Genomic DNA, 59,473 nt, shown 5'->3' with positions numbered 1-59,473 from the left:
CGAGGTGCGGCTTCCATGGATTGGACTGGTTTGTCCAGCACATCCCACAGATGCTCAAGTGGATTGAGATCTGGGGAATTTGGAGGCCAATCCAACACACTGAACACTTTGTGATAGGGAGTATTATGCTGCTCAAGAAGGCCAATAGCATCAGAGAATACCGTGTCCATGAAATGGTCTGCAACAATGCTTAGTTAGGTGGTGCGTGTCAAAGTAAGATCCACATGAATGGCAGGTTTCCCAGCAGAACATTGCCCAAGGAGTCACACTGCCTCCGCCGCCTTGCCTTCTTCCCATGGATGCATCCTGGTTCCACATGTTCTCCAAATAAGAGACACATCCGGCCATGCACGTGATGTAAAAGAAAATGTGATTCATCGGACCAGGGCACCTACTTCCATTGCTCTGTGGTCCAGTTCTTATGCTCACGTGCCAATTGTAGGCACTTTTGACAGTGGACAGGGGTCAGCATGGGCACCTCAACAAACTGCGATGTACTGTGTGTTCTGACACCTTTCTATAAGAATCAGCATTAACTTTTCCAGCAATTTGAGCTCCTCTGTTGGATTTGACCACATAGGCCAGCTCCCCCCACTTGCATCAATGAGCCTCAGCCGCCCATGACCCTGACACAGGTTCACCGCTTTCTCTTCCATTGACCACTTTTGATAGGTACTGACCACTGCAGTTTTGGAGATGCTCTGACCCAGTCGTCAAACCATCACAATTTGGCCCTTGTCAGAGTCGCTCAGATCCTTATGCTTCCCCATTTTTCCTGCTTCTAACACATCCACTTTGAGGACGAAATGTCCTGCCTTATATATCCCACCCACTGACTGGTGACACAATAACAAGATTATCAGTATTGTTCACCCCACCTGTCAGTGGTCATAATATTATGGCTGATCGGTGTACAGTGTTTGCAGACTTCACACATTTAAGTTTTTTTCTTAAAAAAAACCTGAGGCTTCATGGATATCTTTCTATATTAATGGAGATGTATTCACAATAAGAACCCACTGAAACAGGGTTAGCATGGAAAAGATTGTCTAAAATCTATGTTGAGGAAGCTGGGAAAACCATTGATCATTCTATTGTTATGATCTTATTATATGTGATTAGAAATTAATTAGTAATCATTACAACAATTAATTACTCAGCTCATTGGCTGATAGCAAGTCCAAAGCCCCTCCTTCTCCACAAGTATGAATTTGTGTTAGCTTAATTCTCAATTTGCATATCGTCAGTCTTAATTTTATTGCTAATTTACATTGCTCCCCCTATTGTAATAGAGCTACGGAATCTGTTGGTGCTCTATAAATAAACGTTATTACCGCTGATTTGGTTGGTCCGTTGTAGTAGAAACAAAATAAAATGGCCACCATCTGATCTGGGAGTCACAGTTAGTGGTCCGATCCACTAATTACCATTTTCTGTACTTCTCACACATAAACATATATCTCCATTTTTTGTTGAACAGTCCTAATTTTTGGGTGCTGTCTTTGCCCCACCAAATCCCTCTGTCGGAATGTTTTCTGGGTACGCTGCCCATCGGGTTAGTCACATGAGGGAGAGGTTACCCATGTGAAGGGTGGGGCTAATCAAGACAAGGGTGGGGCTAATCAAGACAAGGGTGGGGCTTGCTCCAGAGAGCATTAAAAGGGTTAGGAGTGGGTGTAACTAAAAGCTGCTCCTCTGCCCCAGAGAAAGAGGAGAGTAACCCAGAGACCCAGGAAAGTAGAGCTTCACTCAGAGACTCCTGGTCAAAAAATTGTGAGTGTGTCATTGTGTTCAGCAGCACTGAATGTCACAAGAATGTATATCTTAACATGAAGAAATGTGTCTAGAAATTAAATTGAGTAAGTCAATCACATTATCCTTATAGTTGTAAGTTAAAAACAGAGTAAGGCCTGTTTGTGTAATAGGCCAGGCACCTGCATGGCATTTTGGCCCTTAAGGACATTGTGGCTCCTTGCCAAATCATTGTGGCTTCTTAATTTATTGCTTCAAAAAATGTTGATCCCTGCCTCCTGTTCCTAGTATGTATACTGCCTTCTGTCCAGTCATGTGTCCTCCTAATTCATAATCCTTATCTAGGCCTCCCTGTTGCAATTACACGTTTCCCCTGGCCGATGAGCATTTTTTTGTCTCACGTGTTTTTTGGGACCCCTATGGGCATTTTTTTCCAGGGTTTCTCTAAAAGACGGAGCTCAGCACTGAGGGAAATGTCCACAGAAAGGGCAGCTGGAGGTCCTTGCCTAGGGCAAATTCTTTGCAGATGCTGAGTGAGTTTTACCAGAAGAACAGATCACCGTTGCACAAAGAAGTTAAATGTAAAAGTACTCAAAGACAGAAAGCGGCTATTATTTTTGTCACATTTCTGGTAAAGGAAGCAGGTGGGTCACTTGGTTATGGTGGATGATGTGAAGGAATTGCTGGTGGATTAGGCTCTATTTGTATATTTAGGGTTAGGTCCTAGGATAGCCAGAAGCTGACAGACGCGCTGTTCACACCCAATGTTCGGATGAATACACAGGAATTTGAAGAGGCAGAAGTAATGTTACTTCTGCTACCAATATATGTTTAAGAAAACAAACAAACGAGGTGCAAAAGGGCCAATAAAGGCAATTCAGTATCTGCTTCCTTATTACTATTCCTTCAAATGTTATCATACTAGCCATAAAATATTTCAAAATGTCACTAATATAATAATTTGTACTAAAGCTGCAGTATCATCATTACGTGTATTACACCAAGTGATTGTAGAGAACAAATAATTCATGAAAACAGTTTCCTTTAGAAATTGCTGACGTTTTAACATGGAGCTCATGGTTTAGTCAGTCTGACACAGCATTGTAAATGCACAAGCCTCATAACATTTAAATATGGCTGAATCGGGAAGTGGGTGTGGTTAGAGGTGGGGCTTGGGGAGGGCTTTGAGTTTGCAGCCAACTCACAACCTATGGAAACCGAGTACGGGGATATGATGTCATATCCCTGTGGTCCACTTTGGTAGGTCACATAGTGGCCACGTGAGAGCATATAGTTCCATTCAGGGAAGACCCTCTGATCTCTTTAGCCAGCCCATGATCACCCCTGCCCATGGGACATGAAAACCCTGACTCTCACTAAAAACTGTACGGTTGTGATGTATGCATATAGATATCCTTACTGTTATTTTGTCTTATTTTGCTTATATACATTTAATTTATAAAAGATTAATTGTGCGCCCCTTTGTTTGGTCAAGCACATCTCATGCAAGCCTCTCAGATCTGCTGAATCCCTCCAGGGGGGAGTAAACAGTAATTTAAAGGGAACACTCAGCTGTCCTGTGTATCACAGTGCATATGATGGCTGGAGTGGCTCTTTAGTAGCATGAGATTTATGTATAGTTTGCTACGTGTGTGACTGTCTCTTTAAATTAAAACAATGGGGGAATAATAATTGAAAGTCACCTTGTCGTCTGGTTAACATTGGTTGTTGCATGAAACTAAAGGTTAGTTGTTATTATTATAGAAACATGTATTATAACAAGAATCTGATTGTGTAACATTGTAATAATGTGATAACCTTTTTTTTTTTGCAACAGCTTTTTCTTCTTTGGGGCTGTTCCTGGCCAAGTCATTGTTATCATAACTTCCTCCCCAACCACCGAGATACAGAGCTCACCTATTTGGATACTAAACAAACATAACCCTTCTTAGAACTCTTGTAGGGAGAGGCTAGTTGGCCCTTTATAACGAATGGTTAAATAAGCGAGATTCCCTTAGTCTCCTCACCCTTATACAAGGCCATCTAGGGTTGCCATCAGAGAGTTTTTGGCCCTTACAGAACAATTGACCCATGGCCCTAGGACCGCCGAGCCACCCTAGACCACTGGACCCATTACAGTTGTAAGGGTGGTGCCCCCTGATGGCAGCCAGCTCGGCCCTTCTTGCTGGGAAAGTAAATGATGGAATGGAGGAATTAAGCCAGAACTCTCCAGCAAACTCTTCTGACGACTCTCCTTAGTGAATAAACCCCATAATATGATGTAGTGGGATGATTTAATGGTGGCCAGGTAGTGTAGTGAGTCAGTAGGAAAAACCAGTAGGCTACTAGGTTGTATAGCAAGAAAAAGGATGTACTGATGTTACTCAAAGATGATCTATATCCATAATGCTATTTCTGGAGAACGTGGCTCCAGGACGACATACTTTAGGCAGAAAACTACAACGGCCACGTGTATGGTACATGAGCTTTCTAACAAAACATACCAGGAAAGACTTACAAACCTTAATATGTAAAGGAGAAGAGAGAGGCAAGGGAAACATTTCATGTATTGAGTGTTCTCAACGTCCAAGACGGCATGGTTTCAAGTAAGATGGCGGAAGGCTGATGGGTGGTACCAGAAAATTCTGCTTTAACAGAATGGCAGGAAAACACCCTAAAATAATTCAAGAAATCTTGCAGTGTGACTAAAACTACCCTAAGGAATAAATAATTAAATGGTATTTCTAAAATGGCAGAGTAGATGGGCCATTTGGTTCTTTTCTGCTGTGACAATATATGTTTCTAGTAGTCATGCAAATGTGGATTAAGGAGCCTCTGCCATTTTTTTAATTTTATGTAAATAATGTATTGAGGACAAAAACGTAAAAGAGTCTAAATTATGAGTGATCCTTCTTTAACTCAAACAAGAATTTGTCAACTCGCTTCCTCAAATGTATTTTCCATACAGATTGTCCCGACCACGCCAAGAATATATCCAAATCTCATCAGAATTATCTTCTCTACACCTTAAACCCCAAATGTTGCAGACTTAAAGGCTGACAGTAGTGTAGCTGTGTGCGATTCCGTTATTAGTCAGTTACTATGAATATATACTTAACTCTATTGTTCAGTGGAAAATAATAATAATAATAATAATGATAATAATAATAATATTTTTTTAGCAAAAAATATTATGTGTGTATTCCAGCCCTACTGCCCGTAAACCAAAATAAAAAGACTCCAGACATAACACATCCAAACAAAAGAGTTCTCTGTAAATCTATATTTTGGGTTCATGAAAGCAACAAAACACAAAGACGTAGGCGAACCAATGAAGATCCCGTCAGTGAGCAAAACACCAAAGTGGAACGTGCACAGAAAAAAAGAAAAGATGTATAAAAAGAGTGACGTGAATATTTGGTAACGGGAACAGTCTAATTTCCCGTGCAGCCCTACCAACGGAGAATGCGGATTGAAGTACTTTGTAAGTATTCATTTGTGTTCTCCAACATATGTTGACACAGTGAGAGGTGGGGTCCTAAACGGTATGTATTTAGCCTCATGGAGAGTACAGAATTTTATTTGCTATGCTTTACTCTGCGTATTTTGGGTTCCTAAGGTGAAGGATCTGGAAGAGCAGGGTGGGCCAGTTTCCATCCCACCAACAGGGTGTCCTTTCTTACCCTAGAAGACTTTTCAGTTATATCATATCAGTCTTAGTGGGGGGTTTGTCACAATATACAAATAAGAATAAGAAAGCCTTAAGCGGAAGCTGCAGCTTCATAGATGCAGCACACTGCGCCCCCCCCCCCCCGTTGTCCCGTTTTTTGCTACTGTTGGTTGCTTCAAGCAGCCAATAAGTAACAGGAGTCAGCTGGAGCTGACTGGCAGTGAGTGTAGTGCGCATGTGCTTTGTAGTAGGAGATGGGTTCGGTCTAAAAGATCTCTTTCTTACACGACTAGGAGCTGGCATTCTGCAGAATTCCTCCATGCAAGGGTACCACGTGCTCCATACCCACCCGATCTGCCGCTCCATAGGCAGATCAGGTGCTACAGTGTGCGGTTGTTGGTCTTAAAGTGGCAGGGCCGCCATGTCATCCCTGCGCATTACAGTGCATTTGGTGGCTGCAACGTCTCTTTATTATAATTATGAAGTTAAACTATAGTCAAAGATGCAAGATGCAGTCTCTGAATATTGGTCTCTGCCGGGAACTCTGTATGTTGTACCTTATCACTTCCCTAAATAAATTAGGCATGATATTGCAGACTACAGATATAGTATTCATCCGCCTATATCTCTACAGACACATATATGCTTTCAATTATTTTTATTTTTTGTGTATATTCTCATGCATGTATTACTTTAGAAGTAAACTTAAGGTCTGCACTTTCCTTTTATTTCTATTTGGGGGTCTGATGATGGCCACCCTTTTGGTTTCCAAGTAGAAAGCAGTAACCAAATACTACATGATGCAGTTTTGATGACATTTTCTGTGCTTTTCTCTTGTACTTGCTGCTTTCTTATTCACATCTTAAGCGTAGGCGCATCCAGATTATATGTACAACATGGCTTATTTACATACTGCTCTCCAGTGGTGCAAATGGGAATTGCGACAGTGCTTTAATCATTTTAATTTTAATTAACTGCTTGTGATCTGCAATAAAGATATTAAGTCTGATACGAAGAATATAAGATGCCATGAAGAAAATCGTGAAGTTATATATATATATATATATATATATATCTATATATATATATTTTCAATATAGAAATGTATTTTATTTATTGAAGGAAAAAAATCTTACATTTGTTTAATATACAAATAAAATGCTCCACAGTTGAAAGTATCCCACTGTGTACAGCCGTAAAAACAGTTTGTCCCTGATAATAAAACCTAGTAAAAATATAAAATAGCACAGGGTGTTTTTTTCACGCACTTGAAGGGAGTCATGCTGTACCACTGTCTATGTCTAGCTCACTATATAATGAGAGGAGTCATACTGTACTGACATCTGTGTCTGGATCATTATATAATTATAGGAGTCATGCTATACCACCATCTGTATCTGGATCACGATATAATGATAGGAGTTATACCATAGCACCGTCTGTGTCTGGCTTGCTCTATAATGATAGGAGTCATGCGATACCACCAACTGTGTCTTGATAACTATACAATAAAAGGAATCATGTTGTACCACCATCTGTGCCTGGATCATTATATAATGATAGGAGTTATACTGTACCACTGTCTGTGTCTGACTTGCTTTATATTGATATATATCTACCACCGTCTGTGTCTGGATCACTATATAATGATAGGGAGTCATGCTGTTCCACTGTATTAGTCTGGATAACTATATCATGATAGGAGTCATGCTGCAGCACCATCTGTGTCTGGATAACTGTTGTAATGCACTCATGAAAGTAAGTAAGAAAGTAGGTATCTCTAAATGGCAGCTAGGAAATGTGGTCACCTACAAAAAAGGATAGTAATACGTATTTTACCAAAAATATTGGACTGAAGTGTTGCTTTAATTCTTAAAACAGACGGTATTTGCGATGAATTCCCATGTGCTACTTCAATAAGATCCACTGGCATTTATAAAACAGAACTTCTGAATTGAGCAGAATTGTATAGAGGCATGCAATAATTGTGAGGCTAAAATGCATAACTTCTACAACATATAATTAAGTATACATCATCATCATACCCAAAAACTCTCAGTATGCCCAATCTTGGGGTTATTAGACAGATGCCTAGGGTCATAAAGCCTAGCATAAGGTGGTGCTTTAATCACTTCTATATCACTATTAAAAAATGTGCTTTAATACAGGTGATAATTCAGAATATGTCCCTAAGGACTGTTATTATTGGTTACCATAATTAGTGAGTCACTACAATAGAGTGTTTGTGATTGGCTGCTGACTTTACTATTTAATGGTTAACAGTCCCAGGCTCTGCTCATTGATAATGTCTCTCGGTAGGTATAAGGTTAGTTTTGGTGATGACCCAACAATGTTTAGGTAATTCTAGTTTTTGGTGTGTATCAGAAAGAAAGATCCTGTTTTTTATTTACTCTTCCACATAAAGTCATCCTGCGAATATCCAGTGACAGACAGGGCTATTAGAAGCTGCGCGCTATAATATGTCCCCATTACAATCGTGCGGGCGTTGGAAATTGGGAAACAGAATTTATCAATTGCTAAGACACAGTCTGAGATCATAAAATCAATAGAGCCCACCGCAGCAGAAATATGGGCCCAGGAGAAGTTGTAAGATGCCAGACTGACTTTAGCTAATGCCCTCCACGCCATCGTTCCAATTAGCACAGAGTATCCTCCCACCATGTAGACAAATGGTCCATTTAAGTAAGGCAACGCAACAACGTAAAATGTGACACAGAAAAGAGCAAGGACGATAAAGATGCGTTTCCTTAGAGGACGGAATCCAAAGGCAAATATGTACGTCAGATGGGCCAGTCCAAACATAACCATACCTGGAAGAGAATATGTTTTCATGTAAATAATTCTTCAGTAGGTCTGTTTGGACCAATGCAGTAATCACTATGGCATCTGGTGGAATTATAGTGAGAAGTCTGACCTAAACGATGTGGAGCTGGGGTATGTTTGGGAAGAATGAGGAAGCACATACTGTAGCTGCAGATTTCATTAATGAGTCATAGATGGTAAACACAAAGTGACAGAAAGCCCCTTGCTAAGGGTAAGCATTCTAGCTAGCACTGACCTGCTGGAGGGTTAATGTTAATGGCCTGGTAGGTTTTCCAGAACAAGAGTCAAAGTCGTGCTGGAAATGTTACGTTTCTTTACTCACACAGTGTGCTGATGGAGAGGAAGATTGGGTGAGAATGGGGCGCTGTCATGGCTGGCTTGTCGGGTTCTCACGCTAGGCTCAAGCTCATGTTGGCTCACCAAACTGTACCCATATGTGTCTGTAAATCTTAATATTACGCAACCAGTAGTTCCCATCCTGATCCCTTAAAACACACCAATGGTCCAAGTTTTTTTGACTCTTTCCATTGGAATAGAATGTGGCAATTACTAAATCCCTGTTCATCTGCCTCAAAGAGTTTTGGCAAGGGTGGCCTGTTGCCACTCTTGTAGAGGGTCATAAATTATGGATCCTCTGCCATTGCTTTTGGTAGAACCTCTTTTCACTCTTACCATGGAGGAAGTACTCTGGCCAAATCAAGCACATGTCACCGAGCCCAGAAAAGATAAGGCCCACAAAGATCTTCCGAGCATAAGAACTGAAGTTTTTTTGACTAATGGAGTGGACAACAATAAAGAACTCTAGACTGATGATCGGCAAGCACTTGATAAAGGCGCTGAAGGGACTGGGTTCGGAGAGAGGAATCCACAGGACGAAGTAAACACAGCAGGACATGAAGAATGGCAGGAGCTTCGATACAGTATTCCTCACCTGCACAAGAAGGAACAGGTTACACAATATCCTTTGCAATCAATCCATTAGTACTGCAATGCATCATATGGACACCAGGTCGCCAGGTAGACTTCTGTGGAGTTTTTAGCAATTTTGTCACATATTCTGTAAGAACTTAGTCTTAAGTCCACATAGAAAAATATACGAGATCAAAATATATTTTTTAAGGAACCATGCCTTTTGTTTTGCTGATGTTAGTAGAAACATACATGTTCCTGGCAAACCATTTACTTCCATGTGTTTTCAGTTTCAGATATTGTAATCTACGTTTAACACAGTAATACAATGTAAACATTATAGGGGGTTACATATGGACAGAAGCGGTGGTGTGGCCAAAGAGGCCCGGAGTGTTCTGTTTCCTTCCTGTCTTACATCCTCATAATTAGTTGGAAACAATTGGTTTCCATGGTGATTGCAATGAAGGAGTGGAAATATGTATGGGGTTGGTATTTCAGGGGTCGGCACCAACATGGTGGACATTTACAGGGGTCTGTGGTAGACAATTTAATGATGTTCTTTGGACCTTCGCAAACCTTGCCGCGGACACTGGTGTCCTTGTACGGGCACTTTGCCTATACCTGTGGTATTTTGTATGGCAAGAGATCAGGACAGGGCTGGGCATCTGGCAAAGGGGGCAAATTCCTGTTGGCCGCTGGACGACAGAGCCACACAATCATCAGATCGGGTGCAGCAGCACTTGGTCAGCGACTGGATATACTCTAGGTGAGCATAAAAACCCAGCATACACAGCTGTCAGCCTCTCCTACGTCATCAAGCGGCTGCTGGCCTTAAAGTGCCAGGATCACCAATCTAGCCCCTAAAGATGCTCTAGGAGCAGGAACGGGGAGGCTGTTATACCACTTGATAGATTACTGGTCATGACATTCTTAGAGTATAAGTATATATATATATATATATATATATATATATAGTACTGCATTTTCTGGAGGGGTGAAGATTATGGACACAGACATAATGCAGTTATCATTAGGTTTGCAACGTTACTATTATTTTGTGTATATAACAATGTGTAATCACGGAATGTTAAATACAGCAGTCTCTTATAATTAACGTGCAATACGGCAATCTAATCCTTACCAAATTCCGTTTGAAACTGCCAAATACTCGATTTAACCACAAATAATAATAATATAAATACGATAACTTACAGTTCCCAGGGACGATTTCTTGTATCTCGGATTTGTCTCTAATATATCCATGTTTTCTTGGTTCTATGGTGTGTGTTTTAAATGAAGCCTGTTAGAAGTTTCCCCTCTGTTGATTGCTGAATGAATTAAACTCAATTCGCAGACATACTATGTGGCTGTTATACTTTAACCTCCCAGCTGTTGGACTGGACTTTTAACTTAACCAACGTGTGTTCTTACTGATAACGGGGAGTCTGCCCATCATCCATCTGGTCAAAGAGCAGTGATACTAGATTACTCCTAAAGGGAGGGTGAAAAGAAATCAAAGTAGTTGAGCAATATCTGTGTAGCCAGGGTTAAGACAAAACTCAGGTCATGATAACAACACTCACAATAAGTATTAGCACACCAGGGAACTCTTCAGGGTTTGGTGCTGATTACTGGGATCTAGGGTAATGTTCGATCTCTGCCCAGGTTCTGTCAACTAGGTTCTCCTCCTTGCATGACAACCCATGCCACGCCAACTCAGCCCTGTCCCTTCCTCCTCTGGGAGAAGGAGACCACCAGGAGATGATATGATTGTTAGGGGGGCCCTTGAGGTCAGAGCCAGACATATGTATTTCAACACTGTCACCATTCCTCCCTATTCCTCACATTGTGTTCATGCTCCTCTGCTTTTGCCACAAATACAAGACCCCATTATTTGTGATGCTTTTACAGCATAGATGGGATCCAGAAGTCTTTCTAATACAACAGGTAGCAGATGATTGAGTTCCTCACTCAGAGTTGCAAGAACCTCGGGTCCCTGTTGATTTCTTATTTTCGCATAACATTTGATGTATATTGAACAGGACACTTGACTCTCTACTAGCCAGATATGTTTCACATAGTTACTCAGTAATGCAGTAATGGGCATACGTTATTTATATGAAGAAACTCATTTCCATCAAGAACAAATCTTGGAGGACAATTTTTTACCATTAAATACATAGCTAATACAAAATAAAGAATAGGGAAGACAGCAAAAAAATGCAGAGGCTACGAAAACTGTTCAAGATGGCTTCTTGCAAAACTGAGTTTATAGAATTTAGCAAGTTCGCGGCCAGGTTTTATATGACCTCAAATGAGGATGCGGTTCCCAGCACTCCAACATGGCCGAAAGAAAATAAGGGGTCGCAGAGGAAAAGTCTGCCCTCATGTGAGAATAGACATGGTTGATGTCTATACCCAGTGTCTGTGGCCCCAAAAAGAGAGAGGCAAACAAGGAATCTGCTCCTAACCTGGCAGGATCAACCTAAATAAATGTTCATTGGCATTCCTTGAGGAAAAATACCATTAGTAGACCACAGTCTTTGATCCAGATGGTATGGTGGATCTAGATAATAGGGAGGGTACCGTAAACTTGGAAGAACCTAGTGATCCATCTCATGTCCATTGACTATCCCTCTGACTCCATGCGTCTTCTGTATGAGAGGACTTTCCCTCTGACTCCATGCGTCTTCTGTATGAGAGGACTTTCCCTCTGAGTCCACGCGTCTTCTGTATGAGAGGACTTTCCCTCTGACTCCATGCGTCTTCTGTATGAGAGGGCATGGAAGGTGTGCATGGCCATGACGGGAAAAGGGATTTGCATGAGACTGGAGGGGGCAGCTGGCATAAACAAACCCTGGGAGTAGAGGCTGTTGGCAGCCATATGTTCCAAAGTTATGTTTCCTAGAAATGCTTACAGCGTATTAGAATTGTTCTTGTGTTCAGCACAACTCAGGTACTAAGAGGAAGGAAAAATGGGTGTAATTTCAGCACACCTGTATTTCAGCCGAGAACACACTCCTGCCATAGAATAGATGATGTATTTATGAAAAAACATTTCCTTTATTTAGTCTTGATTTATAAATCTTCTGTTAACTTCCTTCAGCTGCCTGCATGCTTTCACAATAAACAACCATTATTTTTTACAAAGACTTATGATCTTTTTATTATATTTGCACACCACATTCAAGCAATTTGTAATCACGCAACACACATTTTTTTATTGTAACTAACGTAATAAAGTGATGTTATATATATTAAATAATATACACAACTGACAAAGGCCATTTTGTAGCGCTATTAACTCTTTAATTCACTAGCCAGTAGGCTAACAAGCAAATATTATTACTGAATAGCAATCTCTGTGTTTACTCCCAAAACCCTGAGTACACTTAAGGTAGGATAATTCTCAGCTTTGTGTCTCAAAAAATAGCATGTTCTTGGATTTTACCAAATTTGTGCAAAATCACATTACCAGCTTGATTTTTCACTTATTTGATCCATCCCTGGATATAAGATGTACAACAGCTATAATGCTGAAATAGGGATTTCCAGACATATTACATTGATTTTGCTTTCTTTTGACAAAATAGTTATCATGCACAATTAAATACATTTTTTTGTTTTGTTTTTAAAGTACAGTGCATGAAAATATATTTACACCTGATTACAAAGTATTTTTAACGCATGTTCTCTGGCTCCCTCTGTCTGTAAGAAAGCAGTATTGCAATTTGTAGTTATTACTGGTCTTACTGAAAATCATATGGAGTACACCCCTCACATTTTTGTAAATATTTTAGATCTTTTCATGGGACAACACTGAAGAAATGACTCTCTGCTACAATGTAAAGTAGTGAGTGTACAGCCTGTATAACAGAGTAACTTTATTGTCCCCTCAATATAACTCAACGCACAGCCATTAATGTCTAAACCTTGCCAACAAAAGTATTTGCTCAGCAGTAAATTAGCCGGACTAGCAGAGATCCAATGGACAGATATGGTTCAATCAAAGCATCCTTGGTCAGTTTACTCCCTGGTTAGAGGGTCCATAAAACCATTAGACAGATGCCAGATCCATGAAGGTGTCAAATGTTCCCAGGAATAAGTTGTTTGTAGTTAATTTGAATTGTGAGAGGATTAATGGTTAGTGATGTTATAATGGAAGATGAATTCTCTATCTCTGTTGAGGCCAGTAAGTAGGGTATTAAAACGGTATATTAGTTTGACCTCCCATATTTTTCTCTCCTTCTGGGTGCAGAACGATCCCATCAGTACTGACAGCTTCACATCCCGAATGCTGTGTCCAGGCTGACAGAAGTGTTCTCCAACAGGTGTATCTATTTTTTTCTTTGATGGTATATCTGTGGGAATTAAACCGTTTGTGTAGTGCTTGGCCTGTTTCCCCCCCCCGTAAAGCAGCCATTGGTTTTGTGGTGTAAGTGTGAGCCTGGTATCTGTATTTCATCTGTGGGAAGGATGTGTGCACAGGTCTCACATCTCTTTCGTTGGCAGGGAGAGGTGCCATTTGCTGTTCGCCTGTGAATGGTGCTCTTCACTATACATTGTTTGAGATTGGGAGGCTGTTTGAATGAGAGCAGTGGGGGTGGGAATATTATCTTTCATCAGTGTGTAACATTTCTTGTAATTCCTTTGAGATCTTGCGCAGGGCTTCCATTTGTGGATTGTAGGTGACCACTAATGGTACTCCATCTCTTTTTTTGTGGCTGCTGGTATCTCAGGCGGTTTTCTCTGGGGATGTTGATAGCTTTCTGTATTTAGGAGTCTGTGATTTTTATACTGTACCCATGGTTGATGAATTCCTTCCTGAGATACTGGAGGTGTTTATCCCGGTCCATAGGATCCGAACAGATGCGGTTATATCTAATGACTTGACTGTATATGATTGAGTTTTTGGTAGGTCTGGGATGGAAGCTGTTGTGTTTCAGATAGGTTGGTCTATCTGTTGGTTTGCGGTAGAGTGAAGTCTGAATGGACTTGTTCTTAATGTAGATGGTAGTGTCTAGCAATTGGATGTTACTGCGGGAGTAGCTCAGTTTCAGGTTTATGTTAGGATGAAAGTCATTATAGTCTTCATGAAATCTGAGGAGTTCCTCTTCGCTACCAGTTTAGATGATTAGTATATTGTCTATGTAGCGGAGATGTACCAGTGGTTTGGTGTGGCAGGTGGAGATGTAGTCCTCTTCCAGTTTGGCCATGAACAGATTGGCATATTGTGGAGCCATTCGTGTGCCCATAGCGGTCTCCATTTTCTGGAAATAGTCCTGTCCAAATGTGAAGTAGTTGTGGTTGAGGATAAACTGTATTAGTTGTTTTATGGGTTCCATTCCCAAGTTCTCCTGTTCTAGGTATTTGCGGCAAGCTGCTATACCGTCACAATGGGGAATGTTGGTGTAGAGGGATTCTACATACATGGTAGCAAGAATGGTGCCATCAGGAACTGTGCCAACGTTGGTAAGTTTGCTTAGGAGATCGGTGGTGTCTTGGAGGTAACTGGGCAATCCCTTTACTAAGGGTTTAAGGATTTTTTTAAACCCAGCTAGAAATGTTTTCTGTAAGGGTTCCGACTTCTGAAATTATGGGTCTTCCGGGGTTTCCCTCTTTGTGTATTTTGGGGAGCATGTAGAAGGAGCCCACTTTGGGGTCAGTTGGGACCAAGGCTTCCACCTGTTGTCTGATATTGAGCGGCAGGCCTTTCATGATTTTCTTGAGTGTTTTGGTGTAGGTGTTTGTGGGGTCCTCCTTAAGTTGGACATAGTGTTTGTCATCAGAGAGTTGTCTGTGTGCTTCTTTTATGTAACCCTCAGCGTCCATAATAACCACAGCACCTCCCTTGTCTGCTGGTTTAATTGTAATATCTTGATTGTTCCCAAGCGATCTAATGGCCTTCTGTTCCTTCATAGTTAAGCTGGCAGTTTGTTGGGCTTGTTTCTCTAATATTTCAGAGTTGACACTGTGTCTAAAGTTCTCTATATATGGGTAAAGTGCAAGGTTATATCCTGGTTTTGGAGTCCAAGTGGATTTCTTTGTAGGCTATTTGTTGTATCATTTCATAGTGTCACTGGTTTCATTGTCCGTTTTGTCATGAAAGAATTCCTCCATATCACTGCACAGTGTTGTTTTGTCCAGAGGTCTTGTTGGGCAAAATGATAGACCTTTGGAGAATACAGACAGTTCATCCCTGTTTGGCGTGTAAGTGGAGAGGTTGACCACACAGCTTCATTAACGTGTGAGTTGTGCTTTTGTATTTAGAAAGTTCTTATTTAGCTTCATTAATGCCTGAGGAAGCGACCTAACAACTTGGTCTCGAAAGCTCGCAATTAAACTCTGTTAGCCAGTACACGGTATCATTTTAACTATACTTTTCTCCCATTATAACAGGATCATTGAAATTAGAGACGTAATGACGTTTTGTCCTTAAATCCAAGACACCAAGTATTCAAACTACTGAACTGTAAGACCTGTGACATTCCCGATGGAGAGGCAATGGATCTAAACCACTTCTCAAAGAGCAATGTGTATAGGTTTATGGATTTTCAAAGCTTTACTTATCCTACGTTACGTCAAAAATAAGAGGTGAAACCTATACTTTTTCCCTTTTACTGCTTGCTCATCTATATGTAACGAATTCCACTATACAGACTGACAGATGCAATTTGTGCGGTTTGGGGTAATTAATGATTTTTGCCCCAAATATATTTTTATATATAAAACATGTTACGTAGAAGGATGGATAACATTTAATTTTGGAATTGAAAAACATCACTCCTTTTCTTAAGTGGATTAATTGTCCAGATAACAAGGACATGAAAACTATTCGTTGCTCCATTAAACGTTAAGGAAGCAAAATTAAATATGGAGGAAAGGGAAGCGAATGTTACCCTTGGAACTGGTAAACATAAACCCATTACATAAACGAAAAACATTCCTAAACATAAGGCCTGCCTCAAAAACTGCAAGAAAAAAATAAATTATATAGATAAATAAGTTAAAATTCACATTACTTGTAACTTTCTTGTTTTGGAAAGAATTGACACATCGAGTTCAAATATCAAAACATATCCTGAAAATCCATATAGATAGTTTTCTTTTTTTTACCATGTTTTTTTTTTTATTTTTTTTAGTCTTTATTATTATTACTTTAGGTGACAGGTATGCTTTCAGTGTCAGCCTCTCCAAGAGTATAACATACAAGTATATTTGGAACATACAGAATATTGAGTACCCCCAAGCAGAACGATCCCAGATCAGACAAACTTGTTCTAGAAACACATTCACAGCAGAAGAGACAGCATTACTCCAACCGTGGAAGTGTTAGAATATCGGGTTATATTCTGTTCTGCATTAGATTTTTTTTACACAAGCATAAACAAAAACTATATATATATATTTTGGTGATTAATAGCTAATATACTCCCCCCCACACACTTACATCTACACATACACACATATGAACATAAACATATATACACCATCAGCGATTATATGTATAATTTATTTTTCTTTCCAGCAAAGGAAAAAAATAAAGGACACATATTTAAAATATTTTCAAAGTTCCAAAAGAAAATATATAAATTATTTGTATAGCTTTTGAAATCATTTTTTTAACATTTTGTTTTTCATTAAAAAAAAATGAACATTTCCATCCGTCTGCTAAGTGTTTATTTTTTTATTATTATTTTTTTTTTTTACGCTGCAACAATTGCATTGTTATTTTCCCAGAAATGCCATTCGAAAGGCACCGGGGGTGCATTTAAACGACAGAACAAAAAAAAAAACTTTGAGCTTAGGTTTCCTCGATGTACCATTTTTCTCACAAAGTAACCAAGATGCCATAAACCTGCAAACGCTAGCTTTTAAAGGCTAGCGAAAGGCACATTAACTATTTTTTTTTCTTTTTTGCAGAATACGGCCAAAGAAACAAACAAAAAAAATTCTAAACTATGTATTTCTTAGCTCCCGAGCTAGTACAGCGAGACCGATGCACTAAACTCACTGGAGCCTCGACTGCTTGTTCTTGTATGAGTAAACGGATCAGTGCATTGGGGCCGAATTGCAATATATTCTTTATTAGCCTTGAAAATGGAACCTGGGCCTTGGAAGCAATTTTAGAAGAGAAAAACGACATACGTGTATTTAAGAGGAATGTTTGGAGACGAGTCACTTTATTAGCATCGCTGGAAAGCAGAAATGGTTATGGCCTCTCGCCCATACGTCAAAGTGGCCGCCGGTATAGCACCGAGTGCCAGGGAATGGGTACCGTGCTACACGCTTGTGGGGCACTTAAAGGAATACACATGATCCTAGATTCACAGCTCAGTGGTCCTAATAACGGTAGCTTATACAGGTATCTGAGGAATAGGGGGGTTGGCTTACAGTTTTATACACTGCAGAGCTACAATTGTTACCGTTTAGGGAAGAAAACATTTTACACGGTGATTATACATAATATTTCACAATAGGATGGACGCATGAACAGGCCGAACGGAATAGAGAACATCAGATGCGTTAAAATTTGTCCCTAGCGGGAGAACACCATTTCACTGCGAGCCTGTACAATCTGACCCAAAATACCTGCTAAGAACGTGCTATAAAATATATAACAAACGCTTGGCACCGCCAGTCACTATTGCTCCGCGGTGTAAGAGACTGATGGTTTCCATGTTACGTCACAAGGCAATGTATAAGTGCTTGGCAGCTGGAAGGGTTAATCGCACATAACGCTTGTCTAAAATACTACATTTCAGCACCTTTACATGTTTTTCCTGGCTCGTGACACTCGTATCTATACACGCGTACATGCAAATTATTGCTTTTTTATTATTATTCAGCAGAGCAAACACACACACGAGAAACGGGTCATCGCGGTGCTCTATCGTATTCACCGGTAGGAAAGTGCAAGTAATAATATGCCACATGTTCATACAGACAAACAAACCTAAACAGTTTAAGGTCGCAGAGAGACCGGGTGATTTCGCCGTCGTCGAGTATCACGCTTAAGAAATTGGGATCACGTTAGACCGCTGAATTTTTTTTTTGAAAACAAAACAGAAATAACATTCTCGTGCTTTATTCATCAATAAGGTGTGCGTTAAATCTTCATTTTTGCGGTTTGCTACCGTAATAGATCACAGAATGTTCAGGGTGTCTAGAATATTAGGATCTAAGGGATCCCCCCGCTTCAAAGAAACTGCTTGCCATCGCCGATAAGACATTCCAATTTTTCGCGCCTCGATGGAAAATAATGTTGTCCCTTTAAAAGACTTCACATAAAACGTAAACAAAAAATAAATTATGTTTATCACCCGGCCCGTGGGACAGCTAGCTCTGCTCTTCTTGATGCATAGAATGACAACAGGGCCTGTGCAAACGTCTGCTAGGCGGGATAACCCAGAAAGGGCGTCCGCGGCCTAAACGGCGACGTTAAAGAGGGAGGGGCCCATTATCAGCCAGCCTTTCCATTCACAATTCAGAATATTTACAGAGCTTTGGGTTATAATGTAGGTATTTGTTTTTTTTTAATGAGCTTATCACATATTATGGAACAATAAGGCACTGCTAACATTAAGGTCAATCTAACATCTCCGGGTCTGGTAGACTTCAGCTAATGTTGCTTTTGGTAAATCGCACTACTTCAAGTTTAAACTAGATATAGAACATAAAAATCTGAACATAGATGGGGGTGATAATGTCAATGAGCGCATTCATGAACAATGAGAAGAAAAAAAACAAAAAAAACCAAAAAACAAAAAGGGTCAAATTGTCACCGATATTTTCTGAATTCTCTCATAGGGAAGTGCGAGTGGAACCGACACGAAGCCTTCTGACCAACGACTGCATACAAACATCTCGTGTCAGAGAAAGGCAGGGATTTATATATTAAAAAAAACAAAACAAAAAAAAAGCCCAAAAAATAGCGTGCCGTCTTGTGCTTATGCCAAGTAGCATCTAAAATTTCTGATTCCAAAATAAAAAAAAATAATTTAAGTTCTCTTTTTATTACTTACTGCAATTCGTTTCAGTATATATATATGTGCATACACATGAATGTTTATGTATGCATATATATATTTATAAATCTAACTTAACATCCATTAATCTCAGTACAAAAAAAAAAACCTGGTGTAAGAATGTTTACTTTGTCTTTATGTCCGCAAAACGGAGACTCGTGTAGAATTTATTTTGTTGCTTTGATGAGCTGTCTCCGTTTTTTTTTTGCTTTCCAAGGCGAAAGAGGCTCGGGCCTGTTCCCGTTCGGCAATCCATTCAGAGACGCGATAGATCTTTGGATAGACGGTCAGCGCTGTCAGACGAAAGAAGAAGATGCAGGAATTACCTAAAAAAAAAATAAACAAATGTCTACAATTTACGGCCGCTCAAAGTGATCAGAGATAGGAAACTCAAGTGTTACCATTTCCTTTTGGGATTAAGATTGGATTTGGTTTAGGTTTGGCTATTGTCTGAACCTGAAAATTAGAAACTAAGTTAACACTTTCCATGCCACAGCTTGGGAATCACAGAACATGGCGGCCCAATTATCTAGCAAGAAGAGATGGCTTACAAATGGGTAAAATTACATGGAAATCTCCTTTCTAGCACTTGTCAAGACTGTAAAAATGGGTCATGTACGCCCTCCATCTATTATAGAGCGAACACTCGTCTTATTCTGTACGACACGAGGGGTCTTGAAACGTAAGGCTCTGCAGAATAGCGCTCTATTGCCCAAATATTTCAGTGAGAGAGAGATGGAAGACTGCAGAGCTTGTATGGCTACAATGCAGGCCGCAATTATAATGGAACATAACGGAAGACATGAAATATTCTGAAATAGTTGGAGTTCTCTATAGCGAACCGAAACAGATAACGCGACTTCCTCCATTAATGCGGTAACACACACTCGTTCGTCATATCTGTGCTAAAGCAGGACATGTATGACGTAGACAGCCTTGATACAGAGGCAGGAAAGTAATGTAGCGTACCTAATTTATGCTTTCAGAAGACTCTGTGGTTTTTCTGTCGGGTAGAGTGGGCCGCTGGACCTCGCTCTGTACAGCATTATGCAACGGGCTGGATTCTCTGGAAGGAAACAGAGCGATAAACACGGTGAAGTCGCTATAGCAACCATAAAACAAATTATTCACGTATAATTGCCTTTGTACATAACCCCCAGGAAACAAGCTAAGCTGTAAAGGGTATTAGACAGCCGAATAGTAGACTTTGGTCATTACCATGGACTACGTTACAGTTCATTCACGCTGCTACTTGCCTGTTTTCTTTCTGTTTTTCATTAGAATTGGTATCTATAGTGTCGTTTGGCAATTCCAATTTTTGTTGTTTTGATTCCCCTTCATCATCCATCTTCGAGGTAGATGGGGCTGTATTTTCTACCCTGTATAAAAATATGAACATTAAAGCGTATAGAATAATAATAATAATAATAAGTAATAATAATGACGACGTTGATGCAATCTATCCCTCTTAATACCTAGAACATGCTTGTACGTCAACCAGCGTACGTTTTAATTCGGTTGGCTGCTTTGTATTCTGCCTTATTGTAACTCGCCGACGCTCCATAAATCAGATGTAATGTAGACGAAAATGTTTGAACATTTAGGAAAATATACCTGTCGGCAGATTGTGTGGCTGGCTGTGCCTGCGCTACAGACTCCTCGATTTCCCCGTTCCAGGTCCTGCACTCTGTTCCATCCCCGTGTTCAGAGTTTGTAGCTACCGGCACGATACCCGTTTCTGCGGCAGGACTCCGCGGTGACGCCGAACACTCCTGGGGGGTCTGCAAATCAGCTGAGGTTTGGGAGGTTACTGCGAGAAGTCAAATATAGAAACAAAAGTTGGCAGCAGCGGCTAAACATGTCTTTGGAGAGAAAAAACACATTATAGCCGTACTAGCACAAGGGAAAATAGAGTCTTTAGTGCAGGGGTGTCCAACCTGCACCCCTCCAGCTGCTGCAGGACTACATCTCCCATACTCCTCAGCCAGCCCCTTAGCTGATGTAGTACTGAAGCAGCTGGAGGGCCGCAGGTTGGACGCCCCTGCTTTAGTGGATACCTTTTATTGGGCTAACACAGAAAAACTTACACCTTTGGGACTTCAGAGGCCTCTTCCTCAGGCAGAATACTCACTTTCTGCTACAGACGCATCAGTTTTATGATCTTCCTGAGCTGTGAGGTTTTCTGGACGCACATGCGTTTCCTCGGGTACGTTTTCCTGCGAACTTAAGTAAAAGAGAAGACTATGTAAGAGAGGATGCTGGGTGTACACAAAAATAAACTGCTACGTAAACACAAACGCACCATTTACACACACACGACAACACACACACGACAACACACACACACGACAACACACACCCACCTCATCTGTGAACCGTCTGCGAAAACCGCCCAGCCATCCTGGGGATTAATGGCAGCCACGGAGCCGTCCCACACGGAGGAACCCGTGTCCACCGGGGCAACCGACGGGGACGGAGAGGATTCTGCGGGCACGGAATCAAAGGCTGGAGTCCAGCTGGGAGCTGTGGAAAAGAAAAATCATTGGAACCCATACAAGGAACACGTGGCAGCTTAACCATCGTATCAGCTTTCTAATAAAAACTGATTATTTTTATGCTCCATCCCCAGAAAAACACCAGTTAATGGAAATATGGATACTATGTGGATAGCAATGACCATATAAATAATATTATTAATAATAATAATAATAATAATGCAGTGTAGACAGAAGGGGAAACCAAGCAGTAATTATTTCACATTGCCGCAGCGTGCTTGCGGTTTGTTACCTTCCGATGCTTCTGGCGTGGGACCGTTGGGATTCGTACCACCTCCAGAATCTTCCTCTTCCTCGTCAGAATCTCGGCTGTCTTCACTGTCAGTACTTCCGCAACTCCTGAACATAGAGAAACGCGGGTTATCCGATAAAATTCCGAAACACAGCGTCATGTCACAAAAAAGGAATTCCACTGCCTATGCCTTCCGAGATTTAATAATACGGCCTCAGTCAAAAACGATCAATGAAATAATCTTACACAAATTGTTATAAATTATACCAATATTACGTTATATAAAGTGAAGCAAACTGTCATGTTCGCGCATGGACGAGATCACTGTGCTCTATACAGTTACTAAAGCGTTATTTTAATATACGTGGAGTTACATATTTGCTTCCACCTCCATACAAGCCTACACTGTACACATCCACTGCTTCAGCCACAGATATTTGGGAATGTGACATATTAAATGTAGACCTTGTTACATACACACAAGCAGAAGATATTACCTCGTGCCAGTGCTCTGCATGGTGCCCGAAGAGAACCGCATCTCCTTATCTTGCCAGGTGTCCTCTCCATCTGAGCCTTCATCGTCATCATCATCAAACTGTTGGATCCGTTCTTTGTAGCAGATCTCAAACAGATTGGAATTGGGCTGTAGAACAAGAATTTAATGAACGCATTCATTCAATGATGTATAAATGATGGGTTTTCTTCATCTTTTTTAACAAAAATTAGTCATTTGAAATAAATACTTACGCTCTCTTCATCAGCGTTGAGGGAGAACGTAATGTTGGCAGTTTTGTCAAAGGGAGCGCTGAAGAACCAAGAAAACAAATACTATAAAATGATTGTAAATGAGTTGAACTACAAATCTTTGGTTAAGGCACTGCCAAGAGCTCGGAACATTTTTCCCTTAAAGGTGCTGTTCCACCATCATCACTTTTACACAATATTTAAAGAACTATTCTGGCAACCTCGAAGCTCTCCCATGAGCTAACCTCAAGGAACTTCCACAGATGTCTTCACTGCTGAAAACTTAATTGCCCGCCACCATCTCTTTACCAAGACAAACCGCTGCCAGCGGGCTTCTCAATGTCTTTAGTTTAAAAAAAATGTAAGAGTGGAACAGCACCTTTAACAAAACAGACGGCTCAAGAAGGAAATTAGGAACGAGAAGATGCACGTCTTGTGTTGGCCCACCATGCAGTTGAAGTAAAGCCGCCATGCACTTAAACCCACTCCGTGTGGCATTAAGAGTTCGGGAAAAGGTGTTTGCAACGGCCGCCATCATGCGTTAACTTTCTCGCGTGCAAAAGTGACAACTGCAATGATTGTGCTCCTCTGGGATTTCAACAACATTTAACGCAACGGGAAAAAACGGCCTATAAATATGTGGCGTAGGTATTAAAAAAAAAAAACACCAATTTCAAATGGGAAAATATATGCTTTTTTGGTCGTTTTTGAATTGGGGTACGTATAAGGGAGGACGACCCTGATCTCTCTCACTTGAGAACACTGAAGAAATACTGAAAGAAAGATCCAACCATAAGAATTAATGTAATTTAGGAAAGACTACAAATGTTGTTGGAAATCCATTAAGCAACTTGTGCGTATTAGGCCGCATACGTAAACTGAAACAGACTGCCTGAAACCACGCTCCTTCAGCAATAATGCAACTGGCCTCTCCCAAAAACATGATTATTATTATTATTAAGTAATTTCCAGTCCTACAACAAATCGCTTAATGAAAGTGCGACGGACGGGTTGCCGGGCAGTTACTGTTTCCATGCCTACCCCTAACTTTTGCCGTATCTTAGTATATTTTACCTCTTCAGCTGTCGAAAGTGAGCGCTGCAAGTCAGAGAGAAAGAAAAAGAAAGTGCATGCGCATGAAAAACAGGAACTGGACAGGGAGCCGGCGACAGAACCGGGAGAATATAAACGCTAGCACACAACATGGTGACGACAAAACCCTGGAGCATGATGACAGTGCCTTGTAAAGTGAAAAACAAACCCCTGCTTCAAACACCCTCCACCCGTTACAAATAAAATGCCATCTGCACTAGTCAGAGGCCTTCAAAGATAATGATCGGTGACATTATCAACCAACCCCAAGATAACTTCACTTCCTTAATTAGTAAATTGCACAAGAGGTGGGTGCCTCACATCTCTCTAAATGGAAAGAGGGGCTTACTAAGGTAAAACGTAATTATTCATTATCATTATAAATCACACGTGTAAATGTGTGCCATGTAAGTGTAAAACGAGCAACCGTCATAAGGATATTTCAACTGAAAATGAACTAACTTGACACTCTCTTCCTGCTCCCCAAACTCTTCATCGTTGAAGCCAAAGTGATCTATGAAGGCAGAAGTCATCTGCTGCATCTGGTAGTCCACAAAGGCCTGGAGAAAAGAGGCACGCATTAAAAACATACGCGTTTACTCTCTAGGTACAGTGACATGGGCTGTGTTACCATTATACACACCTGCTGGAGCACAGCTTCCTGGGGAAAGTTGAATTCCTTCAGGTCATTCTCTTCATCATCGCTGGATGAGTGCATGTTCCTGGTGTTGACCTGAAGGCAGATTAAAGAAAGTATAAAGAAGGCTCTTACTGCAGTCAACACAACAAAGTGTATATTAGCAACCCTTCACCGACATATTGTACCGAGTACGACAGAGGTGACAGAGAACATACAGAAGATGCTCAAGGAAATAGTTGGACCAAGATACACAGACATCAACACAAACACTTTGAAGACCAAGTGTGGTGTTCAAGATTTATGACCAAGTTCTAAGAAAACAAATCCCAATTGATACACAAAATCTTTTCAGTTCCAGATGTTCCCACTTTGTTATTCCCACACATTTCTGGAAAAGTCTAAAGACCAAACGAAGCTTACAAGGTCTACAGTATTCTTCTTGTTGGTGTCTGTGAGGGACCCAGAAACAAAGTTATCCCATCGCTCCTGCTCTTCCTCCGGCAGATCTAGGGAAATAGAAAATATTTGTTGCGTTCAGTTAAATGAACCACGTTCGAGCATAAAAGGTTTCTATTTAACAAAGCTTTCATTACCAAATGACCAAGCCAAGAGGAAAGGGTACCCGGAAGAGCGGTTACTGAGCTGGCCGGTGTTCTGTATACAGAATAGGACTGAAATTATCGGGGAGATTTGTTTTTCAAATCAAGGAAGTTGGCTAGAAATTATTTTGAGTGTAGATAACCAACTGTAGAGGTTTTAAAGTGAACGATACTCGGCATCCAAACACAAATGGGATTGCGGTGAATCAAATCTACACACTGCGGTTCCAAATCTATGAACCATATCGCCATGAGAAGATAATCCAAGAGCTCATCGTTGTGTACTTTAGAACATTTTGAAACGAAGACTTGACAAGTTTGTCCTCACCTTTAATCAGCTGGGCAACAAGGGTGACATTGGGGCCCTTTTCAGAACTGTGGACGAGCGCATTTGCAATTTTCGTCAGGTGACCCATGAAGCCCTTCCGCCTTCCACCTTCTGACCTAAAACCAACAGCAAATCGTCTAACTAAACGGCAACTAATGCACCAAAGTGTTAGAAAAGGAGGGGATCATAGGTCGTTCACTACATGCATAATTATGCCACTGTGGGTTCAACTACCTCCTCAAACACACAAAGCCATGTTTAACTCCTTAAGGACAACGGGTTGTCCTTAAACCCATTAAAAACAATGCATTGTGAGGCCGTACATGTACGGGCTTTGTCACGAAGGGGGTGATACAAATCTTGTGTACCGGGGCAAACCATAAATACACATCCATGAAAACTGGCTTTTGCGACCACAACCAACGAGCTGAATTTGCATTAAGCGATAGCATTTTAGGCAATTAGTCAGATTTACTACGACGACTCGGCTCAGGCTGGGTGCATTAAGTTATTCATTTCGTTCCAGCACACATCTATTCTGTTATTTGTCCTGGAATGTCCTTGGCAAGGCCCGGCATACGTTATGGACAACCTTTTACATCTCTACAAATAGAAACCTCAAAAAAACTAAAAGGTATTGTTTTAGCCTAATTAAACCTGTGTCATAATATTACATAATAAGGGACACATGTCTCTGCTTATAAGATGGTAATGAATTACACAGTATGACACCAAAGCTCATTTCCCTGCTGTTGATAAAAGGGTTAAAGAGGGAAGGGAAAAGTCGCTTACTGTTCCTTCTCATTTTCTTCCCACGCTGAGAGTATTCGCTGAACTAGCTGGCATTTCTGTAAAAGCTAACATACATAACGATACACGTCAGATAGTTAATACTTTATACACCTTCCGTTCGCTTACTCCCCTCTCCCCTCCCGTGGTAACAGTGGTCTAGAAGAGCTCTTACATATTTCACAAGCGGGTTCTCCAGCAGATCGATCTCATTGGTTTCTTCAATAGGAGTCGAACTTAAAATTGCGGCGACGCAAACTTCTACTTGGGCGTGCAGGAAATTGTTGTACATGTATTTGAAATAGAGATCCTGGCAAAGGTACAAGAGAAAGATACATTAAACACGCGCTCGACCGATGTGCCGCGGGGTTAGTCTTTATTTTAGTCAAATCTGTCGCATGTAACCGAAAAATATAATAGAAATTAAATAGAGCTTCATAAAACCTTTAAATTCTAGACGTTAAAGAGTAGACTTTAGAAACTTCTGGGAAAAGTCAAGTAAATGTAATAGGTGTTGTAATAACGGTGCCGGGGCTTGTCATGTTATTGAAACACTCATCAGCACTCCGTATGCAATTGTAACTTACCAGTATGATGTTGAGGGTGTCCAGATCAATCAGCTCTTCGTTTAAAGCCCTGTTGTTTGCGTTGATTACGCTAGTAAGCAGTTTCACCACATGGAGACGGGTATTGCCCAAAGGGGGGTCCAGCAGACCCCAGGTGGTCTGCAAGCGCTCTTTCTGCACAATGGAGACCGAAACAAAAAATGAAATCTCACAGCATTACAGAATAAATATCTAAAGCAAGTTTTACACAATAAAAAATACACTTAAACTTGTCATAAAAATCCTCTAGAAGAGGAGACAGGGAGAGACAGACAGGGAGAGACACGGAAAGTGAGCGTTGTGTTACATTTTAGAGTGGGGGGGGTTGCCAATGTTCACCTGTTTTTTGTCTTTTTTTAAAATAGTAATGTAGGTAGTTTCTTACCCTTGGTGGATCAACCAGGAGTTGCTGAAACTCTCTCAAGCGCTGCTTGATGGCAAGCAATGTGCCTACACTGGCTTGGGTGTTGGAAGAGTCTGGAGGGTTGATTTCCAATTGGCCTTCAAGGTTGCAATAGAAGCCACCCAAACCTCCTAGCTCAGACCTGCAGCGGAAACACAATGCAAGGCATATAAAAGACGCGAGATAAGCCAGGAACTGAATCTGTTAAACACAATCTAAAAAAAAAAACTACACAATACAAGACACCACATCGGCAAATAAGACTCCAGCGCATGCCCCCAACAATCCAGGCGTCCCAATCAGGACATCTGCGTTGTGGGGCGAGGAGCAGGTAGATAGGACTATCCACTTGGCTTACCCAACGAGGCACCTTGGGAGCTACTGAGCAATAGTTCCATCCATTCATTTAACAGCTCACTGGGCTGTCAGGAGAGAGGAGACAATCCCCCCCCCCCCAGGTCCAAAATAAAAACAGACTTTTGCCAGGAAGTAAGGATATCGCCACAAACTACAACACTATTATACCAGCGAACTAGGTATTTAAAGGTAATAATTGAAAGAATGGTCCGCTCTCAGTCTTAGTATCCCTAAACTTGAGAAAATTAGGAATTTGATTCAAAACATGAAAAAAACTAAAAAAAACATGAAAATATTCATGTGCAATATAAACCTCTCCAAAGAGGAGGTTGTTCAGAAATGACTTTCTCGGCTGAGCATTAAATTGCGGATCGGGGTATTGTCACGGCCTCGAGTGCAAAGCATGTTCATTAAGGCTTTAGATCCCACAAAAAAGAGAATTTAAATGCAAGACATCGAACTTGGCAAGCACGCTGCTTAATAAAAACGTACAGAATTTTTTGGAACACAATGATGTAAGAAACGGCAAGTTCTGACAGCAATTTTCCTTAAAGTTTTCAAAATCTACCTTGGTCTGCGAGGCTCCAGCAGCGTCAAAAGCACTTGAATGCCGTGAACAATGACAGATTCATTATGTTCTCCTTCAAACATGTTGCTTAGGAGCTGCTCGATGGTTTCCTGCCTTTTCAGAGGAACAAACACACAAAAAAAAGAGACCTTTATAAAAGCTCCGTCATAGTTTACCGGCTACTGGAAGGGTGCTGGACGCCAACACACCGGGCCGAACCTCATTTACAATACAACCTGGGCGAACGTTACGTTTATTGCATATTCTATGATAATAAAGCCTTTATAGAATTAAGCTTCGGCGTCTTCACTGCATTGCGGAGTGGAACATTATACAGACTGGCTAAACCGATAGCAACCAACTGTCCCTCTAATTAGGTTTTACAGCTTAATTTGTGTATATAAAATATGTTCTTGTGATGTGTTGGGGGTATGCAAACCCTTTCCCACAACCAGCCCCTTGGCCTTTCTAAGAGACCGGACCCAGGCTCTGGGAGGGCTCATTACGAGCATGTGCAAGCGGACCCCCCATTGATTTTGTCTTGTGCTGCTTGGACCTGTCTGTGCAGTGATGATGAGCTACTGACTGAATGGGTTAATCCCTAATGAAAGCAGATCGGAGGCAGGAAAAGCAGAATAGTTTTTCTCTCTCAGTCGTGTGAAACGGACATGATTATCTGAATTTATATCATAAAAAAGCATGGCTAATTACATGCAAACTCTGGACTTACTTCTCTAGAGTGACCAGTAGCTGATCCGGCTCGGGGCTATCCTGAATCTGTATCATCTGCTCGCGGCTCAGGCGAATGATGTCGCATAGCGACTGGGAAGCGTTGGAATGTTGCTAGACAAAAACACAAGAAATAAGAATTATTCCCCGCATACTCCGAGATCGTAGCCCAAATACCCATCCCCAACAAACGCCACACGAGTACAAACCATCCATCTCATTACTAACCTCCCGCAGCATAATCCCAGCACTACCCACACTGTTAAAAGGAAGCTTACTTTCCCCAACACTGCCTCTAAAGATGAACGCATATTAAAGTACTCCAAGTCCTTCAACATACTCATTAAATAAGCACCTAGCGGGGGTAGAAGCTGCAGCACTGCAGCTTCCATCCTCCTCAGCGGTCTGAAGATACTAGCCACTAATTGGCTGTTCGACAGAACCAAAGACAGGACAAGTGGGAGAGCTTGTGGTCATCACTTACATTGTCATCCTTGGAAGGGTGAATCATCTCAATGAGTCTTTGTACTATTTTCTCTTCGTTAAGCCACTGTAGGAAAGAACGGGAAAACGCACTTGATTTAGTTAAAGGTTGTATAAAGATACAGCATGGAGAGCTCTCTGGTACAAACTTACGTTAGGGAAGCACAAAGCAAGCACCGCTTTCCTGCCTGCATACAAGAATCCCATCGCTTACTGCCAAACTATGTCCGAACTTCGTAAGAAACAGAGCTTCCTACGATATTATAAATGGGGGACAAGCATCTTCAAAACTGACAAGTGACAACTAACCTATTCTAGAGGAGCAAGTCTTTTTTCAGTTCCATGGTATTATATGGAGAAGAAACATTAGACATAGAACATAGAACATGATGGCAGATAAGAACCATTCAGCCCATCTAGTCTGCCCAACCTTTCCTTAGTTCCTGGCCTTACATTATATCTATCTTAGACTTATACCAACCCCACGCTTGCGTAATCTCTTTCACTGTATTAACATTGAGCTCAAGACCATGTCCTCTTGTTGGGGCAGTATTTTATTTTTTTTTTTTTAAATAAACTCTTCCTTTATCTTATCGATTCCCTTTAAGTATTTAAATGTTTCTATCACATGCCCCGTCTGTCACGTCTCTCTTCCAGGCTATATATGTTAAGATCCTTTAACCTGTCCTGGTAGGACAACATTTCTATATCCTTCTGGAGATCCGGTCTCCAGTGCTGTACACAATACTCCAAGTGAGGTCTCACCAGTGATCTGCACAACGGCATGAGCTCTTCCCTCTTTCTACTAGCCGCCATACCCGCTTTAATGTATGACAGCTGTGCGGTACCTTTAGATTATTATGGTACAGTCTGGGGGTTGTGAAACGTAACAAGCATTATCGCATCACATCAGGGTCATTGCTTCTACTCACATTAAACACGTCCTGCCTGAGCTGGGGCTGCTCCACGCACGTCAAAAGCCGCAGTAAGAGATCCATGATGGCAGACGTCCCGATGTGTTGCAGCAATAAACTCACAAAGTCATCTTTCTTTCGTAGAAAGGCTATGATCTGCGACACAAACGCAAACTATTTCAGAGCGAGAACTATTTCGTGACGGCTTCAAACATATATACTGGATATATTTGGAGCCACGGCTCATCAATCATCTTATTCCTTAGAAAATGATACCTTGAAGAATTGCAGAAAAAAAAATGAAAAAAGCACTTTTTGCATTGTTTGTGATGTCTTGTAATACAGAGACACTTACTAGTAATCACAACGACGAGAGGAGGAGAAATAGGCACACAAAGCAAGATATACCATGGACAGGAACTTCAAGGGACAAGACCCCAACTATAGAAGGAGGCTTATTAAAGTATTCTCATTGGAAGCCATAGCCCAAATTCTTGCCGCTGATTGGCTGCTTAAGGTGTCAATGATAGGCAGTGCAGTACCTCCAACGAGTTCAATGGGAGCGATCCTGCCAGACTGACAGCTGAAGTAGCCAATCAGTGGCAAGAAAATGCTTCCATAGAAATCACTGGGGGCACTTTATACACATTAACAAGGTCTGGACAGCCTCCGGCACGCAGCGCTCAGCAGATCAGCGCTGATCTGACCGGAAGGGAACATTCAGCTGCAGGGTAGGGGTACGGGGCATTTTCTGCAGCATCCTCCGTGCATGCGCAAACCTGAACACGCAAACATTTAAAGGGCTTATCATATGCATTAAAGAGCATATCGGCCATGCAAATTACATTAGTGACGCACAAAGGAGATATAAAACACAAGTCGGTTGGAAGCACACAGAAGAGAGTAAGCCCGATTAGCCATTTCTACTTCACTTGGACTTTATCCCTATGTTCCACATGAGCGACTCCTTATAGCTTTTTAAACAGTCCACACGCAGGGATCGGTGTTTTTCCTCCCCGTGAGAAGGTTACCTGTTCGGTCTTCCTGTTGATTAGGATGCCCATCACTTTGCTGAAAAAACTCGCCAACAAAGGATTCAGGTTTTCGTTGTTCTGCAGAAAGCCGTAGAGCCTCTTCAGTAAAGACTCGTCCTCCCCTAAGGCGTCGTTAATTTGCGATACATCCGCTGTCAGGATTTCACAGGACACGCTGGGGTATCTAATAAAGAGACGTTGGATACGCTATAGATAAACATGTCATGATATAACTGAACTATAACCCATGGTATATAATATATATCTAGATCATTTCCTACTCAGGTCTTGAACTGTATAATTGTATATTTGTCGTCACTGCAACGTCATGCTACGTGTAAATGGCTATTTGAACGGGTAGAGTTATTTATTGATTTATATAGCGCCACCATATGCTGCAGTGCTGTACAAAGGGTAACAGAAGGGGGACACAACCAGGGTTCTCTTTTCACGTTACAACTTCTACCACCACGTAGTTTTTGGATTTCACCCGTTGAATTATACATTATACAGGGCCTGCTCAAGCCTTCTTGCTTGAGAAACCTGCCAGAGTTGGCCCTTTTGCAATAAATAGTAACGTGTGAATTGAAACCACAACTCTCGCCGTTAAGTGAATAGAGCCCAGAGTCTATCCAAAAGTTATGGGGGGTGGAGACCTGGGACTGTAACAGACTGGGTATCCAGGCTGCTTCCACCTGTGCGCAAGGCATTTGTTTTCCCACTTACTTGTATCTCAGCTTTTCGTCCACGTCGTCCGACGGCTCCTCCGTGATGCAGGTGACCAGCTCTTCCATGTGCTGAGGCTGCACCAAGAACTCCACGAGCTTGCGGTTCATCACTTTACACTCCTGCAGAACGTCCTCCTCTTCCAGCAGCTCGAACAGGGTAACGTTCTCCCGCTCCAGCAGGGTGTCCACATGTGAACTGGTGTGCAGGTCAAACTTCCAAAACATGGCTCACTAGAAAAGAAAAGATACGCGCATGGAGAGATTGAGACTTTTTCTAGGAAGGGAACCAGCTTAGAAGATACAGTAGATATCGAGATGTCATATTCTGGGTGACTTTCATCGCTTAAACACAACACGGAGTCCTTTCCTCCATAGACGTTCACTAGTCAGCGGGTCACTCGGATTATTAAGGCCAAGAGATTTTATTTACTACAAGGGATATAGAGATATAGAGATATTTATATATATTATATATATATATATATACACATACATACATACATACATACATACACACAATTTACCAATTGATACAGCATTGTGATATTCTGCAGTGTGGTGCCGTGCACCGCATAACAACTTGGACTTACAACAACAAAAGGGAGTAGGGCCCGGCTCAAGTGAGGTTAAAGTATAGAAGGAGGTGGGGTATATTACACGAGGGGTTAAAGTGCATTTATATGTTTAATCAGAGGGAGTGCGAGCATATGGATCTGTGTTTACATAGTTCTCCCATCCATTTATCTGGCCTCACCCAGGACCTCTGTAGAGCGAGACGTTGATGACAGCGAGACGTACAGATACGGCCAGTGGCAGGACGGGACTGTTTAACAACCAAAGGTTTGGGGACATTTACACAAATGATACCACGGAGGGGCCCCCTCCATCATGTTCCTGGTAATTAGCAGGTGGCTTCAGTTTGCATTTACTGGGTATCTGGGAACCATGAATGGCGGCAGAGGTCCTGCTGCTGGCTGCTTCAGCGCTCTCTATTGCAAACTCTCATCCCATTTCCTCTCATTCTTCCTTTCCTTATCACAATCTGTGAGAGGACTTTTTTGGTATGTATATTAAAGAAACTAAAACATACCGGTGATAAGACCCCGAACCTGCTGGGTGTGGAAATTCACAGTACAAGTTGTCTGAATCTATGTTTTACCTGCAAAAAACGCAGACATCAGCGATTTAAAGGGACTCCCCCGCGGGGAGTAAAGACTCGGACCTTAATCACTCGCTGGTCTCATCTCAGGACATCTCTATGACTGTCCCATGCATGTACAGATACCCTCACTGTATTGGCCTCCGCCATTTCTGATGGTAGGCCGGTCCCTTAATCTACCACCACATCACCAATTTAATGGTTATCCTACAAACCCTCCTCTGAATGTTCTCCAACACATCGGTATCCTTCTGAAGATGCGTACAGCACCTGAAGTCCAATCTTAAGTCAGTTCCAGGGGACAGTGTTAATTCTATCGTATGCATTAAAGTATATATTATATACTTATTATATGGCAGAAAAAAAGCAACGTAATGTTTCGACATGAATGTTCACCAACAGAACCAACGGCGGTTATTCAGTAATACAGTAGTTTTGTATAGCCAGCACTGATTCTTCCCAATACATATCGGGCAGGGGATATGTTATATTCTCTAATCTGGAAGTTTATCTTAAAGGACTTTAATGCACATTATAGCTGGTAGGTCCCTTTAAATCAAAGTGGTCTCCCCATCTCCTCCGCATGGAGGTATTCTGAAGACACCATCCACCCCCCACGCCATAGCACATGACCTGTCTATGGGGCAGGAGATAGGATGAGTGCGTGGCCCACCGGGGCCTGGATACAGTCATTGTCACCATAGTTAAATAAATAACTTACAGGCACGCGTTTTGTTTATTGCATTATGTGTACATTATTTTTATTATAATGTTCTGCCAGCTCCGTAGGTCACTGGAGGGAGTGAATGACATGTAATATGCACTTGGCAGAACATGTAACCTCTGGCTGCTCCAGGCTATAGGAAAGCTGTCTGTACATGTCAAGACACACAGACCCGAAGACATTCGATTCAAAACACGAGGGAGGGGGAAAAAAAACAGCGAGTGCGACCGGAACGCCGAGCAACCTGCGCGTCCCGGCAATCTTAGAAACAAAGTCTGGCGGCGGATTGGAACCATTCGACCCATCATTCTCCCGCTTTAAACACGTAAATGTACCAGTCCCACGCATGCAAGCCTCTACCACTTCTGCTGGGAGGCTGTTCTATCTACCACCCTCTCAGTAACGGAAACGTAATTACATTCATGCCTTAGTACAAAATGGAAGGCAAGAACAAAGATAACTTGTTAAGAATTCAGACAATCATACTTTGTCACTTTAGTATCACCTGCCAGAAACGTCGGTTTTATACGGTCGCTCATGTAAAGGCTGAGAGTTACACTTCCATTCCTTGGTCACATACTGACCGCCAGCACCGGCCATGTATACAGGACAACCCATACAGCTGGCCTTTGTAACGGGAACCGGCGGTCTAGCGGGATGTCCCTGACAGACACTGGCACCTTCGTCACAGCGAAAGCCGGCTACAAGACGCTCCGAGTAGATGTCCTGCTCCAGAGAAAAGGGGTCTCCCAAAAAACCACCAGTCACGACGACACACCAGTCAGAGAACACACTGTACTGGGACTGGGGAGGGTTTATATACTGCAGTCACTTTACCAGGACAAACACAGGAAAGGATTAACATAATTAACAACGATAAGGGACTATGCAGACAACATCGGCACCACACCAATTCATCACATAAACAACAATGGCAGATACACAGCAGAGGCGAAGGAATTAGGGAAGAAATTCTTAGACTAGACAGCGAGTGAATCAGAATACACACAGAAGTGGAATCTGATTCAAAATATTACAGTTTAACCCCTGGAAGTCCATGTTAAATTACAGTCCCAATAATTCTCCTAAAAACGGACATCCAGTATCTGTTACATTTCTTCCCCTAGAAAATAGAGCCAACGACAGATCTTAAGCGGATGTGCTGCGGGTCTGTAAGTGTCCTCGGTATAAGTTCTCCCGCTCAGGCACCCTGTAACCCGGCTTCTCAGACTGCCTCTGTGGATGGGGTACCGGCACGTCCCAGCACTACCGACGTCCGCGGCGGTCCTCCTGTTCCTCTCCTCTGTACTTTAATCCACCAAAGTTGATGGATCTCTGCTACCTCGCACCCTGACTCGTTCAAAAGCCGTTGTGCTTCTCTTGACCAGCACCTCTGTATCTTCACCGTTTCTACTCTGTGTCACTCATTAGCAAAATCCACGATCTTGAGGGCTCCGACCCCTGAAGCGTTACTGTTGAAGTGGTTCAGGACCTCTTATTAAAAGATCTTCATAGTAGATGAAGATGCTAGGTGTCCATCTTGACTGCCGGTCTCGCAGGTGGTGGTTTGGACCGTCTACAAGACTATTAGACCCCTCCGCTGCCACCGAAGTTATGGGAACCAGAAGGTCTAGCATGACGTCCATGGCTGTCTTTCTCATAGTACAAGACGAGTAGCCACTGGGGTTCTCAGAGTAAAGGGTCTCCCAAAGATCTGTACCACCAGTCACGACACCAGTCAAGATGCAGAACACAGTTTATTGGGACCGGGCATTCTTTTATATAGGACCTTTACCAGGGGAGGGGAAATTGACAAACCCAGGAAATAGGAAAGGATAAACATAATTAACACAACATACTAGCAAGGGACTATGCAGACAAAATCTAGTGACACATCCAACAATGGCGGATACACAACAGAGGTTAACGGATTACAGCTATAACACTTAAACATAGACGAGACAATGAGCGACTCTTAATAAACATAGAAGTGGAAATTAGATGAAAACACAAAATATTACAGTTTAACCCCTGGAATTCAATGTCAAATTGCAGTGCCCATAAATGTCCTAGAATGGGGGTCCAGTATCCGCCACAAGATTCACATGCAAATCACATATTTTGATAGAATTTGCTTAACCCCTTAACGACAAAGCCCGTACATGTACGGGCTCAAAATGCATTGTTTTCAATGGGTTTAGGGACTGCCCATTGTCCTTAAGGGGTTAAAAGCATAATTTCACCCCGTCACATGATTACAGAATGGCAGCCGGCGCATACATTAACACTCGTTAATGGAGTTTTTTTTTAATTTGTTTATAGGGTATGCACTTTGTCAACTTCACATGCCTAACCTCAGAGGAGGTTCTAGTGCAGAAATAAAGACACGCTTACAGGACTCTGACCCTTGGGAGCTATTTCCAGGAAGCCGACGACGACACAAATCAAACTTTGACGACCTAATAGACAGAAACAGATAAACAGACTTAATGCTGGGGGAGCCGTATGCCTATCCTATGCAGATTTACATTCCCTCACTGTTTGAATCTCTACCACTTCTGCCAGGAAGCAGTTCCATTTACCTACCGCCTTGTCCAAGGCAAAACTTTACAAATAAACTTCTCAAGTTTCTATGGCAGGCTGTTCTAAAACGGACGTTAAATACTTAGATGCCGTTTTGAACTCTGCTAAAGCAAAAAGCACTCGGGCGGCTGAGAAGAACCAAGTTTCCACCAGCATCCCTCAGAGAGGAACAACAACATATTCTCACACTTGCAACACAAGTCACTTCCTTCCACCGCTAGCCGGTTATTTCACAGCACAACCGATCGAGCCCCAGAAGCCCTCCCTATCGCACCGCGTTACCACCGGCGGCTCGCGTCACTAACCGGATCGCGACTCACAAACGCCATACTGCCCAAAAGCCATGAATTCCACTGTTTTCGGCATCATTTCTTCCTCCAAGGCCTGACTTATTAAAATGTTAGCCTTTACACAATCTCCATTAATCCAACAACAATACCGCTTACATATACATTTCTCACTCATTATGCGGCATTTTATTCATTTCTCGGAAAATAATTTAAATACACTCTTGTTTCCACATACTCTTCCATCAACTCTTTATTAATATTAATATTAATATATATATATATATATATATATATAGCGCTATGGAAATTGATGGCGCTATATAAAATAATAATAAAGAGTATGTGGAAACAAGTGTATATGGTGTATTTTATATAAAATGTAGACAAATTCTAAAATTCTGATCAATAATCACTTTCTGGGACTTTTACCAACTACGGTACTTTAGCCAAAACTCGGCCCTAAATAACCGTTCCTACTATCGTGTTCACTTCCAAAGTAAACAAGGTTAAAGATTCTATGGGTTAAAATGCAGAAAGAACTATGCAGAGTTGGATTTGATTCATATTCTGCAGAGCGGTACAAAGCCGAATGTTTTCAATGGGCAGAAGACTCGACGTTCTTGCAGGGCTTTTAGCAGATATATTTTATGTTCTAAGGAACGTAGGCACGAGAGATGCTGCAAGGAATCCTCCTTGTCTTCAGGTGACCCCGATCTCCGGAATCGGATTGCCTCTCTAGCGCTTTCCTCTGAAGCGTTCCGCCAGAAAGAAGCAAACCCCCATAGATTGTATTTCTCATATAAGGAGAGGGAGGACCAGGTTTTGATTGATTTGTCCCTTTAAACATGCAAAGTTTATAAAAGTAACCCCGTGCGCTCGTAGATGTTAATAAATAGCCAACAAGAGGCACAACATCACATTTGCTCCAAGTGCCATCAAAGGTCTTAAGGGTTAACGGACCCGCTTATCCATTTCAGAGCTAGATTATGCTTCACAAAGAGAAAATCTAGTTTATTTATATCAGCGGATAAGGATACTTAGAAGAATGTATTTTATTTAAACAATTTCATTTATAAACATTGTCTGTTGCTGACACTTTAGAAACGATAATATTGTGGCTTGCGGGGCTGTAGAACACAGAGATAGCCTAGCACCCAGCAGACATTCTGACATAACGGAAAAGAGGGGGAGATGTGAAGCCAGAAGAGGGACTATCCTTCCTGAATGGGTCACTTGGTATGGATTTGGAGCATAAGACTCGTAAAAGGCCCTACTACTAGTAGTTAGAACTAGTAACCTAGGAGATATCACTAGTAACCTAGGAGATAACGCACCACCCAGTAAGGCCGTAAAGCTTCATCTGATTCAGCAGGTAGGAGGGGAGAACAGCATGCGAGGGGTGGGAAGGCTCTGTGTTCATGAATGAGGCCCTGCGCAGGGGGCAGATGGAGTGACAGGTAGTGGGTGGTACCGCGATACTCAGTACTAGTATAGACATAAAAGTGAGCCGAAGTGTCAGGTAACTGACATGGAGATCGGACTACGAAAGCTCTTCCGGCTACTCGGTCTCCATTTGCAAGCGGTACATGGATACACGGGCTCACTAGCAATGCTGCCTGTGACTGAGCCTGCCATGCATGAGGCCGAGCTGGTCTCTGCCTTACCCGGGCGGTCGGTATCCTAGGAGACAACGTTTCTTCCGCTCCAATCTCACGCAGGCCCCGGCACGCTCCGTCTTCTTGGCTGTAAACGTAGGCGCCGTGTCGTCCTTCTTTCCCCTGTAAGGGAGAGAGGGGTCGAAGGAAGCGACGGCGCAAGCAAGCCCTACAGTTAGTAACTGTCAGGGCAGGTGTGGGAGGGGGGAGCGAATCGCTAGAAGGACAGGAGCAGTAGCGGAAAGAGCTCACACTTCCGCTTCCGGCCTGGGCACTCAGATGGTGTTTGGATGCGAAGTAATGGAAGTTGGTTCCGGTGAGCTCGGCCTCAACCGACCTGAGGGCGGAGCTGTGTTGCGACGGTTGGGCGTAGCTCAAGAGACAGGCGACTTGAAACTATGGGGCGGGAGCGAGCGGGGCTGGGATGCGCTCAAAGGGCTAACGTGAGCGCGCATAGAGTAAAACCTCGCCTTTAACGGTATGCAACGTAAGGATGCTGGTTGCGCGGTTGCTAAAACAACTATTAACCCTTTTGGGCACTCCCTCGGGAGGGGAATATTTATTTTAAGGAAAAGTTAAGCTAATAGATACCTAGTGCGTCACGTAACATTACATAGTAAAGAAAAATACAAAAAACATTTTTTTTAATGAAAACAATAATTATGTAAACTTGTTTTTACTTTATGTTGATGGTAGTATGTTGGGGTACTTATGTCTGATCCCTGCATGGTACTAGGGATCAGGCGATGTTTGCTGCATGCTGGCAAGCTGATCCAATGGACAAAACAACCTGAAAACGTGACTTTCACATGCCAAGGGTTCCCGATTATTTGGTGGTTAAGATGAGATAATTCTGAGTATATACAACATCTAAATGGTACATATGTTAAAGCAAAATCCCACCGAAAAACATTGTCTCCATCACAAACCCCCAGCGTTGTATACGATAATCTAATCTAATTCCAATAAACCCCCCTTATCTGCGGACTCGGAGGCCGCCATTGTTGTCAGTCATGTGATATTCTAGTTGACTTTTCCTGTTCAAACACCACACTGAGCTGAAGCTTTATAGCAATGCCAATGAAGTCTGTTCCTCCATAGACTTAGTTTCGGGCAATAGAGTCATTCCATGGTAGGCGAAAGTCAGCAAGTATGTTTAAAGGCTTCTACAAAATCTTGAACGCCACTTAAATATCTGAAGGCAACCAAGAAAACACATTATAAATTCTGAAGTACAAACATGCTTTGCTTGGTTCACTGTTCACACACTCCCAATTATGTCTCCCTTTGTGGTAGGCTTTAGGTTCTATTCTAGCCTGCAAAGCCAAGCATTTCTTGGCACAAACACTCCAGCAGGGCCGGACTGGGGAAGACTGGACAGCCTTGCCACTTTAAGACCAGTGGCCACCAGATGGCATTGTTATCCTCGTACTTCAAGAAGTCACACATGTCCAACGTCAACACACATTACAAGACCCGATAATAATACTAGCGGGCCACATCTGTTTGGCTATGTACATATTGGGCATGCAAACACCTCCCACATCAATTCAGTTTGTATGAAACCTCTGTATATTAATATATAAGTATGGGCTAAACCCTCCCAAGTCCAAATGGGAGGCACCGCAGAAGGTTGTGGAGAGTAGCACGGCTAAGATCCTGTGGGACCTCCAGATCCAGACGGACAAGCAGGTACTGGCCAATCAACCTGTCATCGTGGTGGTAGACAAGGACCAGAACACAGCGGTGGTGATAGATGTAGCCCTGCCAATTGACAGCAACATCACGAAGAAGGAGTATGAAAACTGGAGAAGTACCAGGGCCTAAAAGAAGAACTAGAGAAGATGTGAAGAGTGAGGACCAAAGTGGTCCCAATGGTGATAGGCTCGGGGCTGTGACTCCTAAGCTGGGAGAGTGGGTCCAACAGATTCCAGGAACAACATCAGAACACTCTGTCCAGAAGAGGAACAGCTGAGATTCTGTGCAGAACCCTCAAACTCCCAGGCCTCTGGTAGAGGACCCGAGGTTGAGGAAGACACATATCACCTATAGGGGCGAGAAGGGATTTTTCTTCATATATATTACCTATTTTGCTGTGGTGGCAGACATCTACAAGGGTACTGAAGGAGTTAAGCTTAACTCTGGCCCAACCATTATTACTAATCTTTAAGGATTCTTTCGGCTCGGGCATAGTTCCATTAGATTGGCTCAAGGCAGATGTGCCCATATTTAAAAAGGGATCAAAATCTCAACCGGGCAATTACAGGCCAGTAAGCTTAACATCGGTAGTAGGGAAATTATTTGAAGGGTTGCTAAAGGTATACATTCAAGATCATATCTTGATCCATAATCAAATCAGTAAAACTCAACATGGATTTGTGAAAGACCGGTCTTGTCAAACCAACCTGTTAGCATTCTATGAAGAAGTTAGTAAAAATATAGACCTGGGGGTGGCTGTAGATGTGATTTATCTGGACTTTGCTAAGGCATTTGATACGGTCCCGCATAAAAGGCTACTCTATAAATTAACAGAAATAGGCTTAGGGGCAAATGTCTGTATGTGGATCAGAAATTGGCTAAAAGATAGAATGCAGAGGGTTGTTGTGAATGGATGTTTCTCAGCCTGTACGCAGGTATTAAGTGGAGTGCCTCAGGGGTCTGTCCTCGGTCCTTAATTTATTTATAAATGATCTCCCAAGCTGCATTGAGAGCCATGTCACAGTTTTTGCTGATGACACAAAATTAGGCCGGGTAATTCAGACTAATCTGGATGCTTCTTCTTTGCAGGAAGATTTAGACAGAGTTGGGGACCAGGCGTGCAAGTGGCAGATGAGGTTCAACATAAAGAAAAGCAAAGTTATGCATTATGGTAAAAATAATAAAAATGCGACCTATTCTATAAATGGAATATCCTTGGGGGAAACTACCAATGAGAAGGACTTAGGAATAACGGTTGACAACAGACTTGATCACAGTGCACAATGCCAGCAAGCAGCTGTGAGGACCAATAAGGTTTTGGCATGCATAAAAAGAGGTATTGATTCAAGGGGGAGGATATTATCTTGCCTCTTTACAGATCATTGGTGAGACCTCACCTTGAATATGCGGTACAATTCTGAGCACCGGTCGTTAGAAAGGACATTATGGAACTAGAAAAAGTGCTACGGAAATTAATAAGGGGTTTTGGGAGATACTAGTTATGAAGACAGACTAAAAAAGTTAAAATTATATACGCTAGAAAAACGACGTCTCAGAGGGGATATGATAACATTATACAAATATATATATTTATGATAATATTATATAAATATATGCAGGGCCAATATAAAGAGCTCTTCAGTGACCTGTTCATTAACAGAAATATACAAAGAACAAGAGGTCACCCTCTGAGACTGGAAGAGCGCAGGTTTCATAGACGACAAAGGAAGGGGTTCTTTACAGTGAGGACAATAAAGGTATGGAATTCACTTCCAAGGGAGGTGGTGTTATCCAATACATTAGATGCCTTCAAAAGGGGCCTCGATATTTTCTTAGAAAGGCATGACATACAGGGATATAAATAGAATAACATTAATATTTAAGAGCTTCTTGATCCAAGGATAAATCCAATTGCCTCTTGGAGTCAAGAAGGAATTTTTTCCCCCTGATGGCAGAATTCGAAGTAGCTTAATTAGGGGTTTTTTTGCCTTCTTTTGGATCAAGAATAGGAAGGTTAGGTAGAAGGGTTGAACTTGATGGACTTAGGTCTTTTTTCAACCTTACAAACTATGTTACTATGTTACAGGAATTACATTCTTCGTTTCACTAACCTAATATATTCTAGGCAAAGTTGCCACATACTTTTTTCCCCATAACAAACATTTAATCAGAATTTTTTTGTAACCTTTTATTGACATATTCGAAGATGCCAGCTGTACCTTAAATGAAAAAAAAATGAAGAACCAGAGCTTATTAGTGCGAGACGTTCTTCATCCCCGATAAGATCCGGTTTACATTTTTATAAATAGATTAATATAACATTCCTCCAAGGTGAATGAAGAACCATATTATATGCTCCTCTAAATCACCAGACCAAAAGTTTTATTTTACTATTGCAGAAAACTGTAAACAGGTAAAAAAAAAAAAAGTCAAGTGCATTTGATAAATACATATATTTATTAAAAAAAATATCTGAAACAAGAGATTCCACGAATCTAAGGTGAGCCACATTTCATCATCTCACAAACGGCATCCCCTCGTTAACTTTGCAATTTTGCCTCATCGTGAGGAAAGCTGTTCTGAGAATTGTGTTGTTTCTTCATCGGTCCATATTATGGTCTTCTGGAACATTCTGGAAACAGATCTTTAAGAGACGCTCACAATGTTCTAGCTCTTCCTGAAACAGAAAAAAACATATTCGTGAGGCAGCTCAGGATACGTTATGAAGCTCTTTTGAGTGGTGTTCAAAATTAATAATTTTATACAACTAGGACCTGTAATTCTGAGCTATCAAAATCGCCTACATACGCCAGTTACCCATGCCTGATGTTTTCTGCTGTTTGCCTCTTTTGTAATGTTACAAAACCTTATTCGCGTCACTGGCCACACTGACCATTATTTCCAAGACACATGATGGGGAAAAAATGGGAGAAAAGTGGCAGATGTGGTCACCTTAGTAATAGTAAAGTAAATGGTACAGGCGTCAACAGCCGATGATATCAAGATACTAGTTACATTTTACACCAGGAAATGGTGTCTGTCGGACGTCGGGCTTTGAGTCCTAGAGTCCCAGAAATACCAGGTGTGTTATGGGCAACCAAGACGTGTAGTACATGAGGTAACAATTCAGACATCGAGAAACAAAAGGTGACAAGGGGCCTGCTCAAACGAGCCAACAATCTATAAATTCAACTTGGTTTACATCGATAGGAAAATGTAATATATCCGTTATATTTTATCGGCAAACATTGAAAAAGATGTATAGTTACATAAGAGGTCTCTTCTTCCAAGGTCTTGGTGGCCCAACAAAAAAATGATCCAATAAAGACTCCATTTTCTCTTGGATCGATACGGCTCTATCCATTTTTCATCTACATGTAAACCAATTTCTAGGTTACGTTAAAGCAAGCCCATTGTCACCCTTTGTTTCTGGAAGTCCAAATTACTATGAAACTCGCTGCAAAATTTCGCTTTTAAAGTCAATTAATAATAATAATAAAAAGGCGTCCAATGAGCACATATTTGGGATCACTGATACCGGGGCATTCGGCATATCTTCGGTTCCTCCAGACTTACGGGGGTGGGGGCGGTAGATAAGATCTCGCAGAGCCCATACCAGCTCTTTCCGCATTAGTGACTTAACACTTGGGATTTAATTGCAGATTACAAGAAAGCATTTAGCTGGGTTCATGCAATTAACCATTTACATTTAAGAATACAAATCAATTGTAACAAGTTAATGAGTGGTTGGTAAGACTATACTCGTTCAAGGGTATAATTTAGTCGTGGAAAATTATCCATTCCGCATAGATTCCTTAATACATTACATCTCTGGGAAATCCACACAATTTAAGGTGCTTATAAAGAGACCTTTATTCAAGAGAGTACATCCCAATTCCCGTTTGAAAGATGCAGACAGAGCAGAGCGCCATAACATGACAGTTTACAGTATACATAAGAGCAAGGTCCTCAAAAGGAGTCAAGCTCACAAGAGCAGGGTCCTCAAGCAGCCAATCAGTGGTGGCAATGGCAGGACCACATGGGAGGCATTCTTCTGCAACTCTGGACCTGCAGCCTCTCCATAAGGTCAATATTTTTTAAAACCTTCTAAAGAACGCATATCAAAGTACCCCGAAATTACTTTAATCTGCATTCTTCTTTTAGTATCATTCTTGGACCACAGAAGAGCCCTGGAGCTGCAGCTTCTCAATAAGGTTAATGTTGGTGGAAGTGGACATGGCAGCCTGTTGGATGAAAGGAGGGGAAGAAAGCATGTGGCTAAAGCCATGACTGTGACAGTTCCCATTTATACGAGGAGCTTTACTTAGAGACGTAACTGTGTATTACGCAGGAACAATGTGACCCCTTTTTGCTGGATGAACACACCAGAGCTGGACCTCCATGAAGTATAGTTAGGTTGGTGGTTCAGCAAATAAGACTCAAAGGATTATTGTTTTTGTACAATACTGATTTTAACAGAAGTCACTCTGTCCCAACTAAAACAGTCACTCAAAATCTCTAAGCAGAAAGCTAAGCAGGGTTAGTAAATATATATGTATGCATGTGTGTGTCAGGGTAGGAAGGCATTCTTTATTCCTTACTTTTACATTTGAAGTTTTGCAGTTTTACCAACATTACGTTTACTACTGTCAAGCTACCATGCGACATGTCATATCACACGCACATCCAACCACAGTATGTGGGGGCTGCATTGCGGAGGTGTGTGTGGGCGGCAGTATGATGTCACAAGGCAACAAAACATCCATTTCCTCCAGGCACAGTGCTCTTTTGGACACTGTGCAAGCAAAGCTGCCAGCACTTTCAACAAACAGAACATTTAACAGAACAGCCAACAGCTGGGACATAAATATACCACATTCAGGACTGTTGGCACCTATAGTTTTGGCTAGCTATGAAATGAAATAAACGTAATGAAAACTTGTACTTACCAGCTGTTAACTGGTTGTGTTAACGTTATATTTACGCATATACAAAACAACAGTGGTGGGTTTTTTTGTTTTTGTAATCAACAATACTACAATAAGTAAGTTATTAACAGCTAACTATTAACCATTAACCGTTATGTTATTGCAGAAGTGTGGCTTACGTATGTATAAATCTGTCAAAGTGTTGAATATTTTTTTGAAAATATATTTCAAAAAATGTTTGCTGCTGTAATAACTTGTTGGGGGATATAACAGAAAAAAAATGGAAATATTTCACCTTTACATACAAATGTAAAAATAATATATAGCATGTAATCATTGTATATTTATACATTGTGAGGAGTTCCATTTAAATATCACGAATAGGACCCAAGAATGGATCTAACATAGTTATTTTGGGTTGATTGGAGGTCAGAGTAGGTTTTAGGTTCTTATCAGTTTTACCTTTTCAGGTTCTGATTTCAGCACTTGGATGCGCATGTCTGGTATTGCACATTTTGAGGCAGTAAAGGTGTTTTTCCATCTAGACAAATTATTAACGGCACCTTCAGTATATTAATCTTAATACAGTAGATCTGTCATTCTGTTCTTTCCTCTGAAGGTTTAATCACATAAAAACGCTTGTTTTATTATTTCTATGGCAACAACCTATCAGTGCTTGCTTTTGTGTCATGTGACAATTGAAAGTGTCCCCGAAGACAATTTTACATGACTTTTGTGAATGGTCTAGAAATGATATTTCTAATGCTGCCTTTAGTCATCAAAATTCAACAGAGTTAGTGGAACATCACCTTTAATTTTGTATCTTTTGTGTTCCCCTGACATTTCTGCTATCTAGTATTGTCTGAGTGCAGATCCTACTTTGTTTCAGCCAGTCTGGGATTTAATACTTTTTTTTTTTTAGCTGAGGTATCAGGCTGTGATCTTTGTACCTGTACATGAACTTACAGTGTAGAGAAGCTGCGAAAGCATATGAATGACAATTCAACCCCGTCTCATTCTCGGACCATTAATTCAGTCCAGGAGGACAGCGGGTGAACCAGCAGAGATACAGCACAAGCTGAGCTGGGATCAGACCAGACTGTGGGCATCGCTCACCAAGCTGCACACAAGCTCAACAAATACACATTCTATTCTTTGTTGGGTGTTTCTTATGATTTTAGTGGGACCTGCAGTGAAAGTTATCCAATGTCGGATGCATTTACACTGCAAATCTGGCTATGTATTTAGGTATACGCTTATGAAGATCCAAGCAGTTATGGTGTGGCCAAAAACACTGAATTTCGGATGACCTATTAGTTGAATCGTCCCTCAAGCTCTTCATTGCCTCCTTTTACTCACGTCCTTCCAGATGCATGCGTAACATCACATACACAGAGATCCAGACCAATATAATGCTTTGATGTATGCAACGTATAGCCCATAGATAATGGCTACCACAAGATTTGATGCATATGAAGTCCAAGTGTGGTCTTTAAAGAGTGTGGTCCAGCTTACCATACCTGAAACTCTTCCTGCTTCTGTACCATCTGACATCTCTCTTTAAGAAACTCCTCAAGAGCCAGCTCTGGAATCCGGCATTCCGTCACACCCCGTGGGTAATCTGTCACCAGGCTGAAAAATTAATTGGAATATTTACCACTTTAATAGAGACTTTTACAAAGGAAGGTTGATTTTATTTGACAGCAAGAAAGTACGCCTTTGTTATCTGCTTAGCGTAAAACTATATCCTATTGTCTTCAAATCTATAGCTTGTTGCTGCAAACTCCAGATCCCACCCAGACATTCAAAGACCCCATGGCAGCCTTAGCCACAAATATACAATTGTTAAAACGGCAACCAACTAGATATTTTTTATTATCTTAGAGGCCCTTCTAAATAATTAAACGTTTGCTGCACAAGGAAACTCTTTCCTCCAGCTTGGCATGTCTGAGGTCAAAGGGACCTCAAACAAGCACTGACTGACAGCCGATGGGAGCCATTCGTCCCATCTAGGTTGCCCATTTTACCTGCTTTAAAGAACTCTGACTAACCCACCTATATAAATATACATTCTTTATCTTCTGAATGATTAAGGAACCTCTGACATGATTGAAATCCATGTCCAGGGCCATATTTGCACTACAGGCAGGAACACAAGTTGCGTTCAGGTATCACTGAACATCTGAGAACAGGAACCATTGCCTGTAAAAACACATCAACAATTCCCATAACAAAGGAGAATGACTTTATTTACCTGCAGAGGGCACTTAAGACATGTTCGTGGAAAGGGCTGTGCTCCGTCCGAAGCAAGGAAACCAGCTGCTGTATCATTCCCATGGAGCATAAAGTGTCTGTAAAACCAGGAAAGATTTGCCATTAAGATCACGGTACTGGCATGGAGATTCCTGACCTATGCTTAATCACGAGGATTAAGTTCAATTAGAAGAGAGATGTTTGCGGATAAATGGAGTCTTATACCAACAAACCCTGGATAATATAGGGGGATGTAATTTCAGAGCTAAGGTGCTCTTTATCCTACAACATGGACCTTTCTCTGCGTTTTCAGACCTGGATGTTCCACCGATAATAGATTATTCCAGCCAAGTACCCCTACCACCACCCAGAGAGTTCCTAGGGTCATTATTCCTTTGTTGTCATCTCTCCACCTCTCATGCTCTATAAAAACGCAATAGTTTGGTCAAGCGCATGTATTGGCCTTTACCTTTCTGCTCTGGATGGCTCAGCAGTAAGTTCTGCAATAAGAAAGCAGACTTTACTTTCAGCTTCAATACATCGCTTTGCATGGCACGCATCAACACGGAGAAACCATCCATCTTCAGAAACTCCTGCAGGCCCGCGTCTTGTTCCCGCACCAAGCCTGGACAAAAGAGCACAAATCGTTGTGAAAATGCTGTTTCCATATCTAGCATACACTGTAATACTGGAAACAGGGAGGGCAGTAAACCTTGGTCCTTCTCCTGGATATAATTACACTTGAGCAAACATAAGGATGTCTTTTGATAGAAGAAAGCTTGCACTAGCTTGGGGCGGCCACAAAAAAAAGTTATACTCCAAAGAGACGTAGCTATGGAACATATTTCTTTAAAGAACGGCTCCTGAAGGCCGACATATGATCCAAAACATAGACAACATAAATATAACAGGCACCAGGCGTTCCTAAATTATATTCTACTACTAGAGTGGGTTTGTCTAATTAGACCGTACTCATTCTGTTATAGCGCCCAGTGTCTGGGTTCTTTAGAACGGGAATTACATTTCAAATTGAACAGGCGAAGAAAATCACAAGCAGGGTTCCCCGTTCTTGTGTTGCTGTTATTTCGGCTTCTTTCGCTGGCTGCTTCCCCGTCTCTAGTCTATCACAGGCGTCTCCAAACCTCTCTTTCAATGGGAGCCATTTATGATTATTTTATTAGAGCGACAATGGAAATCTTTTGAAAAACATAAATTTAAGGGATTGGAGAAAAAAAATCAACCACATACAGTGAACAGACGTTAAACACAGCTTCTCGATGTATTTGCGAACAGGTGTGATAAAGTATTGTTACTTACAAGAAATCGCAAACAGCGCCTTTACCCTGACCACTTCGTTTTTGTCAAGGTCCAACAGCTGTAAGAGTTTATCGACCGCTCCGAGGCTCAGCGCAGTCTCCTGGACAAACGGTACATTCTGACTGCAAATGCCGATTAGATCCGCAGCTCTCCAGCGGAGCTCGGCTTCTGGGCAATTCAGATAGCGACTCAACAGCAAGTGCATGCCTCCCAGCTTGCAGAAATCTGAGAGGAGAACGAAACGTTAAAGAGCAGAAGGTATAACCACGGCATAAAGCGTTTCATACAACGGGGAACACAAGAACTACCGTAAATCAACATAGAATTTAAGGGGGATTCAACCCATCTAGTAAAGAGAAAAAAAAACATATTAAACATAAACAATTGTAATGTTAAAAACATTCATGTTCACTCAGAAAGTGTATTAGTGAAAAATGTTTTATTTGTGCATCAAGATTTTCCCTTTATTTTTTTTTTTTAACTTTCCTAGGTTATATTCATTGCGATGCTTCAGCTTAAAGGTCTTTTAGTTGTTTTGTTGGTCTCAGTTGGTGAGAAAAGCCAAAGCAAGTCCGGGCTATAACAGAGCGTTCCTGGTTTTCTACCAGGTGGATCGTGAACAGCGGCCCTCCGACCATGCTTAATAGTAAAGATGCGCCAAATCCATTATGCTGATTGCCGTCCCTCTGATGTACTCTACAGGCAGATTGCTTACCTGCCGTCAGACTCACCTGCGGCATTGTCGAGGTTTTCACACAGGTCTGCCAGTAGCTCCAACGCTTGCTCTTTGCGCTCATCTCCATCCTCGCCGACTGTTTCGCTGGTCAGCTCCTGAATACAATCCTTCATCTGCTGAACCTCATCTGCTTGACCCGCAAAAGCTTTGCTCATTGCTTCCTGAAGCCATTGTCTCCGCTGAAACATGCAAAGAAACGAAACCGTGGTTTACAAAAAGAGTTGCCATTATATGCCCATCTGATGATGGCTCGGTGGAAGATCTGCCTTAATTTGTCGTATTAATGAAATGAGGAAATCCAGCCCTTACAAAAAAAATACTGCAGTTTTTCTGAAGTAATAATGCAGTTTTTTGGACATGAAAAAACTGCAATACTGCACTTTTACTGCAGTATTACTGCATTTGTACTTCACTGTACTGCAGTTGTACTGCAGTTATTTTTGTACGGAAGTACAAATGCAATAAAGCTGCAGCACATTGAATTACAACTGTAGGTTTGCAATATAAAACAAAAAAGTGCGGTAAATGTGCAGTAACACTGCAGTACAGTGAAGTACAAATACAGTAAAACTGCAGTAAAAGTGCAGTATTGCAGTTTTTTCATGTCCAAAAAACTGCAGTATTACTTCAGAAAAACTGCAGTAATTTTTTGTAAGGGAGAGAGGTCAAAACATACGTCCGTTCTACTTGTTGAGGAGAAAACCGTCATTCAGGGCTGAATTTCAACAGAAATGCCTTCCTGACACGGACTGTTTAAAGACACGCAAAATGTCGGGCGACAGAGGAGGGTCTGCGCAGCAGCTCTGGCGCTGCAGTTTTTCCATAAAGGTAAGTATTTTTTCAGGTTTAATGAATGCATATTAAAGTAGTAGATTAATATGCATTCATTGTTCAGGACGCATGCTGGGACGTTGGAGTTTTGCTTTATGGGAACTTATAGTAAAGCGTTTTTCTACATCCTATGCAGGAGAAAAGCAGACAGAGAGCTCATGGCATCAAGGATCCAGGGCATGAACAGCGAGAGCTCCGGGCACCTGTACGTATTCATGGGATCATCCACATTCTGTGAGCGTGTGTGAATGGAAAGTATCTCATGAAAATAATAGAGGTCAGGAATGATCAAGATCTAGAGAGAATGAACTAGCGATGTAGGATAGAACATACAAAGAGGAACGGAAACTAATTTAAACAGTCCGCTCCCTCTCTCTCTCTCTATAGTCCGCTCCCTCTCTCTCTCTTTTGCTTTAATGTAGGAGCTCACTCACACACATGAAAACACAACAAAAGCATATTACAGTTCTGTATAAAAACAGTAAAACCCAGCGCCTTTAGGGCTGCCGGCATAATAACGCAGGGATAAACTCGAGCCAGAAGATTGAAATGCCTCTGCAGGGCAAACCGTGATTCCCGCTCATCTGTTTAATATCTCGGAGAGCAGCAAACAGCTTGCCCTCTTTAACCGGCGCACATCTCTGCCGCATGTACCTAGCAATCTCAAACACAAATGGAAGATAAGCAGCTCTTATAGACTGACTTCAAGCCAAGCGGGTTCTAGCTAAATCTTCACGAATAATCGGGAGGGCTTTTTGGTTTAAAAGAGGGCTTTGCAACCTAAAATATTATTAATAAACTCTATAGCATACCTCCCAATCGTCCTGGTTTTCATGAGATATCCAAAGATTTAATAGTTTTACAGGAGGGACTGCACAAATTGTAGATAATAACTAGAACTAAAAGCACATAAAATATTGCAAGTGTTCTATTCCTACACTGTATACGGGCTGACAGTAAGCTTCCATCTTCAATAAAGAATATCAGAAGGATGAAACTGTCCACGTGATATCACTGCCAACGTCTTTGGTGGATATCAGAGAAAATATAAACCTAAATAACTAAATATTACAAGTGATAGGCGGCTTTCAGTGCTGGATTTAGTGATGGATTTATGTGGCTGTTCCCCTTCTGGTGCTTTACTGTCTGAAGCAAGAGAGACAACGAAAAATACAGAAGGCAAATGGATAAGGCGCAAAAAGCCCAGTAAAACATAATTCCTGTTTAAATTCCAAATGGACGTTGGCCAAAAATAGGTATTAGTTTAATACCCATTTTGGCAAGCGTCCTCAACTGACATCCTAATGCAGACATGATTAATATTTAGAAATTGCTAGATGTAACCTTGGAACAAAAGGTCTAACGCAGCCATTTAGAAGGCCCATACCAAAAGGGTACCCCCGTCCATCACTCCATAAGAAGAGCTTATTAGTTTTGAGGACACAAGCACACATTAACTTTAGCTAGAAATGTTTGATGTAGGACTAAAACCATGGAAATAGAGAGTTTTACACAATTTCAGGCAACGAATGGGAGTTCTACTGAGCATGTGCAAAAAAGCATACCGCAGTACACTTCCTGCTTTCAGCAGACGCAACTGGGGGAGGAGTTAAGCGAGACAGAAAAACTCCAATAACTAAAGAATGGCTGCATTCATCTTCATGCAGCAAATTGCATTGTAGCCCACACAAAACGGGCCTAGAGTGGGCTTTTATGAGTTCACAGCACAATACGCCAGCGTGTTCAAGGCTGATTTACCTCTTCTGACATCGACTCCACTTGGTTTGTGACACCGGATTCTGTTCCAGCCTCTATGGCCATGTGAAGCAGACCCTGGAGATTTTGCGGGTGCTGCCTTCTACCTTCATGCCCTCCATCTGCCATGTTAACGAGTAATCTGCCATGTAATAATAATAATCAACAGTTAAATCCAAGCAGTAAAGAATTTATCAACTTTAGGTATTAAGAAGCAGGGAATTGTAGGATATAACTGTGCTTTTGGGACACATTTATTTATTGATTGCCACCCCTGGATTGTTGATTTTAGCATACATGGTGCTACTACTGTTTATTTATATATATGACGTTATAAGGAGAGGACTGGCGGGGAGGGGGGTCCAAAATTCCAGTGTTAGGGGGTTACATTGGTCCAGCCTTCTCCGACAGACAGGCGGCCTAAGTGATCATGTAGCTATGTGGTCCCGCAGTGACAGCGTGGTGGCTTACACCATGTGAGAGCAGAAGGAAGGATGGGGGGCAGACATGGAAGGTAACTGAATGTTTCTGAGTGTGGTGGGTGGGGGAGAGCGTGCATTAAACGGATTAGGTGGGGACACGGCTGTACTTGTCCCAGGTCCTAAAGGTGCCAGCCCTCCCTTGGGCATGTTGTATTAACTGGGTAGTCTGCAGAAAACTGTTACAAGTGGTCTTAGCAACTAACAAAGCGATCATTCCCTTATTGTACATCGCTGCGTAATACGCGTCAGACACATTTAATGAGACACTAAATAAAATCAGTATGATGGGCTGTTAAAGGGTTAATATTTAAAGTCAGCTCATTTAGAATGTTCCCTAATATGGTAATATGGATCAACAAATAATAATTGGTTGCTATAGTGAAAAAAAAAAACTTTTTACATTTTTTCCCCAAATCCCTTCTGATGAAATTTGTGACCCATGAGGCCAGCGTAGGACACATGAATTCCTATAGCAATCATGTAACACAGGTATTGCCAGCTGGTACTCTAAAGGACTAAAGAAACAAACACATATTTAAATATGATAATCTATTTAGCTAAATAGAATTTAATAATTTATCAGAAAAAAAGGTTTTCAGACAGAACTACAATTCCCAGAATCCCTTGCGATGTGTACCATATCCGGGTGACAGCATATGCGCAGTTCTACAGCATGGCTTTCCCAGAGGGGTGTTTCTCATAAAGACTTGTAACGTGGTGCGCCGTATCTTACAAAACCACAGATTTTAAATAATTACAGTGATTATATAGCTATGTCCCAAAAATACCAGCAATTATTAACCATAAATATTGTATAATAAGCAAGTATTACAGCTGCTTTGTTGACAAACAGAACGCAAACAGAATACAAAGTGTAACAATCTGCTGCTACAAACCTGCCGTATATACTGGAATATAAGGTAAATCGCTATAACATACTCCAATGCAAGATATACAAACATACCGGATACCACAGTACAAGAAATAGTTAATTGGCGGTACCTGGTGTGTGGTACAGATGGCGGTTACAGCAATGTCTGCCTTCTACAGCCACTAGCAGGGAGCTGCCTCTCTCCACACAGTAATTCTGTTCTTCTACTTCTCCCCACCTGACCCTGTATACTATATAATGTGTCTGAGTCTCCAGCTACTTCCAGAATCTTCTTCCGTCTTCCGATTCACATAGCTCTCCAGCGCACTATTCACTTCTATGTGCATTGCTCCCCCTGCCGGTCCATCTAAGAACAGCATCCTTATCCCCATGATGAGTGGGTTTGTAATAGAGAATGATTTGAAGGAATTTCAGGTTGGGAAAAAATAGATATTTGACAATAAAAAATACAAATGAATATAATCTAAAACAAGGATGTTTTCTATTAAAGGGATACTCCAGCCATGATATGCATTTTATTGTGTGTAATAGATGCCCCGTTGTACAGCGCTACAGAATGTGATGGCGCTATGTAAAATAATATTAAATGCATGGGAGGGAGTTAATGCAGGATTAGGCAGTTAAAATAGCTGAGGTTGATTCTAAAAGTGGGGTTTTAGGTCCAAAGAGTAGATTAGGCCTTTTCAGACCTCCCCATCTCTTACCTTTCTAAACTCTTGTGGTAGGTCTATTCTTATAGACCTCTGTTTCAGTGATCCATCACGGTGCGCGGCTTCAGTGCTGAGCGCCGGGATATGACATCAAATCCTGGAGCTCAGTATCTATAGTTTGCACGTTTCCTGAGGGATCGGTGAAACAGGTCTGCATGAACAGACCTCACACCCCCTTTATTTTGGGCCAGTTTTAAAAAAAATTCACTGATCAGTTGGTAATCTGGCCACGTGCCACAACAGAGGCCTTGGCGTGCCAGTTAAGGCACGCGTGCCATAGGTTCCCCATCGCTGGTCTATACTATCCAGCCAAATGCTACAAAATTGATAGGATGGAGCTTCACGATACAGATGGACAGCGACCAAAAACAACCAAGGACCTTTCCAAGCAAAGAAGTGCAATATTCTTCAATGGCCGAGCCGATCACCTGGCCTCAACCCAACTGAAAATGCGTTTTACTCTCTGAAGATAACACTGAAGGCAGAAAGACCCACAAACATCAGGAAATGAAGACAGCTGCATGAAGGGCAAAGCGTCACTAGCGATGAAACCCAGAATTTGGTGACCTCCATGGGTTCCAGGCAGTCATTGACTGCAAAAAGATGTTCAACCAAGTATTACGAATGGTCATCTTGGCTATGGTTACTTTTCGTTTATCGTATTACTTTTGAGCTGCTGAAAATGGGGGAGGCTATGTGTGAAAATTGATATAATTCTGAAACCATTCACCCAATTTGGGTGTAAATACCCTCAAATGAAAGCTGTAAGCCTGCACTTCAATCGAATCACATTGATTGCTTCATTTCAAATCTATCATGGTGACGTATGGAGCCAAAATGATGAAAACTGTGTCAACGTCTAATTATTGATGGACCCAACTGGTTATATGGTGGAAAGTGGTAAAACTTGAACAATCGTCTGGAAGGGTCTGTCGGTTGCTAAGGTGATTGCACAAGAACTGCTCTTTATACATAATCAACAATGGTTATGAAGCTTCACTATTTTAAAAAAAAACTACTTTAAAGGTCTTCAGTGCAGTCGGTTTTTGGTTTCCCCTAACGTTGAATGTAAGGAGATTTTGGGTTTACATCATAGGTCAACAAAAGTGATTAGTGTTGAAAGCCTGGAGCTATTAAAAGAGCCTTGGGGAGATTAGGTGAACTGGCCCAGTGGATTAAAAGATTGGATCATGCAGAATTATTTTTGATAGAGTCTGGCAGGAAATAATGCACACAAATCACACAAAAAAAATCAACACTATTGTATAAGATTTTAAGACGAATTGCCGGACTACACGTGCCTGAAAAATCAATGCAAAGAGAAATCCTCCAGCATTTTATGTAGAAAATAAATATTCAGCTTTTTCCATGTTTCCAGCTGATTATGACATCAATTTCGTTACTACGAGCAGAATATTTCAGCATCTGGCACAGAATCACTAATGAACTGGCTTCTTTCATTTATTATATGGAAGAATAATTGCCCTTCATTTTAATTATTGACAACACCCTGAAGTCATTTAATTGTGGCAAAGCGTGAAAGGATGTTTTACTTTCAAAATCAGATTTGATATTTCCCGAATAAATAATTACGTATTCTGTAATGCACACAGGCTCGTTAATGACCCGTACAAGAGCTTCTTGTGGAGCATTTCAAATTATTGCTTTCAACGTAGTGGTATGGGTGGCTTAGCAGGTATTTACATCTAGAATAAGTCCCGGAGAGCCTGATAGAATGAGGCAAGGAATTCCAGAGAATGGGTACAGCTCGGGTTCGATCTTGGAGACTCAAATCAGAAGAAGCGGGCACAGCTCTAGATAGTCTCCTGGAGGGTTGCATGCAGCCACAGGTTGGATATGTGTGGCATTATGATCCGCTAGTACAAACATGCGGCCACACGTACGCTGCAGGACCCTATCTGGAGCTGTAAAAATAGACCCAAGCCAGGACTGTGGATGACTAAGTGGCCATGGCCAGGCGAGCAGCAGATAAGCTAAGTGTGGAATGCCATCGGCAGCCACCCATCAGGCATTTGCCCATCATGTGAGATGGCCAGTCCTGGCATGACCACACCATAGCCTCATTCCTATACACAATCTTTCAAAGACTGTCCAAGAAATGGCTCATACAAAAAGTGGCAAACCTAATATGAGGTCTACAGTGTGTTCATAGACTTCTTTTTATCCACCGTGAGTCTGTAAAAAATTAGGTATTACACATTAACACAGAACATTATTTTTTTTATTCTAGTTGTTGGTTGTCTGTTGATTTGCTGCCTAATGACCTGTTACATTATAACAAAATGCATATTGTAAGAAAACTAGTAATAATAATTGTGACGACACTGGCTTTTGCCCAAAATCAAAGAACCTCATTCCTTCATAAAGATATCAGCTACAGAAATGTTGTCACAGGAGAATCCTCTCTTCCTTTGTGTTTACTGAAGGAACTCATTTTCGGAATCCTTCACTGTCTAGAAAAGGTTAGAGAGGATTAGAGGCAGGGCTGTATGATCCAGGGTGAAGGACTTCATCAAGCTGCCAAACTGGGCAATGTACACAAGCATCCGTTTATTCATTTAACCCCTTTTGGTAGCTGGGCACTGTGTTTCACATCGGAACTCTATAGGGCTTTGTATTCTATTTAAAGGTAAACTTTAAATAGCTTTTCGTAAGTAAGTGAATTAGTTTATTGAAATTTATTGAAGAACTGTGTCTCATTCAGTGACAGTACTGGTGTACGGGGCCCATGTTAGAGTCAGTGGGTGTGTGTTAGTGTATGTTGTTGGATAGCATGTGCGTATATCCACATGTATGTGTCTGTTACTGTATGGTGTTAGAATGCGCAAGTGTATGTTGTGTGGTATTAGCATGAGTATATGTGTGTTAGTATTTGGTGTTAGCATGTGTGTGTGGGTAGATGTCAGTGTATGATGTTATCATGAGTTTGTGTGTGTCAGCGTATGGTGTTGGAGTGTCAGAGGTGAGCCTAGGGTTAGTGTTGCCTCAAAGAGGATGTAAGTGGGTGTTAGAGTGTGCTTGCATGTTAGTATGTATGAATGCTATTTATAGGGGGCCTACAGAAATAATGCACTCGGGCGCCACTAACCGTAGGATCCCCCCTGTTCTTATAGTGTGCTAATGGAAGGATCTCTATAGGATAAGTGGAACAATGGGGTGGACTGATGGGAGGGGCATCGGGGTCCCAAGATTTCTAATGGCAGCTCTGATCAGTGGTATTTCATTTTCTGTCAATAAGTTATAAACATACCAGGGTTGACTCTTGGCATTTGACCTGGAGACTCCTGATGAAGCACTGCTTCCTTGGACCTCTGGGCAGGAGAATGGCATTTGAGCATACCCTCTGCCGAGTCACTTCCCCTCCTGGCCCATTTAAGCCTATCTGTGGCTAGGCACACCACTAGGCGCAGCTAGCCATTCCCCCTTGAAAAACCTATACCCTAGAAGAGGGATAGCTCTGGGTAGCCTATCCTAGGATGTTCCCAGGTATGTGTGTGTGTATAACGCAGGTTATGATAGATCGAAGGGTTGAGGGGACGAACGAGGAAAGTGGAAGAGGACGAGAGTTGGAGGTTGGAGAGCGTGAGATAAGGAGAGGAAGAGGGGTGAGAGAGAATAGGCGTGTATGTAAGTGTATGGTGTTAGCATGTGTGTGTGAGAGCAAATGGTATGTTCTGTCCACTCATTGTACAGCGCTACGGAATATGATGGCGCTATATAAAACAATAAATAATAAAAATATTGTGTTTGTTTGTGTCTCCTGGCACCTAAAGCGTTATGACCTGGCTGCATTAGTAATCATTCTGCTAAGCAGCCAACCACCCACTGGTGCCAAGGACAGCATACTGCTACCGTACAGGGTTTTCTTTCTGAAGGATGTTTTATCAATTGGTGGATTGAAGGCTGTGCGTTTCATTCAGTCCTCAAAGAGATGAATCACACGTCTCCTGCTAGGAAATGCATCTTGAGGCCCGAGCCCTTCAAATGGATTGCAAACGGCTTCACTCTCGGATGTACCACGCAATACACATAAAGATAAATTGTTGCCAGGGCTCTTAAAGAGTTGTTTTTTTGCAACCTTTGATGCGGTGTGTGCTTATGTTAAATCCGGTGCTGTAAGCATGGCTATCTTTTATTAAATGTTTTCTGTCTCTTTTTAGTTTTAAATCTGTCACAACTCAAAGTTTTTGTATTTTATGATGCAGTAAATCTCATAGGTACCGCCGTAGTAAACACAGGCACAGTGCACCAATATTTCGTTTTCCTATTCCTGCACCCTAGCATTTTCTAAGTAGAGCTTTTGTATTTTCGATGCGGTTTTAGCCACTATTAGGACACTTACCCCATAGAGTATTTTTTATAAATATTGATCTCTTTATTTCGGCCAGAAAGCGATGGCATAACCTCCAAGTGTACAAAACCAACCGAGAATTCAGCGCATACCCAATGAATACCATTCAAAAAACACCTAAGGCATAAATATTGGGGATTCCATCAAACTATATGGCCATTAATGGTGTCCAGAAATGTCTTTCAATTGCATGAGCGTCTCACTGGGTTAAGGTGCAGTCCCAGTGATTCAGCTCCTTGGTAAGCAATACAGCCACGAAAAATTAGATAGGACTCGCCAAACTTGGGTACTTTGAGGTAGTGGCCGGCTAAACATATATGGCTATATCTTCCAAGGGCACCCCTACAGGAGGAGAATAAACCTTGGGTACTAAATTCCTTCTGTCCCTATTCTGAGCTAAGAAGTCGTCACGGTGAAGTCACGGTGTTCTACTGGGCTAAAACTCACAATAACGTGTGCATAAAGGAATGAAAGCTTATTTATATTCTGAACTTTTTATATTTATATATGCCAAGAGCTCTCCCCTCCATCAATCTCTTAACTGACTACCTGCATATTTCTGGATTTAATACTCTAACCTACAAACCTCTTCCTAGCGGTTTTCTCGCCCACATCTCCTCGTTTATTTTCAAATACACACTAATGCTCATATGGAAGACTTTGACCCTAACCCAATTTACTCCACTCTGCTCTTGTCTCCGGTCCTTCAAAAATCCTGTAAGACCCACTTCTTCAGGGAAACCTGAACTGACACCTAATTCCCCTTCACTGACCTACCTCTGCCTCACCTTTAACCACTTCTCTCCTGCGATCACTCTGTATTTATGTCCAGTGATGTTATTGTGTATAAAATGTTTGCAGGACAGTTGGGTTGTCCTCACCTCTTGTTCATGTAGGTCCAAAATCTTATATAATACTCTACATGTTTTGTCCTCTTTACTCAGAGTGCTGAAGAATATGATGGGGCTTGATAAATCAATAAATAGGATAAGTCCATGTATAAGGGATCCTGGTACACTCTTATCAGAAGAAGGATCTTCTTATGGCTGACATAATGGGTCATTTTTTGGGGTGAATAATGATTA

General features: G+C 41.6%; 3 protein-coding genes across 4 annotated transcripts; all 3 read right to left on the bottom strand.

The window, feature by feature from the left end:
• Positions 1-7,255: 7,255 nt before the first annotated feature.
• TMEM86B (transmembrane protein 86B) lies at positions 7,256-10,572 on the bottom strand. Its single transcript, XM_053451696.1, has 3 exons — positions 10,388-10,572; positions 8,939-9,197; positions 7,256-8,253 (listed from the first exon to the last, which is right to left on the bottom strand). The coding sequence occupies exons 1-3, from the start codon at positions 10,436-10,438 to the stop codon at positions 7,826-7,828; spliced, it is 738 nt and encodes a 245-aa protein (XP_053307671.1). The 5' UTR covers positions 10,439-10,572; the 3' UTR covers positions 7,256-7,825.
• An 8,120-nt stretch (positions 10,573-18,692) lies between these two features.
• On the bottom strand, positions 18,693-38,638 carry PPP6R1 (protein phosphatase 6 regulatory subunit 1). Of its 2 annotated transcripts, XM_053452568.1 has the most exons (25): positions 38,424-38,638; positions 32,002-32,234; positions 31,273-31,459; positions 30,260-30,397; positions 29,329-29,394; positions 28,846-28,958; positions 28,116-28,229; positions 27,173-27,332; positions 26,770-26,922; positions 26,358-26,492; positions 26,186-26,250; positions 25,394-25,509; positions 24,887-24,972; positions 24,470-24,559; positions 24,289-24,386; positions 23,809-23,832; positions 22,738-22,795; positions 22,488-22,633; positions 21,991-22,097; positions 21,567-21,726; positions 21,335-21,426; positions 20,818-21,013; positions 20,460-20,582; positions 20,173-20,269; positions 18,693-19,529 (listed from the first exon to the last, which is right to left on the bottom strand). In XM_053452568.1, exons 2-24 carry the CDS (start codon positions 32,226-32,228, stop codon positions 20,173-20,175), a joined length of 2,751 nt encoding a protein of 916 aa, XP_053308543.1. In that variant the 5' UTR covers positions 32,229-32,234; positions 38,424-38,638; the 3' UTR covers positions 18,693-19,529. The 2 variants fall into 2 exon arrangements, with proteins under 2 accessions (XP_053308543.1, XP_053308544.1); XM_053452569.1 differs by lacking the exon at positions 23,809-23,832.
• Positions 38,639-42,473: 3,835 nt separating this feature from the next.
• On the bottom strand, positions 42,474-53,590 carry HSPBP1 (HSPA (Hsp70) binding protein 1). Its single transcript, XM_053452572.1, has 8 exons — positions 53,417-53,590; positions 51,936-52,074; positions 49,342-49,525; positions 48,611-48,835; positions 47,763-47,918; positions 47,295-47,391; positions 46,561-46,672; positions 42,474-42,789 (listed from the first exon to the last, which is right to left on the bottom strand). The coding sequence occupies exons 2-8, from the start codon at positions 52,059-52,061 to the stop codon at positions 42,712-42,714; spliced, it is 978 nt and encodes a 325-aa protein (XP_053308547.1). The 5' UTR covers positions 52,062-52,074; positions 53,417-53,590; the 3' UTR covers positions 42,474-42,711.
• Positions 53,591-59,473: the final 5,883 nt, after the last annotated feature.

Source organism: Spea bombifrons, chromosome 12 (genome assembly GCF_027358695.1).
Source record: "Spea bombifrons isolate aSpeBom1 chromosome 12, aSpeBom1.2.pri, whole genome shotgun sequence".
NCBI lineage: Eukaryota > Metazoa > Chordata > Amphibia > Anura > Pelobatidae > Spea > Spea bombifrons.
The sequence above is the reverse complement of the archived record's forward strand: the minus strand, read 5'-3'. Positions and strand labels throughout refer to the sequence as shown.

Excerpts from the sequence above, each read along its gene's own strand:
- TMEM86B (XM_053451696.1), bottom strand. The coding sequence starts at position 10,438 with ATGGATATATTAGAGACAAATCCGAGATACAAGAAATCGTCCCTGGGA. Across the intron at positions 9,198-10,387 it reads AGAAATCGTCCCTGGGAACT|GTGAGGAATACTGTATCGAA; the intron begins GTAAGTTATCGT and ends CTTCTTGTGCAG. Across the intron at positions 8,254-8,938 it reads GCCAGAGTACTTCCTCCATG|GTATGGTTATGTTTGGACTG; the intron begins GTAAGAGTGAAA and ends ATTCTCTTCCAG.
- PPP6R1 (XM_053452568.1), bottom strand. The coding sequence starts at position 32,228 with ATGTTTTGGAAGTTTGACCTGCACACCAGTTCACATGTGGACACCCTG. Across the intron at positions 24,387-24,469 it reads AGGAAGCTGTGCTCCAGCAG|GCCTTTGTGGACTACCAGAT; the intron begins GTGTGTATAATG and ends TCTTTTCTCCAG. Across the intron at positions 20,583-20,817 it reads GCCACACAATCTGCCGACAG|GGTAGAAAATACAGCCCCAT; the intron begins GTATATTTTCCT and ends ATTTTTATACAG.
- HSPBP1 (XM_053452572.1), bottom strand. The coding sequence starts at position 52,061 with ATGGCAGATGGAGGGCATGAAGGTAGAAGGCAGCACCCGCAAAATCTC. Across the intron at positions 47,919-48,610 it reads GGCGCTGTTTGCGATTTCTT|GCTTGGTGCGGGAACAAGAC; the intron begins GTAAGTAACAAT and ends TCTTTTGTCCAG. Across the intron at positions 42,790-46,560 it reads AGAAGCAGGAAGAGTTTCAG|GAAGAGCTAGAACATTGTGA; the intron begins GTATGGTAAGCT and ends TTTCTGTTTCAG.